The sequence below is a fragment of the Neomonachus schauinslandi genome, chromosome 12 (assembly GCF_002201575.2).
Source record: "Neomonachus schauinslandi chromosome 12, ASM220157v2, whole genome shotgun sequence".
Taxonomy (NCBI): domain Eukaryota; kingdom Metazoa; phylum Chordata; class Mammalia; order Carnivora; family Phocidae; genus Neomonachus; species Neomonachus schauinslandi.
In genome coordinates, this window is record NC_058414.1 from 100,483,427 (window position 1) to 100,555,515 (window position 72,089).

The following is a 72,089-nucleotide window of genomic DNA, read 5'->3' on the forward strand; positions in this document are numbered from 1 at the left end:
CTTGGGACTAGTATTTTCTTTGTTTGTTAGTTTTGATTTGCATACTTGACTTGTGTAGGTAAGGTGCTTTGTCAGCTCTGTCCACTCCTGGAGACTCCTGACACGCCAGCAGAGTAACACACTCAACAGCTGGGGTTTAGGGCGAGTCAGCTCTGCTCATACCCCCTTGGTCCTGGGACAGAGCCGGCTGTAGAAGGCCATGTGGATCGTGGATATACAGATGCTTGTTTATATTGGGTGTGTTTAAAGCCATTTTAGTCCCTTAGTTATTTGGATATTTCAGAACACTTGTTTCTAGTAACCATCCTTTTTCCTATTCACCTATTTGTTCTTCATCTGATGTACTTTGGGTTTAATTCTCCTTTTTATGGGCAGAAGGGGAACAAGAAATAACAGTTTTCATAATTGTGGGGGTTGTAAATTGTTACTCCATATTCGTTCTATGCACCCCTGCAGGAGTTGCAGTCTGGAGGCTGATCGAACTTTCGACCAAGCAGGTGTCCCAAGATTGATTTACGTGCTTTGTCCTATTAGCTGTCCTTTTAGTTTCCTTTTCTTCGGTGTTTAATTAAATTTGCTGCTTTCTCCCATCAACATTACCATGTGGTTTTCCTCTGCATTTAAGATATAGTATATAGACACTACATGTGTTTAGGTTCTTTCTGACTTTGTTACAGAGAGGAGATTCATAAATGTTTGAGGGATGTCAGAGGATTATTCCCGGGAAAGCATATGATGTCTGGAATTTGCTCTGAAGCTTTCCTAATTCAGTAATCTCCTTACTTGTAGTTATGAAATATGTTAGAGGCAGTGTTTTCTTCTAGTCTTTCAGGTAGATAAGGAAAGAGAAACAGAATTTTGTGTGTATGTGTGTTGTCATCACCTGGTAATTTCACAGGGGTCTGTGAGAAGCGCACTGTTGTAAATCAGCATTTGTACTCACATGACTGTAGCTCACTTAAAATATGAATGTGTCTCTTTTATGGAAAAAGCTAACAGATGCTTGCTGTTTGACAACTTGGAATGTAGAAGAGACCAACGAGAAAATAGCCAGAAACTACTGAAAGGTAAAGACTTATCATTCAAGGATAGACATTTTAGGGGCCCCCGGATGGCTCAGTCAGTTGAGTGTCTGGCTTTGGCTTAGGTTATGATCTTAGGGTCCTGAGTCAGGAGCTACACTTAGCAAGGAGGCTGCTTGTCCCTCTGCCCCTCCCCCTGCTCATGCTTGTGGGCACGCTCTCTCTCAAATAAATAAAATCTTTAAAAAAGAGAGACGTTTTGAACTTCATTAAACATTATGAAAATTTTGTGTTGAAAGAAAATGAAAGCTGTACTGTGTGTGAGTTAGGTAGTATGGTCTCATTACATCTGGAGTACCAGAAGTTGGATATTGGGCAGACGAATTCAGACTAGTTAGTGATTTGTGGAGGAAAAAGTTTTTCAGATCGTGCTTTTAGAATACTTGTTCAGTGTTCAGATTTTATTCTCAAGTTTTTGACAAATTAATGGAATAAAAGAAAATAGTCTTTCTTTTAATGTGCCAAAATCCCTTTTGCTTCTGAAGTTAAAAGGAAAGGCTATATTTATTTCAAAGCCTTAAAATACTTAATCCTTTCCAGAGTTGTTCTTATATTTTTAAATTAGGTTAAGAAATTTTTTACCTTGGGACGCCTGGGTGACTCAGTTAAGCCACTGCCTTCCGCTCAGGTCATGATCCCAGGGTCTTGGGATTGAGTGCCACTCAGCGGGGAGCCTCCTTCTCCCTCTGCCTGCCACTCCCCCTGCTTGTGCTTGCTTGTGCTCTCTCGCTCTCTCTGACAAATAAATAAATAAATAAATAAATAAAATATTTTTTTTTAAAAAGAAATTTTTTACCTTGACTATTTAAGAAATACATATTCTTTATAAAAAATGTTTTAAATAAAGGAAAGTCAACAGAAAATTATTTATGATACCACTAAGCTGATTCTATTAAGTTTATTTTTCCATAATTGCCAATAACAGTGTAACATTTTAGATAGTATGAAAGATGAAAAATAAGTACTAGAATATATAGCAAAACATTAGCAGTGGTGAAGTTTCAGGTGGGTTTTTTTTTTTTTATCTTTTTACTTATCTGTATTTTCTGATTTTTTTTTTTTTTTTTTTTTAAGCATAGTAGCAGAGCTTAAAATATTAATCCCCACTACCTTGCATGGTGTCTAACATATAGAGCTCTACGATGTTCCCATTGTTAGCCTTTTCTTGAGGATTGTTTAATGATTTTCAGAAGAAAGATGTTGTATTATTTAGTACATTTAATAGGCTATGACTGGAAGATGAATGGTTTAAAGTATCATGTATAGAGTGGCATTGTATAACAGGCATTGTCTTAGTGAACTTTACGTAATTTAACTATGGAACATAATTTAGTAACTGGTGTGTACTGTGTTCTTTGTTAGTAGAAGTTAAGGATGACTATGGAAAGCATCTCAAAATGGGTTTTCTTAGCTCAGACAGTTGTGCTGTTGAGAAATACCCCTCATTGTAATGGATAATGATGCTGGAGTTTTGTTTTTATTTTGTTTTGATTTATTTATTTGAGAGCATGTGTGTGCAAAGGGAAGAGGGGTAGGGAGAAGGAGAGAATCTTAAGCAGACTGCCCCAAACGCAGAGTCTGACGCAGGGCTCAGTCTTAATGACTCTGAGATCATGACCTGAGCCGAAACCAAGAGTCGGACGCTGAACCAGCTGAGCCACCCAGGCACCTCGATGGAGTTTAAATTGAGTGAGATCTCATGAGATTTTCGGCCTTTGTCCTATGTAGTTTGCCAGAAAGCATTTTTGATACAACAACAGTAGATGCTAACAGTAGCAATGATCAGTTTTTGAGTAGACTAAAAAGTATTTATGTGCTTAAATTGTTACTTGCATATTTTGTATGCATATCTTTCTAGTTTCCTGAATTGCATAATAGTGCAGGGCAGCTTTTCGCCTATGAGTATGAAGTCAGCCTTTTTTTAGTCCTGCCCCTCCATTCAGCCTTTTTTTAGTCCTGCCCCTCCATTCTGTTTCCTCCGTCTCCTAACGAGTTTCAACTTTTTTTTAATGGTTTATGGAAGAATGCTAGACATCAACTCAGTATTATGCTTTTGCCCTTCCTTTGCTTCATCTATCCTTTGTTTTATAATATAAGCAGTTATGTGTATGAATATAGGTATATTTGTATGTAGCATTCTATATATGCTCTTCTCCATCTTACTTTTTTCACCTGGCAACATATGTAGCAATAACACCATAGTAATATGTAGAGACATTTCTCTTTCCTTTTTACAGCTGCATATTTATTGTTCCTTAATTTGCTCAACCAGTCTTTTATCAGTGGACAGTTGGATTGATTCCAGCCTCTTGCTTATTACAAATAGTCCTGTAGTGAATAGCCTTGTGCATTCATTGTTTCCTACTTTTTCCCTCTGTGGTATAGATTCCTAGGAGTCATATTGCTAGGTCAAAGGGTAAATGCATATGTAATTTTAGTAGATGTTGCCAAATTGCCCTGGGTAGATACTGTACCACATATGAGAGCTTCTCCACAGCCTTACTATCAGACTATGTCGTCAGGCTTTTGGATTTTTATAAATCCAACAGGTGGGAAATTGTATCTCAGTGAAGGCTTATTTTGCTTATTTTCCCTTATTATGAGCAAGGTTCAGCATTTTTTTTCACAGGGTTAAGAACCAATTGCGGGCGCCTGGGTGGCTCAGTTGGTTAAGCAACTGCCTTCGGCTCAGGTCATGATCCTGGAGTCCCGGGATCGAGTCCCGCATCGGGCTCCCTGCTCGGCAGGGAGTCTGCTTCTCCCTCTGCCCCTCCCCCCTCTCATGTGCTCTCTGTCTCTCTCATTCTCTCTGTCTCAAATAAATAAATAAAATCTTTAAAAAAAAAAAAGAACCAATTGTATTTCTATTTCTGTGAATGGTCTGAAGGGGTGTTGGTCCTTTTTCATTGCGGCTGACAAGACTGAAGGGTGATCCCCCAGGGATTTCCTGCCACCTTCTGCCCTCACTTTGTGTAATTCTCTCCCCATGAGTGGGCGTGGGACCTGGGCCTTGCTTTTAACCAACAGCATATGGCAAAGATGATAGAATGTCAGTTTCTTGATTAGCTTAGGTTATATAGCAAAGATAATGGGATGTCATTCTTGTGATTATAAGACTCCATCTTGGGGTACCTGGGTGGCTTAGTTGGTTGAGCGTCTAACTCGATTTCAGCTCAGGTCATGATCTCAGGGTTGTGGGAGTGAGCCCCCTACTTTGGGCTCCACGCTCAGTACAGAGTCTGCTTGAGATTCTTTCTCTCCCTCTTCCTCTGCCTTCCCATGATTGTGTTTGCACATGCACGTGCGTTCTCACTAAATAAATAGATAAATACCTATCTTTAGAAAAAAAGAAGACAACGACTCAGTCTTCAGACTGGAGGAGACTCCTCATTGTTGACTTGATGAAGTTAGGGACTGTGGTGATGCCCACATGTCAAGGAACTGCCGATAACTGCTGGGGTCTGAGGGTGGCCTCCAACTGACAGGGCCCCTTTGTCATAGAGCCATGAAGAAAGGAATTCTACCAACAACTTGATGAGTTTGGCAGCAGGTCTTCCAAAATCAGGCCTCCGGGTGAGAAAGGAGTTTGGCTGACAGTTAGCTCGAAGACTTGCTGGACCCTGAGCAGAGGATCCAGTTAAGCTGTGCTCAGAGGCTTGCTGCTTAAAATTGTGAGATAATAAATGTGTGTTGTTTTTGTGGTAATTTGTTACATAGCAATAGATACCTAATACCAAGATGATACATATCTTTTTGTTATAAGTTGCGTGCATTTTTTTCCTCATTGCCTTTGTATTTTTCTTTTAGTGTCTTTTGCGACCCCCAGTTTTTTTGTTCTTGTATAGTCTAGTTTATCTGTCTTTTCCAGGATTGTTTTTGGATTTTCAGTTACAGCTAGAAAAGTTTTGCCTACTTCCAGAGAATAGAGGAACTTACTTTTGTTTTCTTCTGTTACTTGTATGGTTTCATCTTCTGTATTTTTTAAAGTTTTTTATTTTAATTCCAGTATAGTTAACATACAGTGTTATATTAGTTTTAGGTGTACGTTATTGTGATTCAGCAGTTCTATACATTATTCACTGCTCATCATATAATTGCACCAAAACCCATAAGATACCTAGGAATAAACCTAACCAAAGAGGTAAAAGATCTATACTCTGAAAACTGTAGAACACTTATGAAAGAAAGTGAGGAAGACCTAAGAAATGGAAAAACATTCCATGCTCATGGACTGGAAGAACAAATATTGTTAAAATGTCTATGCTACCCTAAGCTATCCAGTGCAATCCCTATCAAAGTACCATCAGCATTTTTCACAGAGCTGGAACAAATAATCCTAAAATTTGTATGGAACCAGAAAAGACCATGAATAGCCACAGGAATGTTGAAAAAGAAAACCAAAGCTGGAGGCATCACAATAACGGACCTCAAGCTATATTACAAAGCTGTAATCATCAAGACAGTATGATATTGGCACAAAAACAGACAGATAAATCAATGGAAAAGAATAGAGAACCCAGAAATGGACCCTCAACTCTATGGTCAACTAATCTTTGACAAAGCAGGAAAGAATATGCAATGGAAAAAAGTCTCTTCAACAAGTGGTGTTGGGAAAATTGGACAGACACATGCAAAAGAATGAAACTGGACCACTTTCTTATACCATATATAAAAATAAACTCAAAATGGATGAAAAACCTAAATCTGAGATGGGAATCCATCAGAATCATAGAGGGGAACACAGGCAGCAACCTCTTCCACCTTGGCCGCAACAGCTTCTTGCTAGACACGTCTCCAAATGCAAGGGAAACAAAAACAAGAATGAACTGTTGGGACTTCAAGATAAAAAGCTTTTGCACAGCAAAGGAAACAGTCAACAAAACTAAAAGCAACCTAGAAGTGGAAGACGATATTTGCAATGTTTTACCAGATAAAGGGCTAGTATCCAAAATCTGTAAAGAACTTACCAAACTTTACACCCCAAAAACAAAAAATCCAGTCAAGAAATGGGCAGAAGAAATGAACAGACATTTCTCCAAGGAAGACATACAAATGGCCAACAGACACTTGAAGAAGTGTTCAACATCACTTGGCATCAGGGAAAAACAAATCAAAATCACAATGAGAAACCATCTCATACCAGTTAGAATGGCTAAAATTAACACAGAAACCAGCAGATGGTGGCGAGGATGTGGAGAAAGGGGAACCTTCTTACGCTGTTGGTGGGAATGCAAACTGGTGCAGCCACTCTGGAAAAGTTCCTCAAAAAGTTAAAAATAGAACTACTCTGTGACCCAGCAAGTGCACTACTAGGTATTTATCCAGAGGATACAAACATAGTGATTCAAAGGGGCACGTGAACCCCAGCGTTTATAGCAGCAATGTCCACAATAGCCAAAATATTGAGAGACCTCTGATGTCCACGGACAGATGAATGGATAAAGAAGAGTGGTATATATAGACAATCGAATATTACTCAGCCATCAAAAAGAACGAAATCTTGCCATTTGCAATGATGTGGATGGAACTAGAGGATGTTATGCTAAGTGAAATAAGTCAGAGAAAGTCAAATACCATATGATTTCACTCATGTGGAATTTAAGAAAGAAAACAGATGAACATAGGGGAAGGGAGGGAAAAATAAAATAAGACGAAATCAGAGAGGGAGACAAACCGTAAGAGACTCTTCACTATAAGAAACAAACTGAGGGTTGCTGGGGGGGCGGTGGCGGGAATGGGGTAATTGGGTGATGGGCATTAAAGAGGGCACTTGAAGTAATGAGTACTGGGTGTTATATGCAACTGATGAATCACTTAATTCTACCTCTGAAACTAATAGTACAGTATATGTTAATTAAATCGAATTTAAATAAAAAATTTTTTTAAAAAGAGTCTTTCTTGGTTTCTCTCCCCTCCCCCCCTTTTTTCCTTTGCTCGTTTGTTTCTTCAATTCCACATAGGGGCGAAATCATATGGTATTTGTCTTTCTCTGACTGACTTCACTTAGCATTATACTCTCTAGCTCCATCTATGTTGTTTCAAATGGCAAGATGTCATTTTATGGCTGGATACTCCATCGTATATATACCACATTTTTTTTTAATCCATTCATCTCTTGATGGATACTTGGGCTGCTTCCATAATTTGGCTATTGTAAATAATGCTGCAGTAAACATAGGGGTGCATGTATCCCTTTGAATTTGTATTTTTGTATTTTTGGGGGGTAAATGCCCAGTAGTGGGATTACTGGATTGTAGGGTAGTCATGGTTTGAGGAACCTCCATACTGTTTTCCGCAGTGGCTGTACCAGTTTGCATTCCCACCAACAGTGCACGAGGGTTCCTTTTTCTCTACATCCTTGCCCGTCTTCTCCAAAACAGTTATTTCTTGTGTTTTTGATTTTAGCCCTTCTGACAGATGTGAGGTGGTATCTCACTGTTATTTTGATTTGGATTTCCCTGATGATGCATGATGTTGAGCATCTTTTCCATTGTCTCTTGGCCATCTGGATGTCTTTGGAGAAATGTCTGTTCATGTCTTCTGCCCATTTTTTAATTGGATTATTTGGGTTTTTTTGGATGTTGAGTTATATCAGTTCTTTATATATTTTAGATACTAACCCTTTATTGGATATGTCGTTTGCTAATAGCTTTTCCCATTCTGAAGGTCATCTTTTATTTGGTTGACTGTTTCCTTCACTGTGCAGACTCTTTTTATTTTGATGGTCCCAATAGTTTATTTTTTCATCTACATTTAAATATCAAGTTCATATCAGATGTGTCTAGGCGAATGGTGTGAGGAGTGGACCCCAGTGTATCCTTCAACATACAGCTAAACAGTTGTCCCAAAACCAGTTAGCAAAAAGTCATTCATTTTTTCACTGGCATGTGATGTTATCTATAATCATTTATGCTAAATTTCTAAATGTAATTGGGTCTGTTTCTCAGTTTTTCATCCTGCCCCATTGGTTTTTAGTCTGTGCATGTGTCATGCTGTGCCGGTTAGGTAGAAAAACCCTGAAGTTTATTATCCAGTAGGGCTCACCCCTGCTTGTACTTGTTTTTCAGGGTTTGCCTGCCTATTCCCTGCTTGTTCATTCTTTCCCAAATGAACTATAATAATCAATTTGTTTAGCTCCAGAAGAAAATCTGTTAGTATTTTGCCATATACGTGTATATATGTGTAGCATATATAAGTTATCTTAAGGAGAGCTGACTTTTATGATTTGGGGTTTCTCTATTCAAGAGTAAGGTACATCTTTCCATGTGATCAAGCCTTCTTTTGGGGCTTTCAGGAGTGTCTTAAGGTTTTCCTCATACATGTTTAAGACATTGCTTGTTAAGTTATGATTAGTATTTATCCTTAAGATTTTTTATATTCATAAGATTGATATTCATAAATGAGATGTGTGTTTTGGGAGGTTCAGTTTTTGTCAGATTTTGAGATAAGTGTCCTCATTTTATGAAACAGATTTGGAAGATTTCTTTATTATTATTATGCTCTTTAGTGGCTTAGGTAGCATTAGGATTATTAGATCTTTAAAGGACTGGTAGAATTCCCCTGTGAAACTCTGTCTGCGTGGTGGTTTGTTTCTGTTGTTGTTTTGAGAAACTCTTAATAGCACTTTTTTTTTTTTTTTTTTAAGAGAGAGCCCAGAGGCAGGCAGAGGGAGAAGCGGGCTTCTTGCTCAGATCAGTGTAGGACTCGATCTCAGGACCCTGGGATCGAGCCCCACATCAGGCTTCCTGCTCAGCGGGAAGCCTGCTTCTCCCTCTCCCACTCCCCCTGCTTGTGTTCCCTCTCTCGCTGTCTCTCTCTCTGTCAAAGAAATAAATAAAATCTTTAAAAAAAAAAAAAAATCTTAGACTGAGAATGGAAGAATTGGGACTTCTGCTGGCATACTGAATATTTTGCTTAATAAAGACAGTGTCTAATGAAACTGTTTAAACTGGTTAGCTGTCTTCTGCTCCTTCACCTCCTCCTCTTGACAGTGGACGTTTATTCCCCAGGCTGTGCTCATCTCACATCATACTCTTCTCTAAGATTTTTACATTGCACAGAATCAAGGTCCTGAACCTTTTCTGGAACAGAAATACACTTCGTGTAATTTTTAATTACACAGACAAGTACTTGTTAATTTTTAATACTGGACACTGTGCTTGGTAAACATAATGGGTTTGAAAAGACAGAAATGACCCCTGTTGCTTATGGTATGTATAGTAATGCTTACCCAGTAGGCACAGTGTTTATTGGGATATCTCCAGTTCATGCATCTGGAAAGGACTCCTCTATCAGTAACTGTACCTCTCCACAGTGTGAGTGTTGGCATCTCATTTTCCAACCACCACATTCAGTCTTTCCTTGTTACTCTTTCCAGCAGTTACTCAGCCACACAGGACCTCAGGTCCATTGGCCCTGCACAGGTTTTCATCCTGTGTCATTCTTCCACGTCCTCACATTTCTCCTTGCCTGGCTTACATCTGTGGTTTGTCATCCTAATCAGCACATTGCATGTACTTCTCCCCAGACCGCTGCTTCTGTACCTCCCTGGTGAAATCCTGACCCTCTGCTTACAAGACACCTGTCCCTCAGCAGCTACCAGACCATGACTGCCTGGTCTCACTGGAAATTCCTGTACACAGCTGGTTAGCCTTTTATTCATTTAACTTTTGAAAAATGTATTACGTTGACATCTAAGTGCTGAAGTTTTGGCTTTATTAACTGCTCAAGTTTATGATTGAAAGAATTTGTTCACTAGTTGTTTTGTATTAACTAACCTTAAATGTTCGCTTTGACCCTCCTTTTAAAGGCTTTCAGCCTTGGATATTGAAGCCATGAGTAATTGCCTATAGAAGGAATAGCAAACAGCACAAAGCAGAAAAACTTTATTGTCTTTGTTAGCATAGATTAGATTAAAATTTCATCTTTTGGTTTTTGTTTGCACGTTTTAACTTCTTAAGTAGTTAAGAACCTGTTATTTTATTAAATAACAGGTATCTAATTGCTTTGTATTTTATTCATATTTGTTAGTAACTTCTTGACCCGTCTAAAAACTGATAGTGTCTTTGTTTCTGAAGACTGTTGTGGTTAATTATATAAAACAAATGATCTGATTTTATAAATTCCTCTCATTTTTATAGGTTTCTTAGTTTAGTATAAGGATTGATTATGTGAAAAATGTTCTCTAAATACTTATCATAATATAGCTTGAGGAGAATTGTTGAGAGTTAATACATTTTACAGTTCAGGAAGCAAGGACTCTTGATGTTTGGGCTATTGTGGTTAGGATTGGGAGGGGTATTCTGGGAAAAATCTGGACAGAGTTGGCCAAATCCTATGGGTGACGTCTTGAGAACTTTCTCGTTTCGCCCATAGGTCTTGGCAGCCAAGAGCATGCAGTGGACAAAATGGAAAGTGGTCTCCTGTTTTTGTCACAAAGACCTTTATTTAACTTATGAAATTGAACAATGAGAGCCTGTTGTTTTTTGTACCTTTTCTAATATTAACTATGACTGTTGTTCTGCCTAGTTTCATATTGAAATAAGGTAGTCATGATCTTTTTTTCTGCTTGGCTTGAATGTGACAGCAATACATTCGCTTATAAATACCCAGCATTTTGCAAACATTGATAACTGTATTATAGTAATTCATTAATTTTCATGAATATTTATTAAGTGTTTGCTACATGCCAGGCATTGTTGTAAGCTCAAGGTATACTACAGGAAATGAACAGACAAAAGCTCTTGCTGATGAAGCTTACATTCTAGCAGGGGGGATGGACGAGAAATAGTAAGTAATTATGTCCTATGTAGGAAGGTGGAAGTTTCACAGAGTTGGGAAGATCAGAAGTGCTAGTGTTTGGTGGTGGAGTTGCAGTTTTAAATATGGTAGTGTAGAAACTTACTGAGAAGGTGATATTCGAGCAAAGATTCAACAGAGGTGAAGTTAGCTAGGATGAAAAGTATTCTAGGCAGAGGGAAGAACCGATGCATAATCCCTCAGTGGGAGTATGATTGACACATTTGGTGACCCATAAGGAGACCCGTGTCTAGAATGAAATGAATGAGGAGGAAGATAACAGAAAATATGGTCAGAGAGGTAATTCCAGATAAGGTAGGGACATGTGGGTCATTGTAAGGAACAGATGGTCACATATACCATTCATATAACATACTAAATTTAGACCTAATGAGAAGGAGGAAAACGTTAACGTTGAATTTGTGCTGTATTCTTTCATTCTGTAGATATCGTTCAACAGCTTTTATGTGCCATTCATTGTGATAAGTGAGGGAATACAGTGAACAAATGAAACAAAAGCTAGCCACAGTGTTTGTGGAGGTTCTCTTGATCCAGTGCAAATTGCTGTGTTTTGTGTGTTAATGATTGTACTTGATAGTCTACATAATTTATATAATTCTGAGTATTTCATTTAATTCTAAGTATCCAGCGAGATAGACAGTATTATTAACTTGGCATACAGTTGATGAAAGTGAGGCTAAGAAAATTTGGTAATTTGTCTAAAGTTGCATAGCCAGTATGTGACAGAATGGGATTAGAACTTAATCTTGTCTTTTCATTATATCATTGGTTCCCAAATCTGGCTGTGCATCAGAGTTCACTAGGAAGCTTATTATCAGAGCTATAGATTCCTTAACCTTACCTCTACCCTCATTTATAAATTTGAATTGTTGAATCTAGAGTAGGCATTTAGGGCAGGTTTAATCTTCGGAAAGTAGAATTGTTTTCTTCAGGTTGCTTATTTTTAATAACAAATTTTAAGATCCTTGGGTTGAAAGAGTCCTATAATTTTGTAGTGGAAATCCAGACTTTAGATAGACTGCCATGATACATAAGGTACTTGTATTTTCCTCATGAAAAGGCAGAATCTGAAAAAAAAAATTACCACACTGAAAGCAATCCAGACCAAAGGCAAAATATCCATTAACACAGGCAAATGAAGTCAATTATTTTGCTACCATTGATTTTCCAAGCACTAAGACATTGGCCTGTCGTTTTAATTGTTGAATCTTTTTTTTTTTTTTATTCAGCGCTATCCACATATCTTCTTTTATTTGAGTCTCTGTTAACGGTATGCCTAGGGGTCCTAAGTAAATAGTTGAGAAGTTCTACTTGATTGTTGGAAAACTGACTGTGAACTTGGTGGATGATTTACAAGTGTACCGAAGGGTCTAACATAGCTGTCCTTCTCTTTCAGGAGATTGAAGATGGCCCTTCAGCTATGCTAGGTCTATAATGGGAAGTGTCACAGTTCGATATTTCTGTTATGGATGCCTTTTTACATCTGCGACCTGGACAGTTTTGCTTTTTATTTATTTCAACTTCAGTGAAGTGACTCAGCCGCTTAAGAATGTGCCCATCAAGGGGTCCAGGCCCCATGGACCATTTCCCAAAAAATTCTATCCCCGTTTCACTCGAGGCCCAAGTCGAGTGTTAGAATCACAGTTCAAAGTAAACAGAATTGATGATATATTAGATAATCATGTTGAGGATCCAGAAAAAGGCAACATGAAATTCTCTTCTGAATTGGGTAAGTGTATTGGACTTCTAGTAGCATGTCAGAGTATTTAATCATTGGAAGTTTAAATTCAATTATTCTTTAAATGACGTGTTGCTCAGGGGATTAGAAATGGGTCATTTTCCCCCTCCAATTTATTTTGTTAATGAACTAGCTGAGGTTTTAGGATTTTGCAGATTCAGTGGGGAATTACATTCTAATTTATCCATTTCTGACTTTAATATTTTATGAGGACTTGGGAGAAAGTAATAAGGTCCAGTGTAGAAAAGAAAGAAAAAGAAAGAAAATGGAACTTATGGGGGAAGATTTTAATTGTTAGCATTATTTAATAAGGGAAAGAAATGGTCGAAAGGTAACTAGACTATATATAACATATTTTGAAAGCAGAGTTAATTAAAACAGAACATACACTATGAGGTTTAGAGATAAGCTGAAATTATATCTAATAAGAGTTCTACTTACAAGAATTGTTAAGATGCTGGAATATATTAAATACAGGAGTTTATAAAATCTTAGTATAAAGGGAAACTTTTTTCTTCAAAAATTATATTCTGGGGGCGCCTGGGTGGCTCAGTCATTAAGCATCTGCCTTCGGCTCGGGTCATGATCCCAGAGTCCTGGGATTGAGCCTCGCATCGGGCTCCCTGCTCCGCTGGAAGCCTGCTTCTCCCTCTCCCACTCCCCCTACTTGTGTTCCCTCTCACTGTGTCTGTCAAATAAATAAATAAAATCTTAAAAAAATTATATTCTGTTCAATTTGGCAGCAAGGATCTACTGTATATGCCTTCTGCATACTATAATTTTAGAATCCTGGTTTTAGCAAATTTTATTTTAAGGGATAAATGAGCCATTTGGTTATCTTTAAAACTTAAAGGTCTTTAATCTTGTCCTGGAAATCTCAAATAATAAGTAATTTAGAAGTAAGATTTTTAGAGATTGAAAGATTCATAAAATATAAAGGAAATGTTAAAACATTTCATTTGATCATAGTTTCAAAGAAATAAAATCAGTTTCTGGGACTTAATGATTTTCTAATACATAGAGTTGAAAATATTTAAAATTATATGAGGAAATGGAAACTAATACCTTGATTTTCATAAAATATACCTTCCAATCTTTTTTCATACTGCAATTTAGATACTTTAAAAGCATTAATAGGAAAATTTTTAGCTTCTTTATTCTTAGTTACTCCGGTAAAAACTTTTATAAAGAAGTAACATTGGTTTTACTGTTTTGAATGGACCTTGTATTTGCCTTCGAATATCTGTGACAAACTCAAATTGCTTAGCTGAAAAACTAAATGCTTTATAACAGGTATACAAAAAACCCGTTATAGCTAATAAATGAATTCAGCTAAGTTGCACGGCAGAAGATCAACACACAAAAACCAGTTGTATTTCTGTACATTAGCAACAAACGGTGTGAAAATAAAACTAAGAACGATTCCATTTACAGTAGTATCAAAAGGAATAAAATACTTAAGAATAAATTTAACCAAGGAGGTGTGATATTTGTACACTGGATACTACAAAACTGCTGAAAGAAATAAAAGTAGACCTAAATAGATGGAAAGACATGTTAGGTTCATGGACTGGAATACTAAATACTGTTAGGGTGCTAGTACTACCCAAAGCAATCCATAGATTCAGTGCAAACCTTATCAAAATAAGATGGAACGGCTGATCCTAAAATTAATGTGGAATTACAAGAGGCTCTGAATAACCAGCACAATCTAGGCAAAGTACAAAGGGGAGGGCTCACACTTCCCAATTTCAAAACTCTCTACAAAGCTATAGGAATCAAAACAGTGTGATATTGGCCTAAGGACAGATGTATAGATCAGTGGGTAGACCGAGAGTCCAGAAATAAACCCTATGACATTTCTGGCCACTTGATTTTTTAAAAATGTGCCAAGACTGTTTAATGGGGGAAAAATAGTCTCTTCGACAAATGCTGTTGGGACAAATAGATATCCAGATACAGAGGAGTAAAGTTGAACCCTTATATGTAAAAATTAACTCAGAATCAATTGAAGACCTAAATATAAGAGCCAAAACCTTTATAAAATCCTTAGAAGAAACCCTAGAGATAAGTCTTCTTGACCTCGGGTTTGGTAGTGATTTCTTACATGACACCAAAAGTACAAGTTAACAAAAGAAAAAAATAAATTGGACTTCATTGAAATTAAAAACTTTTGTACATCAAAGAAGACAACCAGGAAAGAAAAAAGACAACCCACAGAATGGGAGAAAATGTTTTCACATCCTGTCTCTAATGGGGGTCCATTATCCAGAATATATAAAGAACTCTTAAAGTACAACAATAAAAAGACAACCCAATTTAAAAATGGGCAAAGAATTTGATAGACACTTTTCCAAAGACAAACAAGCACAAAAGATGTTCAGCATAGTTACAGAAATGCAAATCAGAACCACAGTGAGATACCATTTTACATTTGGTAGGATGGTTATAATTTTTTAAAAAGGAAAATAACAAGTGTTGGCCAGGATACAGAGAAATTGGAACCTTCGTTCATTGCTGGTTCCTCAGTAAGTTAAACTTAGAGTTACCATATGATCAGCAATTCCACTCCTGGGTATATACCCAAAAGAATTGCAGGCAGATGTTCAAACAAAAATTTGTACACAGATGTTCATAGCAGCACTATTCTCAATGAACAAAGATGGGGAGAACCCAAATGTCCATCAGTTGATGAAAGGACAAGCAACATGTCTTTCCATACAGGGATTTGTTCAGGCACAGAAAGGAATGAAGTTCCGACACCTGTTGTAACAAGGAGGAACCCTAAAAATGTTATGATTAGTGAAAGAAGCAGGACACAAGAGGTCAAACAGTGCGTGATTTCATTTATATGAAATGTCTAGAATAGGTAAATGTGTGGAGACTAGAAGCAGATTAGTGGCTAAGGGGGCTGGGGAGGCAGGAGGGGGAGAGGCTTGCTTTAATGGGTATAGAGTTTCATTTGGGGTGGGGCTGTGAGTAGCTGCGGCTGGATGTGCCGGCTGCACCACATTGTAAATGTGCTCGGTGTCACTGAAGGTAAACTGTGTGTTATGTACCTTTTGCCACAATGACAAAAATGGAAAAACCCACTCAACTTCTATAAAGAAAACTTGATTTAGAAGGAATTAATATAAATCAATATAGTAATAGTTAAAAGTATGGTGATTGCTGAATAGGGCCTTATCTTTAAACAGTCAGGGGAAAGAACTTGTACATTTTAGAAAGATTATCAACACTAAATTTAAAATTAAAAATAGATTTTCTAATTTAATTTGCAGTTAATTATAAAGAACCTGAAACAGCTCCTCGGAGGCATGGCTGAATAATACCATGTTCTTTTTATCCGTAGTTTACACAGCCAGACACCTGTAAATGCCTGTGATGGTATGGGGAGTTTTTCATAGCTTATCATTTTCTAAAGTGGATACAAATCAATGAACTAATACTAAGCTTGCAGGAGCTTCCAAGTACTAGTTTAATTGAATCATTTTGCTATTTGATATGTTGCTTATATTGCTTTCAAATGTAGTATTAAAATTGCTGTGGTCATACTGAAAAAAATTTTTAAGTTAAAAAAGATAGCTCCTCCAGCATACTAGTTAATTGGCTGTGATTTTATATGAGCAGGGGAAGGACAAAAGTAAGCTGAAGTGATTCCCCCCCCAGTTTTATTGAGATAAAACTGATATATATAACATTGTATTACTTTAAGGTATGTAACATAATGACTTCATATAAGTATATATTGTGAAATGATTACTACAGTAAGTTTAGTTAATATCGATCATCTCACATAGTTAAAAATGTTTTTTTCTTGGGATGAGAACTTGTAAGCTCTACTCTTAGCCACTTCCAAATATATAATACAGTATTATTACCCACCATTACCATGCTGTACATTACATCCCCAGAACTTATTTATAATTAGAAGTTTGTACCTTTTAACCAACCTTCACCCAGTCTGCACCTTCCCCCACCCCACCTCAGCAACCACATCTGTTCTCTGTCTGTAGGAGTTCTCTTTTTTTAGATTCCACATAAAAGTGAGATCATACAGTATTACGTATTTGTCTTTCTCTGTTTCACTTAAGCATAATGCCCTCAAGGTCCATCCATGTTGTCACAAATGGCAGGCTTTCCCTTTTTTCATGGCTGAATAATATTCCTCTGTGTGTTTGGGGGGGGGGGCGTGCCACATTTTATTTATCCATTCACCTATCAATGGACGTAAAGTAATCTCTTAATATGGAATAATTTTTCTTTTTTTTTTTTTTAAAGATTTTATTTATTTGACAGAGAGAGACAGTGAGAGAGGGAACACAAGCAGAGAGGGACCCTGAGACCATGACCTGAGCTGAAGGCAGTCACTTTACCAACTGAGCCACCCAGGCGCCCCTGGAATAATTTTTCATCAAAAGATATATATTAGAAAATAATCCTTTCAGTATCCAGTATGAGCTAGTTCTTTGATTTATTGAATCAAGGAATATTTATTGAGAATTTAGTTTATGCAAGGCACTGTCCTAGGTGCTGGGTATCAAGCAATTTTTATTTTATGTTTTGAACATGATCAAAGTCTCTGCTCTCATGGAGTTTGCATCCTCTTATAAAATGTTAATGGAGCTTCGTTCTTTTGTATTTAAAAAAGGATGTACTCCACACCAAAAAACCCCAAATCCAAGTTAAAAATGGGCAGAAGGTATAAACAGACATTTCTCCAAAGAAGACATCCAGATGGCCAACAGACACATGAAAAGATGTTCAACACCACTCATCATCAGGGAAATGCAAATCAAAACCACAATGATCTACCACTCCACACCTGTCAGGAAGGCTAAAATCAAAACCACAAGAAACAGGTGTTGGTGAGGATGTGGAGAAAAAGGACCCCTCATGCACTGTTGGTGAGAATACAAACTGGTGCAGCCACCTTTGGAAAACAGTATGGAAGTTCCTCAAAAAACTAAAAGTAGAATTACCATATGATCCAGTAATTTCACTTCTTGGTGTATACCCAAAGAATACAAAAACACTAAATTGAAAGGTTATATGTTACCCATATGTTATTGCAGCATTATTTAGCCAAATTATAGAAGCAACCCAAGTATTCATTGATAGATGAGTAGATAAAGAAGATGTGGTGTATATATACACAATGGAGTATTACTCAGCCATAAAAAAGAATAAAATCTTGCCATTTGCAACAACATGGATCTAGAGGGTATAATGCTAAGTGAAATAAGTCAGAGAAAGACAAATACCATATGATTTCACTTGTGTGGAATTTAAGAAACAAAAAGACAAACCAAGAAACAGACTCTTAATGAGAACAGACTTGGTGGTTGTCAGAGAGGAGGTGGGTGGGGCTGCGTGAAATAGGTGCAGGGGATTAAGAGTACATTTATTATGATGAGAACTGAGTAAGGTATGTATATTATACACGTGAAACTAATACCACACTGTATGTTAACTGTACTAGAATTTCCTCTTAAAAGTCCATAGTACAGGGGTGCCTGGGTGGCCCAGTTGTTAAGTGTCTGCCTTTGGCTCAGGTCATGATCCTAGGGTCCTGGGATCGAGCCCCACATCGGGCTCCATGCTCAGCAGGGAGCCTGCTTCTCCCTCTCCCTCTGCCTGCCTGTCTGTCTACTTGTGCTCTCTCTCTCTGTCAAATAAATAAAATCTTAAAAAAAAATGTAAAAGTCTATATTACAGTCTAAAACCATGAAAAGTTAACTAGTAACAGTTAAAGTGTCAGCACAGTTCTGTCAGTTATTGACAAAGACTGAAAGTAATCAGGTGATTGAGAATCCCTGTTTAGGGGTATCTTAATACATGAAAAACACTGTAAAATGGAAGCAAAACATGGAATTTTGTTTCCATCATTATACAGCCAATAAGAACAGAGTATGCAAGGACACTAAATACTGCTTTAAAATGAAGTTTCTAGAGTCCTATCAGTAATGAAAATATTCTGTAAAAAAAAAAAAAATGTATTCCAGCTTTAAAAGCTCATAGAAAAAAGCATATTAAGAGGTAGTGTTTCCCAAAGTGGATCTGGGGACTCTAGTCATCTGTGGTCAAATGAATTGTGGAAGCAATGCATTCTGTATCCCATCCCCTCACACCTGGGTATCTGTAAAACAGTCAACATCATTAAAGGATCAGGACTATCCTTCCATTCCAAATAAAACAAAACAAAACCTATTGGACTTTCAAAATCCATTGTTTCTCTGGATTGTTTGACCATGAAATCCTTTTTTTCTTTTTAACATCTGTTAATGTCCAGTGGAATTAGATTTCTGTGACCAGACTTTGGGAAATGCTGGGACAAGGGAGTCATTCTGTGAGGAGAGGTTAAAGGTTTGATATGGGAAAGAGAGCGAAAAGAGACATTATCCTTCTTTGTAAAGGTAAAGTTTCTGAATGTTAGAGCAGGAATGTTGAATTGTAGTGATTTTGATGGGATCTCCCCAGGGTATTTCTTGCCTTTCTTGACTATGAAGCTGATTAAAGTCTGGAATCAGAGACTTTGTAGAAAGGCTTATCAATAATCTCTATTTTAGGGGCAGGGCTCCTATAAAAATTTGGCTGTCGGGGTGCCTGGGTGGCTCAGTCATTGGGCGTTTACCTTCCGCTCAGGTCATGATCCCGGAATCTGGGATCGAGCCCTGCATCAGGCTCCCTGCTCCTCGGGAAGCCTGCTTCTCCCTTTTCCACTCCCCTTGCTTGTGTTCCCCTCTCACTCTGTCAAATAAATAAATAAAAAGTCTTAAAACAAAACAAAACAAAACTTGCCTGTCATTGGGACCTGTTGCCCATATGGGTTCTATAATCTATTGCTTTTATGGAAAAATAATCATTCTTTTATTTCTGTCCATATGTAAGTTTTTTTCTTGAAAATATTCTTAAGATTATGGCTAGTGAGCAGGTATTTATGATTAAGGTATACCTGCTTTTTGAGCTAGACTGACAAAAATTTGACTCTAACTTCAATTTACTTTTTTGAAAATGGAGACAAGTTAGATTTGAGAAACATGGCTATTTGGTTACGAAGGGTTAAAGTCAGGATTTTCTTAGGATCATAATATAACAATAACTGCAGCAATCCTTTCCAGATTTAACATACTGACTGTAACTTCAATCTTTTGCAGGTATGATTTTTAATGAACGTGATCAGGAGTTGAGAGACTTAGGCTATCAGAAACATGCCTTCAACATGCTTATCAGTAACCGCTTGGGCTACCACAGGGACGTGCCAGACACCAGGAATGCTGCGTACGTTTCTCATTAGTTGATGCTGCTGCGTTTTAATGACTGCTTTTAGTGGCATTATAGTAAGTCGTGAGGATGGTGCTAATCCGTGCATTTAGGCTTCATTATTCAGGATACTGGAAAACTTAAGACAGATTTCCACTCTATGACACCTGAAGCCTGAGATTGTACTAACAGAGTTCTAGAGCTTACTGTCTCTCTTGAAATTTAAATCAGAGGGGAAAGGCAAGAGGTATTAACTGCATATAATTAGATAACCTTCTGAGCATAAATTTGTTTGAAATGTTTATTGTATTTTTGGGAAAGGAATTAAAAATCATTGAAGAATTTCATTCATCTCACTTTTTTGTCTTTGTCATTTTTGTTGTTTCAAAGGCTTTCATTCATATGGTTGGTCAGTCAGTCATTCCACAGACCTTTTTAAGCATCTTTGTTTTCTAGACACTGTATTAGGTCTTGGAAGTAAGTAGAGGAAGACATAGTCCCTGGGATCACGGGGCTTAGGGTCTAGCAGGGGAGATAGATAAGGGAATGGGTAATTGCAGTAGTACAAGAATGAGGGCTAGGTAGGAACTGGTGATGAAGTGGGGAACCGGAGACCAGACGTAAGGGAAGGCCTCCTAGAGGGTGCTGGCTGAGCAACGCACAGGGGACTGCTCCTATGCGAACAGATTGAGGCATTACAGTACTCGGAAAAGCCCTGGAACCGTTCACTACGGCCATAGTGGAAGAATGTCAGGAGACTGGAGGTAGCCAGGGCCCAGATGTTGGAATGCTTTGTATGCCATGCAAAAGAACATGGAATTCTGGATTTTGTTCTTTAAGTTAGTGATTTTTTATTATTGTTGCTTGAAGCCACCTAACCCTTTTTGTCATTTTTAAAGATATTTATTTATTTGAGATAGAGAGAGCACAAGCGGGCAGAGAGGCAGAGGCAGAGGGAGAAGCAGGCTCTCCGCTGAGCAGGGAGCCCGATGCGGGGCTCGATCCCAGGACCCTGCGATCATGACCTGAGCCGAAGGCAGACGCTTAACCGACTGAGCCACCCAGGCGCCCCCATGATCTTGATTTATATACTAGTTTACTCAAATCTTTTTCTATTACTGGGTAAGAAATAAAATTTTCAAATACAAAGTTTTATATTTCTGTTTCCTTTTGAATGTTCGTTGTGGAGAAGCGAACATTACATTAACTTATGAATACTGCATTAAAAACTTGTGGTGATTTCATACAAATAACACATTTTTATATAACCTCTGTACCAAAAAAAGAAAAAAAAATCATTTTTTAAATGTTAATCTAAAAATAAGCAGAGTAGCAGGTATTGGAGAGAGAAGTTATTAACAAACTGTAAAACTGTTGAGTGTGACACCACAATGTATTCTTAAGTGCTTTTTAAGAAACTTTTGTTATAATGTAGGAAAGAGGCTGAGCAGGAGGCAGTTAATATTGAGTGAATAATGACCTAAAACATTTGAGCCTTTTAAGATGTCGCATTTTCTCATATGTGTCTTTACAGATGTAAAGACAAGTCTTACCCTGTGGACCTGCCAGTCGCTAGTGTTGTTATCTGTTTCTACAACGAAGCCTTGTCTGCCTTGCTCCGTACTGTGCACAGCGTCCTAGACCGCACACCAGCCCAGCTCCTTCATGAAATCATCCTTGTGGACGATGACAGTGACTTCGGTAAGGGATGTTGTAGCTGATACTGTGAGATCTGGGCTGTTGATCACGGTAGGATTAGCATCAGCAGCATCAGCTGACAGTTCAGACGGGGGTAGGACCCTGGTCCACACAGTTGCAGTAGAGTTAGCAACAAGTAAGTATCTGTTTGTTGATTAGAGGATAATTTTGAGGAAACAGCATTAGCTTTGTGATCTTTTTACAGACTGTGCTATTTTAAGTTTGGCCCTTGAAATTTTTCCCTTGGCTTACATTCTTTTTTTTTTTAAAGATTTTATTTATTTGACAGAGAGAGAGACAGCGAGAGCAGGAACACAAGCAGGGGGAGTGGGAGAGGGAGAAGCAGGCTTCCCGCTGAGCAGGGAGCCCGATATGGGACTCGATCCCGGGACCCCGGGATCATGACCTGAGCTGAAGGCAGACGCTTAACGACTGAGCCACCCAGGCGCCCTTGGCTTACATTCTTAAAAAATGTTTATTTCAAAATAACTGTAGATTAGTAACAGTGGGTTACAAAGAGGTCCTGTTACCCCTTCACCTAGTTTCCCCCATTGGTATAGTTAATGTGGTTACAGTGCAACATCAAAACCAGGAATTTGAAGTCGGTACAGTGTGTGTGTAACAGTTCTGTGTCATTTTATCCTGTGTGTACGTTCCTGTAACCACCATTGTGATCACGATAAAGACTACTCCCTGACCGCGAAAATCCCCCTCGCGCTACCTTCTAATACTCACATCCACCTCCCTGACCCACTCCATCCCTAATCCCTGACAGCCTTAATCTCTGTGATTTTATTTCTTTCTCTGATTTTGTCATTTTAAGAATGGTTGCATAAATGGAATCATACAATATGTGACCTTTCAACATTGGCTTTTTTCTCTTGGTGTAATGCCTTGGGCTTATGTTTATCTAATGAGTCTGTTATACTGACTATCCCCAGATAAAAGTGGATTGCATTGTGATAGCTCTTAGATGATCTCTGAATGCCAGTGTTTTATGATTCAGTATTTATACACTTTTAAAAAATGTATTGAAATATAATCGACACACCGTTTTATATTTGTTTTAGTTGTACAATATATTGATTCAACAGTTCTGTACATTACTTAGTGCTCGCCACAATAAGTATAGTCATCATCTGTCACCATTACAGTGTTACTACAACATTGACTATATTCCCTCTGCTGTATTTTTTCATCTCTGCGACTTATTTTGTAACTGGAAATTTGTATTTTATATACCTTTCTTCAGTTCAACATAGACTCCTTAAGAATGGTTTCATGTACACACAGAAGACTCTTTAGGCTACTCATTTGGCTCTAAGCTACCTTAAGAGATAGGTTGTATCCTCATTTCATAGAGGAGGAAATATTAAGTAATTTGCTTGAGGTCCCATAGCTGTTAAGTGGTAGAGCTGAAATTAGACCCCTGGTCCACATAGTTCTAAGCCTTCTGCTCTTTTCATTACAGCAAGCTGCAGAAGTACATTAATAAATTGTATGCATGATAAATTGTATGCCAGTTACAGATTTTTCATTACTCAAGAGCTTATTAGCAACTCTTATCAACAACGGAATTGGTCTACCAGTTGAATATATAAAGCAAGGAAATGTACACTGAGCCCAATGGGAACAAAATGCTTACACCTTGCAAATATTGAAACAGCACAAGAGAAATTTAGAAAGGTTAATAGAAAACAAAACTTAATTTCAAGAATAAATAATTAAAAAGCCAAGATTGTGAGTCTGCATCAAATAGAAGACTGGCTAAGTACTAAATTATAGAATTTACGGTGGTGAATTTTTTTTAATCTGTATTTTGTTTTTCAGTTTATAGCTATTTTTCAAAGTGAAAACTCATGATAACTTAGAATGGTTTATCTACTAACAATGGAAAGAATTACTTATATGCTCTTCGAAGTTATGAAATTTAAAGGTAAATGAGCTAGAATTTTTAAAAAATACTTAGTGCCCTTGGAAGGTACTAAATTAATAAAAGGACATATTTACTGCTGTTATTATATAATTCTTGGTAGGGGCAATAGAAGTTGTTACAACTATTCTGAAATGGAGTAACAGTAAATTACTTTGAAACAAAAGACACACCTCATTTTTTTGGTTTTAAATCTGATTGAATGCAGTCAGCTGAACATTCAGTCACTCAAGGTAAGTATTCTTCTTGGCTAGTGTTTCAACTCTTAACCCTTCATTTCTTTACTTTTTCTTCCTTACAAGATAAGTTATAATATTTTTTTTAAATAAAGCAGCAGAAGATTCTATATTTGATAATTTAAGCACCAGATACAATCTTAGAGTAGCTATAAAAAAAAGTCTTTGTATATGTCTCTTGTGGTTTTATTATGGGACTCTTTATTTTCAGATGATCTGAAAGGAGAACTAGAGGAATATGTCCAAAAATATCTCCCTGGAAAAATTAAAGTAATAAGAAACCCAAAGCGTGAGGGATTGATTCGAGGAAGGATGATTGGAGCAGCCCACGCTACAGGTATAACTTCTGCTGCTCTTCTCAGTGGGTGTTGGCAACAAGGGCTTTGTCCTTGGTCTTTCCTGATTGTGCTGAGATCTGTGAAAAGTGATAGGAGGCTTGTTCACTTTGGAAAGGGTTTCTTTATAACTCCACCCCGGTTGTCCCAAAACAGACTCCAAGGAGGTGAGCTCTAGAGTCCAAGCTGGTCTGTTTTCATAGTGGCCCTTATTGCGAATTATTGTTCCTCATGTAGGTCTGTATCTTGCTTACTTATATAAGGAGAAGAGTAAAACAATATGTAACTGAACTTTGTAATTTTTTTTACTTTTAATTTTTTTTTAAAGATTTATTTATTTGAGAGAGTGAGCGAGCATGCAGGGGGAAGGGGCAGAGGGAGAAGGGAGAGAGAGAATCTGCAGCAGACTCCATACTGAGTGCAGAACCTGACACAGGTTTCAGTCCCATGACCCTGAGATCATGACCTGAGCTGAAATCAAGAGTCAGATGGCCCTTCAACAGACGGAGCCGCCCAGGTACCCCTGTAATTTTTTTTAAATACAAAATTTAAAATATGTGTACTTAGACTGTTTGATTTGAGTTATGCCAGTAATTCTCAAGTACAAATACATACCTCTGGTGATAATGCATCATGGTTTTTGTTGGATAAATGGACATAATGTTGAAAATTGAGTTACAGGGGTACCTGGCTGGCTCAGTCAGTAGAGTGTGCGACTCTTGATCTCTGGGGTTATAAGTTCAAGCCCCATGCTGGTGTGGAGATTACTTAAAAAATAAAATCTTTAAAAAATAAAATAAAAATAAAAATTGATTTATAAAACTATAAAGGTACTTTCTTTAAAATTCTCTCTCAATCCTTCTGATGCCATCGAAGATAAAGTCTCCATTACAAATATATCTTTAAAACATTTCCAGTGTATACTCATCTCCCCTTAGAAAAAGAAAGAACAGGGGGGCGCCTGGGTGGCTCAGTTGGTTAAACGTCTGCCTTTAGCTCCTGGGCATAAGCAGGGAGCCCGCTTCTCCCTCTCCCTCTGCCCCTCACCCCTCCTTGTGCTTTCTCTTTCTTGCTCTCTCTCAAATAAATAAATAAAATCTTTAAAAAAAAAAAAACAGGTATCAAATTTAGTCTTTTGCAGAAAATATATCTGGTCAGTCCTCCGTTACCTGACCTTGAATCCATTGTTATTTCTTTTTGCGGTTGCCTCTGTAAGGTTAGTGATCCTGATTTTCATTTATGATCTTGATAAAATTTTCCTTTTAAAATTTTATTTAAGTTAAACGAATCAGTTTTAAAATATTAGGTGTATAATAGTGCAGGTAGTGTATGGTTGTTGCAAAAAAAAACCCATGAAGGTAATTTGAGAATTCCAGGACTTGAATTGGGGCCTTGTAGTGACATCTCCCACCTTCCCTGTCTGCCCCTTGCATCAAGATAACCGGTCACGAGGGTTTACAGTGGCTGCACTGCTTTGTCTACCACCCTCCTGCACACCCGCTGGCCTACTTGCTGAGTGTAGGCGGGACTTCGTGTTTTAGTCTTTCTTCCCTCCTTTCTCTTAAAGCCACAACAAACTGAAGTAATTCACAGGCATCCAGTCTACAGTCATATGTAGAATGAATTCAAGGCCTATGATTTTTTCTTTAGAATTCTAGTCAAATAAGTACCTAATGACTTGGCTGAGTTGAGATAAAGAGAAAATTGTGGGGAATGGCAAGATTATGCCATTCAAAATGTACTGTTACATTATTACTGAAAGTTTGTATTTTTCAGATAACAATAGTTTTTTTCTTTATGGTCTTTTGGTCTTTGTTCAAATGTAGTTTAGGGTTTGTCAGAAGCAACTGAGGGTTGCAGAAGGGGAGGGGGTGGGGGGATGGGGTAACTGGGTGATGGGCATTAAGGAGGGCATGTGATGTGATGAGCACGGGTGTGTTACACGCACCTGATGAATCATTGAACACTCCATCTGAAACTAACGATGTACTATATGTTGGCTAGTCGAATTTAAATAAATTTTAAAAAATGAAAAAAGAAGCAAGCCAGTTTTGGGGAAGTCAGTCTCAGGTTCAGCGTAACCAGGTATAATCTTACTTCCTTTAGTTAAATCAAAAAAAGTAACATTTTTAGAATTAAGAAAAGCTATGAATACATTTTCTCCTCAAAGGAACCTTGATTGAATTGACTTCACTTCACCTTGAGTAGTGTACAGGCTGAGCATTTTGCCTTTCTGTATTAAAGGACATCTGGTGAGCTTTCTTGCCTGAGGTATTTCTGCTATCATTAGTTGAAGTAGGATGCATCTTATTAAAATAGGTGCTTTTAAGGAATTCATATAAAATCTATATTGATGCATTTCATGGATAAACCTTTAGAAGAAGAATAATGCCACCTGGTGATGAGATTCTAAGTTTCTCAGTTGCTAAGAATCACCACAAAGTTATCAAAGAAATTTGATAACCCGCACTTCTGCTCACGTTTATCAAAAGGAGTTAAAAATGTTGGATAAAATCATTATGATTTTTATTTTACTAGCTAGAAGAAAAGCTATCCCATTGGCTCACGAGAGCCGCTACAGCCAACCAGGTTGGGGAAAGGAAGGAAAGGCGGCAAATGGAAGAAGAAATGAGCATGTGGCCATTGAGTGGTGACTTCAGAGGACAGGGGAGCCCATGTCCCTGGCATGGCGGAAGGGGTACATGGTTCTCGCACTCCTGAGAGAACTGCTGTGTTGTGGCAATGGTCGATAATGTGGTCATGTTTCTGAGTCACCAGTGAAAACAGTTATGTTCTCTAGCCTCTGTTCACTAAGGCAGGGAAATGTATCCTAAATTTAGAATTTTTTTTTTTAGAGAAGGGGGCGGGGCAGAGGGAGAGGGAGAGAGAGAGAATCTCAAGCAGACTCCCTGCTGCTGAGCGCAGAGCCCAACTCGAGGCTCGATTCCCAACCCCAAGATCATGACCTGAGGCGAAACCAAGAGTTGGACGCTTAACTGACTGCGCTACCCAGGTGCCCCCAAATTTAGAAATATTTTGATTATGGTAAGTGTAATAATAACTACACACAAGTGGCCACTGTCCCTGCACTGCACCCCATACCTTTCTGTCCAACGAACAGAATTGTTTCTGTGAGACTTTGAATCTTTTCACTGAGGAGAATCGGAATTTATGTGTACATGTTTCTCAGTCATAGCAGTACAGTCGAGGCAGAATTCCTGGCTAAAAGTCCTCCTCTCTTCCTGATTGGCAGTAGAGTAGTGGAATAATTGCTGGGCTGGAGGGGTGGCGATTATATTTCATACCATGTGAATGCGTCGTCTGACCGAACTGGCGGCCGTACCTCAATGGAGGGCTCGTCCTCTGTTTGCCTCCTCAGGAGAAGTCCTGGTGTTCCTGGACAGCCACTGTGAAGTAAACGTGATGTGGCTGCAGCCCTTGCTGGCTGCCATCCAGCAGGACCAGCGGACCGTGGTGTGCCCTGTCATCGATATCATCAGCGCGGACACGCTCGCCTACAGCTCGTCCCCTGTCGTGCGGGGAGGTTTCAACTGGGGTCTACACTTCAAGTGGGATCTTGTTCCCCTTTCTGAGCTCGGAGGACCAGCAGGAGCTACTGCACCAATAAAGTGAGGTTTCTCCTCTAGATTTGAAAAGTTCCTGTCAGTACTTCTTCAAAAGAGAATCCCTTCTTCGCAGGGAGCAGAAGTGTTGGCTTAATTTGTCCGCTAGAAATTCTTGAGCGCTCACTGAATTTTATATGCTGCGCCAACTCCTAAGGAAAGATTTGTGAATTCGGAATTATTCGTGTCCTCAAGGATGTATCACTTAGAAGGGCAGACAAATAAGAGCAGTATCTTGGGATAATGGTTGCATAGGATAACGGTGTTTTTTATGTTGATTATCATGGTTTATTGCCTTTGTCATCTACTTACCTTCAGTTCTTTGCTAGTATGAGTGGTGTTGTGAAGAACATTTGCTATATAAGCCTTCTCTATAATTAGGATTTTTAGGATGGATTCCTGCTAGTACAGTTAAAAGTCACAGTGTAGAAATTATTTTCAGTTCTCATTCATATTCTCAGTGTTACAAATCTGCTTATATATTATTTATTATTTTTTGTTTTAAATTTCTCATGTGGATTTCAGAGAGGTTTGTCTGTTTCTACTTTTTAACATTCTTGGACCTACAGTTTTGGGTTTTTTTTCACTTGTGACAAAATAGCATATATAAAAAGTACACATAGGTATGTATGTATTATGCACACAATTTAATAAATGGTTATAATAACATCTGTGCAGTTACCACCCAGGTCAGGACACAGCACCCAGATGCCCTCTGTACCCCTGTTCCTGGTCACAGCCCCTGCCCCTAGAGCTGTCATTACCCTGACCTGGTGATCATTTCCTCGCCTTCCTGGAGTTTTACCATCTCTGCGTGCGTCTCTAAACAATATAGTTCAGTTTTGTCTGTTCTTGGACTTGGTATAAAATGAAGCCATTGGACTCATTTTGTCTTGCTGCTTTTACTCAACATTCCTTTAAAAAATTCATCTGTATTACAGTGTATGGCTCTACTTTATACAGCAGTGAAAGAGGATCATGTTCTATGATATGTTCTGTCCAAACTTACCCAGTTTACTGTTGGAGGGCAGGTTGGGCGGTTTTCACTTGTCTTTCTTTAATGTCACAGATGGTGCTGTGACCAGCACCGTTATTCCCACCTCCTAGTTTAAGAAGAAAACTGCCTGGTTGTGGGGCATGCCTCTTTTTACCATTAGGAGATGATGTTTTCCCAGCACTTCAGGTGGCTCTGCAGTTGGCCTGTGGGGACTTGCCAGCTTCCTTTCATCTGACCCAGACTTGGGGGGAGACCTCGGCCAGTTCCTGGGGCCTGATGTGGTCTGCTGGCCGAGCGGGGCAGTCTTCTGCTCTCTCGTGCTTTGTGCGAGAATCTGCTGCAGCTCCTGCTAAGTTGTGTCAGAACCTGACACTCGGGAAAGCAGAGCTGCATTTGGGGACTGTCCGTCTGTGTTTCTGGTCTCTACAGCCGCTCGTCCTGTGATTGGAGGCAGGCAGCGGTGACTCCATTTTGTCCTCCCAGCTGTCTGTGGTGCTCTCTTTGACAAGGTAAAGACGCACCGCGCAGGAAGACGGTGCCCCGGCTGCTGCTCGCTCTCGGCGTTCGTGCTCCTGCCGGTTCTTGCCTGTTTCACCATCTTCGTGGGCGTTGGTTGTCATCGTTTAATTTTTAATACTTTGAATCACAAACACGTATTCAGTAACAAAATAGTATAGAAGAACTTTGGATGAGGAGTGGCTGGCTCCCTCCTTGCTCCCTGTTCTCAGTCCTTCTCCCCAGAGGCTAATTCTTATCACTGTTTTTATTTTGGGTCCTCCATTTATTGCTTTTTTCACTCTAGATGAATAACCTATTCCTCTTTTCAATGTCAAACTGACTTTAGGTCCTTTCTGTGGGCAAAGTGAAGATTTTGTTCCTCTGTGTCACTGTCTTCTCCTCTCTGGCCTGGTGGTGTAGTGTGCACGTTTCTGTTGGTACCGGGAGAAAGCGGCACTCGAGGGCTAGGACAGCACCATCTCACCCTCCTCCTCGCATGGCGAGCACATTAGTGCCCCTTCCTCCTCCTGCCGCTTTCCCCCACTTTTCTCCCAGTTCTTCTGTGAGTTCTCTCACTTTTGGGATTTCAGGGTTGCTAACTTCTTAAGGTGGATGTTTAGATTTTTAAATTGTTCATCATTTTTCCTTTCCTAATACAGTTATTGAAGGTGATAAACTTTCTTCTAACCATGGCTTTAGCTGTATCCCACAAATTACTATTTTTTGTGATTTTTTTTTAATTTTAAAAGATTTTATTTATTTGAGAGAGAGAGAGAGAGAGAGGAGCATGAGAGGGGGGAGGGTCCGAGGGAGAAGCAGACTCCTTGCTGAGCAGAGAGCCTGATGCGGACTCGATCCCGGGACTCCAGGATCATGACCTGAGCCGAAGGCAGTCGCTTAACCAACTGAGCCACCCAGGCGCCCTTTTGTCATTTATTTTAAAATAGTTTCATTGTGACGGTTTTTCTGACCCATAGGTTATTTAGCAGTACATTTATTATTCCCCAGGTATATGAGGATTTTATAATTATGTATTCCTAGCTTTTCACTGTGATCAAAAAATATTCTGTATGGTTTTAGTTCTTTGAAAATTGGTGAGATTTGCTTTGTGGCCAAGCACATGAGTAATTTTTGTAAATGTTCCTTGTGTGCCTGGAAAATTTGTATTTTCTGTGGTTGTTAAAAAATGGGATTCTATATCAATTCAGTCAAGTTTATTATATTATTCAGATATTCTATACTTTTGTTGATTCTTTAAAAAACTATGGAAGCATAGTTGACATGTAGTGTTATATTAGTTTCAGGTGCACGACATAGCAGTTCAGTGGTTCTGTGCATTACACAGTGTGCACCGTGATAAGTGTAGTTACACTTGTATCAGTTATTAAATATGGCATATTAAAGTTTCTCACTGCAATTGTGTATTTGTTTCTCCTTGTAGTTCTTTATCTGTTTTCTTCATATGTTTTGAGGCTGTCTTCTGTCTCCATAGACGTCTGAAAATTTGGAGTTATTAAATTATTAGATCTTGTGAATGAAACCATTTATTCTAGACTTTCAGAATAGTAAAACTTTTGCATTATAGTGAGATTAATATGGCTATTCTGGCTTTGTTGTAATATTTGCATCGTGTAACTTTCCTTTTGTTGTCAGTCTCTGTGGTCTTCTGTTTCGATGTGTCCCTTGCAAGGAGCATGTAGTTGCTTTTGTATTATGATTTGTTGCTAAACCAGTGTGAAAAACTTCCTTTTACTCCAGTTGATTACATTGAATATTACTTGTATTTTGTGCTTATGATTACAGTGGCACTGTGTTCTTTTCTTCCCCTTCCTCTCTTGCTTTCTTTTGATCCTGAGTTTGGATTTTTTATTATTCTGTTCCCAACTGCCACCCCATTATTAGATGTTATATGTTCTTAATACTATTCTTGTAGTGATTACCATAGAGAATACGGCGTACATTCTTGCAACATAATTTGGTACTTCAAACAATGCAGGGTTCTGAGAATGTTCATTCTCCAGTTTATCTCCCCTCAGTTTATATTGTTGAAGTGTGTGTGTGTGTTTTAACCCTACAAGACATTTTTTATGTGGCCATTATTCATCTAGGTTACCCACATACTTCCCCTTTTATTTTACTCTTTATTCTCTCTGCATCTGCAGACTTCCATATGGGATTATTTTCATTCTGACTAAAGAAGACATTTTAAATGTATTTCCTTTGGCTGGACCTTCTGGTGATTACTTCTCTCTGGCTTTTTGTAAAAATGTCTTCCTTTCACGATTACTTTGAAGTATAATTTTACTTCATACCCATTTCTACGTTGGTGGGTAGATTCTTGGGACTTTGAAGGTAATCATTCAAGAACCACTGGCTTCCACTGTTTGTGGTGAGAAGCCAGCAACATTCTTATTTTTGAAGGCAGCCTCTCATTGGCTGCTTGAATTTCTTCTCTTTGTCAGAAGGGTTTTTCAGATATGCATAAATTTGGTTTCTTTTTTGATCATATCTATCTATCTGCCAAATTTTGCATCTTGTCTTTTATCCTTGCATATATTGAGCAGTTATTTTAAAGTCTCTGCCTGATAACTACATTATTTGAAACGCCTGCACATCTGTTTCTCTTGTAGATTGTTTCTCTTGTTTTTCGTTCATGTGCTTTATCTTCCCGATTGCCTGGTTATTTATTTGTTTAGTTGCTTATTTACTTTTGCTTGGTGGCGGACACTGTCATGAAAAATTATGGAAATACATTCATACCTGAGATGGTGTTTTCTGCCTGCAGAGAAGTTTTGCTTCACTTCTAGCAGGGAGCTTGGGACGCTGAAATCCACCATCACCTTAACTCAGTTTCAGGAAGTGAGACAGCTGGAAGCTGAGCTTGTGTCTCCTTGAGGGCCAGGCTCCTTCAGATTCTCTCATTAACAGTCTCAGTCTTAGCAGTATTGACGTTTTGGGCCAGATCCTTCTCTGTTGTGGGCGCTCTGTTGTGCATTTTAGAATATGCAGTAGCGTGCTCGGCTGCAGCCCATCAGTTGCCGTAGAACTCCCTCCGCCCCCATTGTGACAACTAAAAATGTTTCCGGACATTAATGAAATGTTTGCTTGGGGACAGAATCATCCTGTTTGAGAGCCACTGGTCTAAGTCAAAGTTTGTCTGGTCTCCCTTTGGTAGGCTCTGGAGTCCAGTTTTTATCCCACTGTTCTGTGAGACTGTCCAAAGGAATTAATTCATACCTCTTTCTAAGAACAGTGTTATAATTTAAAAAGTACTTTTGATGCTTAGAAAAGTAGCCTTCATTTGCCAGATATCTAGTATATCATTGGCAATCTAGAAAATTCAGTTACGTGGCCCAGCTCATTCCCTGATGTTAGATAAAATGTTTCATAATGGTTAATCTGGTTTTCATTAGTGATGTTACAACGGTGCGCTGAATTTTTTTTAAAACAAAGATGATAGATAATTGGCTGTGTAGAATTGGTACAGTAATTATTTCCTTTTCTAGGTCACCTACAATGGCTGGAGGATTGTTTGCCATGAACAGACACTATTTCAATGAACTTGGACAGTACGACAGTGGCATGGATATCTGGGGAGGAGAAAATTTAGAAATATCATTTCGGGTAATTTTTTCATCTTTAACTCAGTGTAGTAGAATATAATTTTCATCTACAATCTCATATTTTCTGTCAATTCTCTTTGATTATCTTTGTTAACAAATTGTCCTTAATGAATGCTACTTTATCATAATCCGTGATGTGGATAATATCCATTCAAAGTGTGGAAAGTACTTAAGCAGCTTTATTTTATAAGAATTTAAAAAGGAAGGTTGTAGTGAATGGTTGGGTATAATTTCAGCTGTCTAAACGTGCATTTATTTTTTTTTTAAAGATTTTATTTATTTGACCGAAAGAGACACAGCGAGAGAGGGAACACAAGCAGGGGAAGTGGGAGAGGGAGAAGCAGGCTTCCCGCTGAGCGGGGAGCCCGATGCGGGGCTCGATCCTAGGACCCTGGGATCATGACCCAAGCCGAAGGCAGACGCCTAACGACTGAGCCACCCAGGCGCCCCTAAACGTGCATTTAATCTAATTTTGTTCTTTGTCAGTTTATTAATCTTATTTGTTAACCCTAGACACATATATTTAGGGTGATTGGATTTCCCTGATTGCTCAAGACCATCCTGGTTCACACCTGTTCTCCCAGGAAAATTATTAATAGTTCCCCATCCCACTTTCAGAAGTAGCTAGCAGAATCCTTTACATATACAAGTCCATCCAGCCCGAGGAAGGAATTAATCTTTCGTAATTGGGTCTCTTCTCCAGCTGCAAACGTTGGGAAGATGGTGGTATAGGTGGGGTCTGGAACTCCGGGAACTGGGGGTTGGAGGACAGTCTTTGCCAAGGGCAGAGTGAGGGCCCGGGAAAGAAGGCGGACCTCTGCGTACTAGTAGATGTCCTCACCTCCACTTCCCAGCTCCTGGGCTGCGCAGCAGAACCCCCACAATATCACAGTATGTTGTGCATGTGTCATTTTGTATTTTTGCAGTGTATTGACCACAGTGTTTTTAAAAGGTAGTTTTTCCTACATAGTCTTTAGAATTTTAAAGTTGAAAGAAATAATAGATATCGTTAGTTTAGTCTTATTTTGGACATAAGGTAATGGTATCCCACAAAAACTAAAATAACCATATAAAGTAACCCAGATGGCCCCTTAGGGCAAAGCAAAATTTAGACGAGAACTAAGATCTTTTGAATCGTAATAGAATTATTCAGTATATTTCATTATTCCTGTATATATACATGTTATAAGAAAGTACCAGGAAACTGAGATTAGAGGACCAGCCAGTAAGCATTCTTTGTCCTTAAGTCCTGAGGATCAAGTTCCTTGATCTGTTAAAACAGCAAAGTACATGGTAAGTGCGATTTTAGACACAGAGTAGTAAAAGAATATTACACTTTTTTAGAATTTAGTTTCTTTTTAATCATAAAGACATATTTTTTTTTATTTTTATTTTTTTTTTTAAGATTTTATTTATTTATTTGAGACAGAGAGAATGAGAGAGACAGAGAGCACATGAGAGGGGGGAGGGTCAGAGGGAGAAGCAGGCTCCCTGCCGAGCAGGGAGCCCGATGCGGGACTCGATCCTGGGACTCCAGGATCATGACCTGAGCCGAAGGCAGTCGCTTAACCAACTGAGCCACCCAGGCGCCCCCTGAGACATATTTTTTTTAATGTACCCTTTGACTTTCTTGTATTTGATAGTTATATAAAACATCTTGCAAAGTCTCATAAGCACCTATTTAATAAAGATTAATTTCAAGAAAACACATACATTGATTTCATTGCAATGTGAGGCAACTATTAATACATATTTTGCTCCTGACCAGATTTGGATGTGTGGAGGTAAACTCTTCATCATCCCTTGCTCTAGAGTCGGACACATTTTCCGAAAAAGGCGACCGTATGGTTCTCCTGAAGGCCAGGACACCATGACCCACAACTCCCTGAGGCTGGCACATGTTTGGTTGGATGAGTATAAGGTGAGATTCAGTAACTGTGTTGGAAGGGGCCGCTAGGCTGTTGCTTTTTTGCAGACGGCTCTGCTTACCTGTCTTTTCACTCTGGCATGTTTCTGGGGGACGGCCATCCCTTTCTACATTTCTTTTTCCTCTCATTTTTTTGTTGTGACCCTTTTAATTTTCCAAGTGACCACTCTATAAAAGGAAATACAGCTAACATCAGAAGAAATTCTCTTTTCAGTGTCTTTGTTCCTCTGACTCCCACAGAACGTGGCTCCTTTTCTTTGCTCCTTGGGCTTCGCTGTGTCCCAGTCTCACCACTTTCCCTGTTCAATCTGCACATGTAGTGTTCCTTCCCACTTTCTCTTCTGCTGTGATACTTCCTTTGTAACATCTTTACTGAGGTATAATTCACAAGTCATTTTATCACCCCAAAAAGAAACTCCATATCCTTTCAACCATCACTCCCTAATCTCCTGCAGCCCTAGACAACTACCAATCTGCCTCCTGACTCTGTAGATTTGCCTATTCTGAACATTTCCTACGAACGGAATCCTACAACACATGGTCTTTTGTGACCATCTTAGTAAGCATGATGTTTTCAGGTTCATCCATATTGTACCAGGTAGCGTTACTTCATTCTTTTTTATTGCCAAATAATATTCCATTGTGTGAATACACATTGTATCCATTCATGAGTTATGAGAAATGCTGCTGTGAACGTTTGTGCACAATTAATTTTTTTAAACAAGCGTTTGAACATCTACTATATACCAGGCTCTGTGTTGGGTTTTGGGAGAGTCCGAGATGACTGAGGGAATGCAGTAACTTCACATTGTGCAATACTGGGCGTGGAGGTGTGTGCCGTGTATTGTGGGGAGAACATCACTGCTTGGGGGCTTTGGTCATGCTCCTGGCACACTGCAGGTCTCCTCCCTTCTCCCTCTTCTAGACTCCGAGTTCGTTCTCCGTGTTCCTCAGCTTTGAGTCACACTATCTCCCAGCAGCTCTCAGAAAGTGGTTCACAGGCCCATGTAAATCCTGGCCACCGTTTCGGGAGGTTTGCCAGGGCAAAGCTGTTTTCATAGCCGGATAATACAGTATTTGCCATTTTCACCATGTTGACTTTGCACTGATGCTGCAAAAGCACCTGAGTAGTAGTAGTAATTGTGTTAAATCTCGATGGGCTCCAAGTGCCGTGAGCACGCTAAGTGCGCAGAAACACCTTTTTTTTTTTTTTTTTTTTGAGATTTTCATTTATTTATTTGTCAGAGAGAGAGCACAAGCGGAGGGAGCAGCAGAGGCAGAGGGAGAAGCAGGCTCCCCGCTGAGCAGGGAGCCCGATGGGGGGCTCGATCCCGGGACCCTGAGATCATGACCTGAGCCGAAGGCAGACGCTTCACGACTGAGCCACCCGGGCGTCCCAGAAAGCACCTTTTGCTGTAGACTGAAATACAGTGTTCGTTTCAGGGGAAGATGTGTGCAGTTGTTTGAGTTGTGAGCTGAACTAGTCACTTTTCTCCATGGAACACTTTTTATGTAAAAGAATGGCTCACAAACCATGGTTATTTATATTTGGATATTTGGCAGACATTCTCAAAAATGAACTAATAACTTAGCCTCTCACTTCAACTGTGATAGCATTTGTTGTAAGTGGAAAACTTGTATCCATCCCTGTGAGCTTGATGGCTTCCAGTACTTAAATACTTATTTGATGAGATTAGGAATATTTATGAATAAAACATTTTATATTATATAATGACATTTGCCAGTATTTGGAACTTCACAACCCAGGGAGCAGTGTTTTCCAAATGACTAATGCATGATGGTATACAAATCTTGGATGGGTAAAAAAATCCATTCAAAGAGCAGGATAGAGCAGTAAATTTTAATGCAATGGTACAAAAACCTCAATGATATGATTTAAAGGTTAGTTACAATGTGGAATATGAAAAGTTAGAGTTTTGGTAAAATACCAAAAAAAGAGGGGCGCTTGGGTGGCTCAGTTGGTTAAACGAGATCAGGTCTTGATTCCAGGGTCCTGGGATCCAGCCCCGCATTGGGCTCCCTGCTCAGCGTGGAGTCTGCATCTCCCTCTGCCTGCCGCTCCCCCTGCTCGTGCTCTGTCAAATAAATAATAAAATATTAAAGAAATATGTCAAGAATAGCCATAATTCTCTGAAACTGCTATTAAAATATTCCTTCCAAAAAAATTCCATTTAAACTATGTATTTTCATACACTCATATTTTTAAAAATATATTTAACGAAACAACATGACAGTAACAGGTTGAATGCAGAAATGAGAATTCAGCTGACTTCTTTTTAGCCAGACTCTGCACGTGTAAAGCTGTAAAACTGTGAAGCAGTGTCACTGTTCTCATTACATTTTTTGTTGTTCAAAGTGCGTTTATGTTGATAGGTAATGAGTTATTTTTAACGAATTAACAAATGTTTTAACTTTTCATATGGTAAATACCAGTAGATGCAACTCACACAAACAGAAGCTCCGTGGAGTCTTCGTCTTTTAAGATTCCAGAGTCCTGACGGAGTCCGAGAACCGCCAGCCTCAGCGTCACCTGCCTCGAGTCTGAGATCATGTTTTACATGTTTGCCGTTTCTGAAATTGGGATGTATCTTAGAATTTAAGATGTCTTACTGTCAGTGATGGACCTGTGTGAAAACTTTATGTTGACATTTTTTGGCAAAATCAAGAAAACACGGTCATGAAAAATATTTTTGCTGATAATCCTTTTTTTTTTTCAGTTCTTTAAATGTCAGGTATAATTGGTAATACCCATTTTAAACAAAAAAGCTATTCTCTTATTTTTCATTTTTCTTTTTAAAATTCAGGAGCAGTATTTTTCCTTAAGACCTGATCTGAGGACCAAAAGCTATGGAAATATCAGTGAGCGTGTTGAATTGAGGAAGAAGTTGGATTGTAAATCATTTAAATGGTATCTGGATAATATTTACCCAGAGATGCAGATATCTGGGCCCAACGCCAAACCCCAGCAACCCATTTTTATCAATAGAGGGCCAAAACGCCCCAAAGTCCTTCAGCGTGGAAGGGTAAGGAAGTAATATCATCAGAGTGTTTGATTAAAAGTTGTATGGTATAGTAAATGACAGTTTAGACTTCAAGTATCCTTTTAGTGATAGACTTTGGCCTGCTTCCATTGTATTCTTTTGGTGGGATCTTCCTCCACTCAGGACCTTAGAAATGTTAATATCTTCACTTAATATTAACATCCTTCACCTGCAGCGGTAAATAGCGCATGACTTCTATAAGATTGTGCTAGCTTCCAAAAGGATGGATATAAATGTGAGCAAACCATTAAAGGCACTGTGAGTGAGTATAAAACTCGTTTGGCAGAGACCAGTCCCAAAAGGAAAACAAAAGGAGAAATGGGGCCGCTCTCTGCTGTTGGGCCGAAGCTCTGGAACCGGCTCCAGACAGCAGGTGAAAGATGGCGGCATGGCCTTCCGGCTCCAGCCGCTGGGCCGAGCGCTCATGTTTCTGTAGATGCTCCCTTTTGTTTCTGAAGGAGTTTCTTCACAGTTCTGTATCATGTTTAAATTTTAGGAGTCTAGTCATAAAATCATACCTTTTTCCTGAATCGCTTCTTAGAATTTGCTTTCTGAAAGTGTAGATACTCTGATTGTTGCCCAGTTTTCTTTTGTGTTAAGAAGTTGCTCCTTAGTATCGTTCATGACGCCATCTGTCCCTCCGTGATTGCTCACTAGAGCTTTCCCCTTCCTCTTACGAAATTAAAAACAAAGTCAACGTGTTCTCTTTTTAAGGAAAAATGCGTATCAGGGTTTGTCCATATAGTGGAAATTCTTTCCATTATTCTTGCCTCGTACATCTAAGCTCCTTTAACACTCACAGTAATCCTTTACCCAAACTAGATACGCTCTGTTGCTTTTCTGTGTCTCACCTCTGCAGTTCTTGATCTGTGTTTATCTCAGTTTAGCATGTACATTACATTCAGTTATGTACTGTGTGGTTTGTACCTTTTATTATTTCCTCGATTTCATTTTAAGGTTCTTTAGGGCAGAGATGCTTTAATTTCCTTTCTCCCCTATAGTAGAATTAGTAAACCTATATCTTTAGGTAGAATTTCTACTTGACACTGCTTGCATATATTGTTAAAGTTGCCTATAACCTTGAAGTCTGTTGTGATACCCTTATGTACTGAAGCTAGAATTTAGGAATTAAAAAATGCTTATATTTTTATGACCTTTGAAATTCATAGCTTTGGAGTAATATTTTCACATTATCTAGCATTCCAAGGTGTCTTCTGACAAGAGCAATCTCTCCTTTTACAGCTCTATCACCTCCAGACCAACAAGTGTCTGGTGGCCCAGGGCCGCCCAAGTCAGAAAGGAGGCCTGGTGGTACTTAAAGCATGTGACTACAGTGACCCAAGTCAGGTGAGTCAAGTCTCTGGACTCAGCCAGTCCTTGGAAAGTGTCCTTCAGTGAAGGGAACTTGCTGGCGGTCCCTGAGGAGGGGACTGGAGGGGACCCTGAAGATTTTAATCTGACTTTCCTTAGATGATCTGGTTTAAGTTGGGAATGACTTTAGAGATCATGCAGTACAACTATTTTTGTCTCCTTTGTATATTTTTCCTCCCTTTGCACACTATTTGTTAGAAGTACATGGAAAGCCTGAAAGCTCCGTGAAGGTTAGAAGAGGCAGAGGAACTTCCCCGTCCTTCTGGGCAAGCACATTAACTCTGCGAGAGATGAATTAATATCTTCTGTAGAGTTTTCTCTGAAATCACATTTCTGTGAGTTTTAGTAGTCCACCAGAAGAAACCACAACAAAATATCAGTTCATTTCATTCCCAGAATCTTTTCAGTGGTGTTAAAGTAGACCTAAAAATAAGCAAAAAACTTATGTGAGTTTGGAACTGTAACTTCAGACTGACTTGTATCTGATAGTGGCAGTCTAATCCCCTAGTTGAAGAACCTCACGCCTCTGCGGTGCTGAACACATGTCATGAGGAGGCGATTTTGTGCTCGCTTCGGCAGCACGTACCCAAGGAGGTGATTTTCATTTCTACTTGAGTGCTGGGGATGGTGTCACTCAAGATTAAAAAGGATAGATCGTGTGTGTCCTCTGAAATTTCATAGACGACCTTTTATTTCTAGGGGAGCTTGCAAAGGATGGAAGATGTTGTCCACACCGGAAAATAGGATCTAAAAGGGGTTTTGTGCTGTGCCTGGGTCTGAGAGGTATCAGGGTCGTGGACACTCTAGCGATGCTTTGGTGGTTTCGGTCACAGTGGGATGAGATAGCTGAGATTTGTTCCAGAAAATGGAAGAAATTTGAGGAGATGGAATTATACTCCTGTTTGTTGGGATCACATAGATTTGTACTAATACTGTAACCACCAGCCACCTGGAGCTCTTTACATTTAATTTCAATGAAATTAACTATTTTCCTCAGTCATACTAGCCACACGTGGGTCCCATGTTGGACAACCTAGGTTGTAAAACAGCATTGTTGCAGAAAGTTCTGTTTATAGAACTCTTCATGTTAATGAAGACAGCACACATACATTTTGGGCCTGGGGGTAGAAATACCAATGAGTAAAATAATTTGGAGACAAAAGTGTATTCCTTGTAGATTTAGTGAGGGTGCAGTTTGGAAAATAAGTTGTTCCTCGCACTTGTCCAGTTCAGCCAATTTTAGGCCTTTGTTCCTGAAAGTAATCTGAGAGACTATAAAGAAGACTATCCTCAAAGATCTGCACATCTAAAGAAAACCCTGCTTCTGGGCCCTCTGATGAAATCATCATCTCAGCCCAAATGCTGTCGTGATCTCGGATTAGAGTAGAACTTCCCCCAGGATGATGTGACATAGCGGCCCCCCATAGCACTGCCTAGCAGAAGAGGAACCTCTGAGAGTGAGCGCCTGTGTGCTTCTGTCCGCAGGCCCGCGGGGCACCTCTGGGGCTGTGCCATCCAGGGATGGGCCCCGGGGATGGAGAGCACTGTGCGATTGTGAAGTCCTAGAATTGGAAAATGTCTACAGTCATGTGCTCAGTTACTTCAGTCAGTTAGGTTAAATTCAGCGAACAAAAGTTCACCACTGATTCGCTGGGATCACACTTCATTTTCCTGTGTTCGGTTCCTTCCATTTTCAGATAACGGCGCTGATGCTGCCTGTGTGTGACTCAGGTTCGTTGGTCTTTCCCTGCTCTGAGGCCACCTAGAATAACCGCATTCTTCTTCCACAGATACATGACCTGGGGTGCAGTCTGAATTCCAAAATCTAAAGCGGACCTCGCAGTTTTGATCTTTGATTTTCTTCCTTAGATTTGGATTTATAATGAAGAACACGAGTTGGTTTTAAATAACCTCCTTTGCCTGGATATGTCAGAAACTCGCTCGTCAGACCCACCACGACTCATGAAGTGCCACGGGTCAGGAGGATCCCAGCAGTGGACCTTCGGGGTGAGGAGCTTGCTAGTGAGGATGGGAGTGTGTGAGGAGGCAGGCAGGGCTAAGGGTGGAGCATGGCAGATGCACTCCTAGTTTACCTTGTAGAAAGTAGTTCTGAGTTTGTAGTATCCCTTAGGTAAGTAAAGCATCTGAGATATTCCACACCTCTTCTGGATTTCTGTATCCTCTCTACCACATTCTGGCAGCAAGGTTTTTAAATTAAAGCAATTAACTGGTGGTGTATTTTTCTTGCTACCTTTTTTCCAGAAGAGTAATCGGCTGTACCAGGTGTCAGTTGGACAGTGCCTGAGAGTGGTCGACCCACTGAGTCACAAAGGCTATGTTGCAGTGGCAATCTGTGATGGTTCTTCCTCACAACAGTGGCATCTGGAAGGTTAAAGTGGATGCTGTGGCTGGCATGGTAATTCATCAGTGTTTGCCTCCTCTGTAAGGTGTGAGGCTTGAGAAGTTGCTGGTACAAGAAAATCCCTGATTTCCTGATTAAGTAGAACCATTTTTGAGAGGATGAGACAGCAGATATCCTAGAGACTGGAACCCAGAGTGATCACCAGAGTGAGGGAATCTGTTTTACCAAGGCATTAACATCACTTCTGAGCTGCTAAGGAATTTCTTGCTTATGGTGAGAAACTAGAATACAATTTTAACTCTCTAAAGGGTCAGGTTTGCACAGAAGGACAAACCCAGGAAATTGACATTTCTGTTCAAACTTATTTATGCTTTTTAATCCTTTTAATAATGGAATGGCATTTGTCTGATCAGGAACTTGTCATGATTTCCTTTTTTAGAAGGACTGCATAGGAAACAATTTTTTTTTACTTCTATTATCATGTCCTAAATAATTTTAAACAAACTGAATCCACATTACTTTTAACTTCAGAAGGCCTCATTTATAAGATTATATATTTAAGAGGCAGTTAACTATTATAAATTATTTTGATGAATTATGGTACTATCGACATTTAAAATAAAGGGTCCTTTTGATGACTTATGTGGGACTTTTGGTCTGCTCTTGTATTGGGGTCTCTGATCTGTGTTGTGCTGTGTATATCATATGGTGAGCAGGATACCTGGGTTCAGCTAATGAGCCAATAAGCTAGGTCACAGCACCATTTCTTAGCTTGAACTTTATGAATTTGATGCTGAAAGTCTGTGAATTTGGATAGTTTCTACTGCCTATGAATCATCCAGGTAGAGTTGTTAAATAGGCATTTGGTATAGAGGTCAGGATCCCAGAACATAGATCTCAGAAATACAAATTTAGATTACTTACGCAGTTTCACTGCTGGTAATTGGTCTGTTCAAATTTTTTATTCCTGCTTCAGTTTTGGTATGTTATGTTTCTAGGAATTTATCTTTCTTCTAAGATGTCAAATGTGTTGGCATATCATAGGTTTTCATAATCTGTTACAGTTGTATTTCTGTGGTATTGGTTGTTATTTCTCCTCTCTCATTAGTGCCTTTGTTAATTTGGGTCCTTTTTTTTTTTTTTTTTAAATGAGTGTGACTAGAGAATGATAATTTTATTCGTCTTTCCAAAGAACCAGTTCCTGGTTTCATTGAGCTGTTCTCTTGTTTTTTTAGTTTCCATATCCTTTATTTCTGCTCTGATCTTTATTATTTCCTTCCTTTTGCTGGGTTTGGGTTTTGTTTGTTCTTTTTCTATTTCCTTTAGGTGTAAGGTTAGGTGGTTTATTTGAGATTTTTCTTGCCTCTTGAGGTAGGCCTGCATTACTATATACTTCCCTCTTAGAAGCACTTTTGCTGCATCCCCAAAATTTTGGACTGTTGTGTTTTCATGTTCATTTGCTTCCATGTAATTTTTTATTTATTCTTTGATTTCTTGGTTGACCCATTCATTTCTTTAGTAGCATGTTATTTAGCCTTCATGTATTTGAATTAACCTCCATGAAATTGAACCTATAATCAAAAAAAACTCCCAAAAAACAAAAGTCCAAGATGAGACAGCTTCACAGGCAAATTCTACCAAACATTTAAAGAAGAGTTAATACCTATTCTCAAACTTTATTCCAGAAAATAGAAGAGGAAGGAAAACTACCAAATTCATTCTTTGAGGCCAGTATCACTGTGATACCAAAACCAGATAAAGACACCACAGAAAGAACTACAAGCCAATATCTCTGATAAATATAGGTGCAAAAATTCCTCAACAAAATATTAGCAAACCCAACCCAACAATACACTGAAAAATCATACACCAGGATCAAGTGGGATTTATTCCTGGCATGCAAGGGGTTCAGTATTCACAAAACAACAACATGATACATCACATCAGTAAAAGGATAAAAATATGATCATTTCAACAGATGCAGAAAACAGCATATGACAAAGTACAGCATCCATTCATGATATAAACCCTCAACAGAGTAAGTCTAGAGGGAACATACCTTAACATAGTAAAGACCTTATATGAAAAATCCAGAGCTAACATCATATTCAGAGGCGAAAAACAGAGCTTTTCCCCTAAGGTCAGGAATAAGACAAGGATGTCTGCTCTCACCACTTTTATTCAACATTATTCAACTGGAAGTCCTAGCCACAGCCGTTAGGCAACAAAGAAATAAAAGGCATCCAAATTGGTGAGGAAGAAGCAAAACTCTATTTGCAGATGACATGATACTATCTATATACAGGACACCCAAAAGACCACCAAAAAACCGCTAGAACTGATAAATGAATTCAGTAAAGTCACAGGATACAAAGTCCATGTACAGAAACCTGTTGCATTCCTATACACTAATAATGAAGCAGCAAAAAGTGAAATTAAGAAAAGCCCATTTATAATAATTGCACCCAAAACAATAAAATATTTAGTAACAAACTTAACCAAAGAGGTGAAAGACCTGTACTCTGAAAATTATAAAATATTGATGAAAGAAATTCAAGATGACCCAAAGAAGTGGAAAGACATCCCATGTTTATGGACTGGAAGAACAAATATTGTTAAAATGTCTGTACTATCTAAAGCCATCTATAGATTTAATGCAATCCCTATCAAAGTAACAAAAGCATTTTTCACAAAACTAGAACAGTCCTCTAAAATTTGTATGGAATTCTAAAAGACCCCAAATAGCCAAGGCAGTCTTGAAAAAGAAAAAACCGGAGGTATCACAATTCCAGATTTTGAGTTCTATTATAAAGTGGTAGTAATTAAAACAATATGATACTGACATAAAATAGATCAGTGGAATAGAACAGAAAATGCAGACATAAACCTACAATTATATGGTAATCTTCAACAAAGAAGGAATAAATACAACAATGGGAAAAAGTCTCTGCAACAAATGTGGTTGGGAAAACTGGTCAGCTACAGGCAAAAGAATGAAACTAGACCACTTTCTTTCACAATAAAACAAAAATAAAGTCATATTGGATTAAAGACCTAAATGTGAGACCTAAAACCATAAAAATCCTTGGAAGAAAGCACAGGCAGTAATTTCCCTGACATTGGTCATAGTAACCTTTTTGTAGATACAGTCTCCTGAGGCAAGGGAATTAAAAGTAAAAATAAATTATTGGGAGTACATCAAAAGGTTTCTACACAGTGAAAGAAATAAAACTTAAAGGCAACTTACCGATGGGAGAAGATATTTGCAAATGACATATCCAATAAAGGGTTAGTATCCAAAATATATAAAGAAAGAACACAACTCAACATCATCCAAAAAACAATCCAATTAAAAATGGGTAGGGGCGCCTGGGTGGCTCAGTTGGTTAGGCGACTGCCTTTGGCTCAGGTCATGATCCTGGAGTCCCGGGATCGAGTCCCGCATCGGGCTCCCTGCTCAGTGGGGAGTCTGCTTCTCCCTCTCCTGCTCTCCCCCTCTTGTGCTCTCTCTCTCTCATTCTCTCTCAAATAAAATCTTAAAAAAAAAAAAAAATGTAGAAGACATTCTTCCAAAGAAGACATCTAGATGGCCAACAGACACATGAAAAGACGTTCAACATCACTCATCATCAAGGAAATGCAAATCAAAACTGCAATGAGATATCACTTCACACCTGTCAGAATAGCTAATATCCAAAACACAAGAAACAACAAATGTTGGTGAAGATGTGCTCTTGAACTGTTGGTTGGAATGCAAACTGGTGCAGCAACTGTGGAAAACTGTATGGAGGTTCCTCAGAAAATTAAAAATAAAACTACCCTGTGATCCAGTAATTGCACTGACGAAAAATGTAAAAACACTAATTCAAAGGGCTACATGGACCCCTATGTTTATTGCATCATTATTTATAATTGCCAAACCATGGAAGCAGCCCAAGTGTCCACCAATAGATGAATAAAGATGTAGTGTGTATGTATATACCAAAATTCATATGTACACACACACACACACAATGAAATAATATTCATCCATAAAAAAGAAAATCTTGCCATTTGCAACAACATACAGAGCCAGAGAATATAATGCTAAGTGAAATGTCAGACAAATACCATATGATCTTAACTCATGTTGAATTTAAAAACAAAACAAATGAGCAAAGGCAAAAAAAAAAAAAAGGACAAACCAAGAAGCAGACTCTTAATACAGAGAACACACTGGTGGTTACCAGAGGGAAGGTGGGTGGGGGGATGGCTGAAATAGGTGATGGATGACGAGGATTAAAGAGTACATTTACCATAACGAAAAAAAAAATAGAAATTTAGGAATCATCTTTTCATACTGCAGATGTCCAAATATAGTGGGAGGTTTTTTCCACCAAAATTGCATCTCAGAGGAGACACAGTCTATATTATATAGAGTTCTTTTCAGTTATTTTATCTTAAACCACAAAGCACCATATTAGAAACATGTTGGAGAATAATATATTCTATATATTTTTTGTCATTCAACTTCAAAGACCAGATGGTACATACAGAAAGCAGCAAGATGGCATTTAAAGATTTTATCTATTTATTTGAGAGAGAGAGCACAAGCAGTGGGGCAGAGGGGACAGAGGTAGAGGGAGAAGCAGACCCCCTGCTGAGCCTGATGTGGGGCTCAGTCCCAGGACCCTGGGATCATGACCTGAGCTGAAGACAGATGCTTAACCAACTGAGCCACCCAGGTGCCCCAAGAAACTTACTTTAAATATGAACGCATAAGTACGGTAAAATATATGCACATGGGACACTAATTGAAAGACATCTGAGGTAGCTGTATTAATATTACACAAAGAAGATTTCAAAGCAAAGAACATTACTAGAGATGGAAAGGGTTGTTTCCTAGTGATAAAGGAGTCAATTAAGAGGAAATAATCCCAATGTTATGATAATACCTAATAACAGAACTTCAAAGTACTTGCCACAAAAATCGATTGAGCTGGGCGCCTGGGTGGCTCAGTTGGTTAAGCGACTGCCTTCAGCTCAGGTCATGATCCTGGAGTCCCTGGATCGAGTCCCGCATCAGGCTCCCTGCTTGGCAGGGAGTCTGCTTCTCCCTCTGACCCTCCCCCCTCTCATGTGCTCTCTCTCATTCTCTCTCAAATAAATAAATAAAATCTTTTAAAAAAAAAAATCGATTGAGCTGCCAGGAAAGACATAATCTACAACTATAGTAAGATTTCAACATACCTCTCAATAATTGAGGAAATAAGTAGGAAAAAAAAAAAAAAAACATTAGGATATAGAAGACTTTATAATACTATCTACCAATTTGACACAATTAACAATTATGGAACATTCTACCTAACACCAGACAGAATATGCCTTCTTTTCAATTAAACATGAAACATCTACCAAGATAGGTCATGTCCTGGGATATTAAGTCTCAATAAATTTATACAAATCCAACTCGTGCAAATTATATTAGAAACCAACAATAATATAAGTAAATAACATACGTGGAAAATCTTCAGATATGTAAAAATCTACCAATAACACACTTCCCAATATCCTGTGGGTCAAAGAAGTTATAAAGCTGTTTTGAACTAACTGAAAATGAAAATACAACCTACCAAAGACTGAAGGATGCAGCTAATGCAGTACTTGAAAATTTTATAGCACAAGCACCTATGTTAGAAAAGGATAAAAGCTTAAAATCAATGACTTAAGCTTCCACCTTAAGAAAACAGAAAAAGGGCGCCTGGGTGGCTCAGTTGGTTGAGCGACTGCCTTCGGCTCAGGTCATGATCCTGGAGTCCCTGGATCGAGTCCCGCGTCGGGCTCCCTGCTCGGCAGGGAGTCTGCTTCTCCCTCTGGCCCTCCCCCCTCTCATGTGCTCTCTGTCTCATTCTCTCTGTCAAATAAATAAATAGAATCTTTAAAAAAAAAAAAAAAAAAAAGAAAACAGAAAAAGAGCTAAAGTTAGAAGAGCAAAGAAACAGAAGAAATATTAAATGTCAGAACACAAATGAAATAGAAAACAAAAATAATGGAAAAAAAAATTAAAGCCAGATTAAGAACATCATTGAAATGAAACAAATGGAAAGATACTCCATGCTCGTGGATTAGAAGAATATTGTTAAACCGTCCATACTACTCAAAGCAATCTATAGATTCAATGCAATCCTTATCAAAATACCAGTAGCACTTTTTACAGAACTAGAGTATCAAAATTTCTATGGAACCAGAAAGACCCCAAAAAGCTAAAGTAATTTTGAGAAAGAACAACACTGAAGGTATCAGAATCCCAGATTTCAAGACGCATTACAAAGCTGTAATAATCAAAACAGTGTGGTTATGGCACAAAAATAAACATACAGATCAATGGAACAGAATAAAAGAGCCCGTAAATAAACCCATGTTTATGTGGCCAACTAATCTACAACAAAGACAAGAATATACAATGGAGAGAAGATGGTACATTCAAATAAATCCTACTGGGAAAACTGGACAGCTACATACCAAAGAATGAAGCACTTCCACCATACACAAAAATCAACTCAAAATGGATTAAAGACCTGTGAGCCCTAAAGCCATAAAACTCCTAGAAGAGAACACAGCAGTAATCTCTTAGACATCAACTGTGGCAACATAGTGTTGGTAGGGATGAAAAAGGAGAGAAAGGACCCCTCATGCACTGTTGGTGGGAATGTAAATTGGTGCAGCCACTGTGAAAAACAGTATGGAGGTTCCTCAAAAAATTAAAATTAGAATACCATGTGAGGGGCGCCTGGGTGGCTCAGTCGTTAAGCGTTTGCTTTCGGCTCAGGTCATGATCCCAGGGTCCTGGGATTGAGCCCCGCATCGGGCTCCCTGCTCAGCAGGGAGCCTGCTTCTCCCTCTCCCCTCCCCCTGCTTGTGTTCCCTCTCTCACTCTGTCTCTGTGAAATAAATAAAATCTTAAAAAAAAAAGAAAGAAAGAAAGAAATACCATGTGATATGGTAATTCCACTACTGGGTATTTACCCAAAGAAAAAAAAATAAGATATATTCTCCCCTATGTTTATTGCAGTATTATTTACAGTAGCCGATATGGAAGCAACCCAAGTGTCCATCGATAGATGAATGGATAAAGATGTGTATGTATACACAATAGAATATTACTCAGCCATAAAAAAGAATGAGATCTTTCCATTTGTGACAACATGAATGGTCCTAGAGGGTATTATGCTAAGTGAAATAAATCAGAGAAATGCCATATGATTTCACTTTTATGTGGAATCTAAAACAAAATGAACAAAGCAGAAACAGACCCATAAAAAAATAGAACTAGTGGTTGCCAGAGAGGAGGGCGTTGGAGCGGGGGTACAAAATGGATGAACGGGTGTGGGAGGTACACGCTTTCAGTTATGGAATGAGTGAGTCACAAGGTTGAAAGGCACAGCATAGGGAATATAGCCAGTGGTATTGTAATAGCGTTTTATGGTGACAGATGGGAGCTATGTGTGTGGTGAGCATAATGTATAGACTTGTCACTGTGTTATGTACCTGTAACTAACATAACATTGTGTGTTAACTATCAATTTAAAAAAGAAAAGTATCACTAAAACTTACAAGCCTCTAATCAAAAACCAACAAAAAGAGACATGAATTATCCACATCAGGAATGAGAGTGGTAACCTCACTAGAGATTCTACAAATGTTAAAGAAGGATTAGGAAGCAATAGGAACTGTCATTCATTGCTGGTAGGAATGCAAAATGGTGCAGCCACTTCTGAAGACAGTTTGGCAGTTTCTTAAAAACCAAACATATTCTTACCGTACGATCCAGCAATCAAATTTCTTGATATTTGCCCAACAGAGTTGAAACTTAGGTCCATACAAAAACCTGCACATGGATGTTTATAGCAGCTTTAGTCCTAATTGCCAAAACAGGGAAGCAATCAAGATGTCCTTCAGTTGGTGAGTGGATAAGTAAACCGTGGTATATTCTTGCAAAAAAGAAATGAACTCTTAACAAGCCACAAGAAAGCATGGAAGGAACTTAAATGCATATTATTCAATGAAAGAAGCTAATGTGAAAAAGCTACATACTGTGTGATTCCAACTCTATGACATTCTGGAAAAGGCAAAACTATGGAGACAGTAAAAGATCAGTGGTTACCACGGGTTGGGGGAGGGAGAGATGAATAGAGCACAGAGGATTTTTAGGGCAATAAAACTATTACGTATGACACTATAATGGTAGATACAAGTCATGATACGTTAGTCAAAACCCATGGAATACACAAAACCAGGACACAATACACACAACCTTAATGTAAACTCTGGACTTGGAGGATAATGATACGATATAGGTTCATCAGTCGTAACAAAGGTACCACTCTGATGTGGAAGGTTGATTGTGGGCTGTGTGTTCAGTACTTTCTGCTCAGTTTTGTAGATGGGATGATTATGACCAAGTTTATGCCAGTAAATTTGATGGGCTGAAATAAAATGGACAGATTACTAGAAACAAATTATCCAATTTCTCTGAAGAAATAGACAACCTGAATAGCCCTACAGCTATTAAATACATTGAATTTGTAGTTTAAAAACCTTCCCACAAAGACAACTCCAGGCACAGATGGTTTCATGAACAAATTTGATCGAACAGTGGAGAAAAAATTATACCAATAATACACAACCTCTTCTGGAAAACTTGTGTCAATTTTTTATATTATGAGCAAGGCTTAACTATTCATTTAAAAGCAGTACAGGGACGCCTGGGTGGCTCAGTCAGTTATGCGTCTGCGTTCGGCTCAGGTCATGATCCCAGGGTACTGGGATCGAGTCCCACATCGGGCTCCCTGCTCTGCAGGGAGCCTGCTTCTCCCTCTGCCTCTCTCTCTGTCTCTCATGAATAAATAAAATCTTTTTTAAAAAAATTTAAAAAAAAATAAAAGCAGTATACCAGAAGACTTCAGACCAATATCCTTCATAAATATAGAAGCAAAATTTCCTTATAAAATACTAGCAAATCAAATCCAGCAATATGTACAAAAGGATGATACATTGTGAACAAGTGGGTTTTATCCCAGGAATACAAGGTTCCTTTAACATTAGACAATCAGTGTAGTTTATGATGTTAATATAGGGGAAAAGGCATATGATCATGCAGAAAAAAAATATTTGACAGGATTCAACACCCATCTACAAAAAGAACTCAGCAAACTAGGAATGGCAGGAAAAGTCCTCAGCTTGATAAAGGGCATCTATGAAAAAACTGTAGGTAGTCTCATTAAAAAAAAAAAAAAAAGATTTGGAACAAGGCAAGGAAGCCTGTACTTAGACTTCCATTCAACATTTGTGGTGAAGGCCTCAGCCAGTGCAGTAGGCAATTAAATAAAAGTTATATTCATTGGAAAAGTAAAAGTGTATTTGCAGACCACAATCAAGGTTAGAAAATCCTAGGGAGTTTTCAAAAATACTAGACACAGTAAGGTAGTTTATCAGGACCACAAAATAAAAGGTAAATATTAAAATGGATTGTACTTCTATACAATAAGCAGTTTAGAATGGAAGATAATGGTATTGTGATCGCAATTTACAATAGCCTAAAAAACATGAAAGTAGGGCGCCTGGGTGGCTCAGTCAGTTAAGCATCTGCCTTCAGCTCAGGTCATGGTCTCAGGGTCCTGGGATCGAGCCCCACATTGAGCTCCTTGCTCAGCAGGGAGTCTGCTTCTCCCTCTCACTCTGCCCCTCCCCCCTGCTCATGCTTGCTCTCTCTCAAATAAATCTTAAAAAAAAAAAAATATGGGGGCGCCTGGGTGGCTCAGTTGTTGAGCGTCTGCCTTCGGCTCAGGTCATGATCTCGGGGTCCTGGGATCGAGCCCCGCGTCGGGCTCCCTGCTCTGCAGGAGGCCTGCTTCTCTCTCTCCCGCTCCCCCTGCTTGTGTTCCCTCTCTCAATGGGTCTCTGTCAAATAAATAAATAAAAATCTAAAAAAAAAAAAACATGAAAGTATAAGACTTGTACAATGGAAAGTACAAAACGGTGCTGAAAGAAAACCTAACTAGAGCACTATACTATATTCATGGAGTAGAAAGTATCATTAGGACGTTAACTCTCCCAGTTTGATCTACAAAATGCCTACAATCCTAGTAGGCTTTTTCTAGAAGTTCACAATCTAATTTTAAATTTACATGGAAATGTACCTAAGAGTGGCCAAAATAAATTTGAAAGAATAAATTTGAAAAGACTAAGATTGGAGGCCTTGCACAAATTCAAGACTTGCTGTGATGTTGGCTTATGGATAATGAGTTGACAGGTGGAACAAAAATAGATCCATGTGAGGGGCGGCTAGGTGGCTCAGTCGGTTGAATGTCTGACTCTTGGTTTCAGCTCAGGTCCTGATCTCAAGGTCGTGGGATGGGGCCCTTATTGGGCCCCGCGCTCAGTGTGGCGTCTGCTTGAGAGTCTCTCCCCCAACTCCTCTAAAATAAAATCTTAAAAAAAGATCGATAAGAATATGGGCAATTTTCTGTAAAGCAGCCATACAATTCATTGGGGAAAGAAAAATACAACAAATGGTGGGCCCCTGGGTGGCTCAGTCTGTTAAGCGGCTGCCTTCGGCTCAGGTCATGATCCCAGGGTCCTGGGATCGAGCCCTGCATCGGGCTCCCTGCTTGGCGGGGAGCCTGCTTCTCCCTCTCCCTCTGCCTGCCTCTCTGCCTACTTGTTCTCTCTGTCAAATAAATAAATAAAATCTTTAAAAAAAAGAAAAATACAACAAATGGTGCTGGAAGAATTATATATGCCTGTGGACAAAAATGAAATAATGACCCCTACTTTACACCATACACAAAAATTACTTGACAATGAGTCATAGATCTAAACAGAAAAAAAAGCATAATGCTTTTAGAGGAAAATGAAGATAATCTTCGTGACTTTAGGGTAGGCAAAGATTTCTTGACTCATTAAAAGAACTAGTCATAAAGGATTAATGCATTGGATTTCATCAAAATTAAAAGCTGCTGAAGACATTGAAAAAAGTAAAGGTAAGCAACACAGTTGTATCCAGAGTGTATGAATAGTGCTTGAAGTTCAATTAAAAAAACCCAATTTTTAAAATGGGCAAAATACTTGGAATAGACCATTGGCCAAAAATGTATAAATGGCTCAGCACATGCAAAGGTATTCAGTGCAGTCATGAGGGAAATGCAGAATAAACCACAGATACCTCTTCCCGCCCATTAAAATGGCTGTGATACTGACCGCTGCAGGGGAGCCTGGGGAAGTGACCGGGAAGATGGTCGCAGCCCATGTACGATGAGAGACCAAACCCAAGGACGGCATTTTCACAGTAATCAAGTGGCAAGGCAGCTTCACAATCTCTAATGTGGTAAGGCGGACGGCCGTGAGACCCGTTACCGGCGCCCGGGTGGACACGGCAGGAGGAAAGAGCAGGGCAGCCAGCGGATCCTAGAGTAAGAACGGGAATGGGCGCAGGCTTCCACCGGAGACACGGCGGCGGGATCTGCACAGCAAGGAGCCTGGCAGGATTTGCCCACCCCGTAGTGGCTTTGCAGCCCCTGTGGATGCCTGACGCTTCTGCCAGGACTTTGAGGTCAGGGCCCCCGACTCTGGAGGAACCGCTGGGAGGGAATAAAGACTGAGCAGGGTAGGGGTGATAGAGGGGAGGGATGAAGCTTGGGTACGTGGAGGAGGGAAGCCGGTCCGAGCAGTCTGCGCGGTGGGAGCACAGCTGCAGGAGCCGGCGCTCCATGGAGAAGCTTCTGAGCCACACCTACAAGGTCCGGGAAAACTGAAGTCCTCGTCAAAGGAGCACCAGAAGGGGATCACTGTCAAATCCCATACAGAGTTACTGAAAGGGGGGAAAACGCTGTAGAGGGAAAACCCTGTTCGTGGCCCACCTCCTGTGTAGGGAAAACCAGCTCTTCCCTGACGCTGTCCTGTGAGCCCCATTTCCTGCTACACTTTGCACACTTTGGTCACCAAACGTGGAGGTTGGCGGCAGCGAGCAATTCTCTGTGACACCTGCTGGGTGTCCTACAATTAAAGTCAATTCTGACACTACCCAGAGATAGTGTCAGACCCACCGGTAAGGGCTCGGTCCCACAAGACTGTCCCACCCCCTTTGCCTGCTTGGTCGCCAGTCCAGGTCACCTGTGCTTCTGACCCACCAGCTGTAGATTGGAGGTTCCCATGACACCCCCCACCCTCCACGTGAACTTGCTAGAGTGACTCCCAGAACTCAGGAATACACTATTTACGTTTTGGTTTATTCTGAAAGGATATGATAAAGGATGTAGACGAACATCCCAATGGAAGAGATGCGTTGGGCAAGGCGTGGGGAAAGTTCCCGAGCTTCTGTGTCCTGCCCGGGCGCCACACTGCCAGCACCTCCTCCACGCGCTCAGCCTCGGAGCTCCGCACCTCCCGTCCTTGTAGGTTTTATGGAGGCTTCCTTACATAGGCCTGACTGATTAAAGCACTGGCCGTTGGAGAATGAGTCAGTCCAACCTCCAGCTTCCTCCCCTCCCTGGCGGTCCTGGGGGTAGGATTGAAAGCTCCAACTCTAATCACGTGGCTGACTCCCCTGGTGCTTTCTCGAAGTCCCCTCATTAACGTAACAGTCGCCTCTTTCCCTCCCCTCACTGAAGTTCCAAGGGTTTTAGGAACTCTAGGCCAGAAATGGGGATAAAGACCAAATCTATATTGCTTATGACAAATTGCAATATCCTAGTTTATCCCTGTCTTCAAACATAGATCCCTAATAGTAAGACAAAGAGACGCTGGCATGTGACTAGAATCCCATCCGTCATGATAACCATCTAGTCCTTCACATTCTATGCAAATGTCTCACAGGATGCGGCCACTCCGGTTCGCAGGCTTCTGTACGATCTGCTCAGGTTTCAACAGCGGGAGTGGTCTCAGCAACACAGGACGTCACTCTTGCAGGCGCTGGAAGACTCGAGCTAAGAGACGGTACCGTCGCTGCCGATCCCCTCTCAAGGTGTTAATGTAACACTGGGTTTCCCTCATGACGGCCCATTTATTCATTCCTGTCCTCTCAGCTATTTCTCCTCCTCCATTTACACGCAGACTTCTGACGTTCAGGAGGGCCAGTGGGCTCGGTCGGTGAGGCTGCTGCAGTGCAGACCTGGGGGGCTGTCCCCCGCAGCCAGTGCAGAGCAGGCACTGTGGACCCCGATTCGGCCAGACGGGGTGAACGGCCTCCAGCCCCGGTGCTTGCAGCCCTGGTCCTGGGACCACTGGACCACGTAGGGCAAAGAAAAAGGAGCTGAGGTGACAAGTGGATGACAAAGTACGCCAGAGAGACGCTCACAAAGCTGAGCAAAACTGTCCCATGCCGCTCGAAACAAGCCAAAGGACACTAACAGGAAATGACAATTTAAAGCAGAATTTGACAACTCAGAAGTGTGGCAGGACTCAAGCAGGCATTAGAAATTTAAAAAATAAGTTGAGGAATGAGTAAACACGGGGTGAAGAAACATGATACCTAATGCCTTGAAAGGAAATAGAATTTGACAGGAAGGAAAATTTTAAATAAAAAATAAATGAGGAAAGTTCTTCTGTCCAAGAGGGAGGAACAGGATCTGGGCCTGTCCTCCTGGGCTAAGCATCTAGAAAAGCACAACAAAACACACACACGACTCTTTAGCTCCAGGCTGGTAGGGACTGCAGGTCGGCCTCCTGAGAAACACGGTGAGTCGACTCATCGCAGCTTTCCCCCCAGACCAGAATGCTGTGGAGGAGCAGGGGAGGAGGCCAGCCTCCAAGAGGCTGGTGGTCGTGGCGACCGGAGACGGAGTGCAGGGAGGCCAGAGCGGCCGAATGTGCAGCACAGAATGTAGGAGAGGAGAAAGCTACACAGGAAAAGCACCCAGAAATCTGCACAGGGTCTCTGCGGAGTCCGGCTGCACGCCTGTCTGTCCACAGGTGCAGCGTGACTCCACCAGACCCTGCCGAGAACAGGTTCAAGGGAAGAGCAAGTCCCCGGGAAGGAGATCACGCGGGGCTGGGAATGCTTTAGCAACAGCCCAGTGGGTACACCTCGGGGAACATCCAAGACATCCAGTATGTTCCTCAAAGGGCCATGCCCCAGTGCTGGGGCTGAATTAGACTCATCTGGGGCTCCTGGGTGGCTCAGTCGGGTAAGCATCCGACTTGGTTTCGGCTCAGGTCATGATCTCAGGGTCTTGAGATCGATCCCCACATCAGGCTCTGCGCTCAGCAGGGAGTGTGCTGGAGATTCTCTCACTCTCCCTCTGCCCCTCCCCTCACGTGTGCTCCCACGCCCTCTCTCTAAAATAAAATCTTTTAATAATTAGGCTTATCCTAAAAATGTGTAAAGAACAAGCTTTGAAAGGAGGAAACCGATTCTCAGCTGCCGGCAGAATAAAGTCTAACACCCTTTAAAGGAACGCAACACAATCCAGCACTCAACAACATAAAAGCACAAATTCTGGAATCCAAGAAAAAGTAACCAGACACGGAAAAGGCAGGAAAATGTGACCTGTCGCCTGGAGTAAAGATCCATCAGTAAGATGGTCCCAGAAATAAAAGAGATGATAGAATTAGCAGACAGTGATACTAAAAGCACCTATCACCCGTGGGCTCGGTGTGCTAAAACTTTGAAAGGACAATCTTAGGAGAGGAGGAGGAACGCAGCTGTGAAATCCCGACTGTCAAGGTCACACAAGGCGAACCTGAGTTACTGTCACACACCACAGACTAAGGAAACGTGATGACCAAAGGCCATGTGGCGACCCCGACTGGACCGTGGAACAGAAAGAGGAGCGACCCAGCTTCCTCAGGCACGCGGCACACGGCCCTCACGCTCGGCCAGGAGGCCACGGCGTGGCTCCTGGATACCTGGGTGCAGGCACTGGCAGCTGCGCGGGACGCCGGCAAAGGCGTCTCTCGGGAGCCCTGGTCTCCTGAAGTGGTAGCGTGTCGCTGGAAGGAAACGTGGTCTCTTTTCCTCCTATGCCAGGAGAGGGAGGGAGCAGCTCTTGGGTCGGAGCTGCCACCAGCGCGTGTGATGACACCGGGCCACGGGGAGTCTGGCTGCCTGCTCTGCCGAGCTGCCGGGACGCGGGGACTCTCAGTGCCACGGGACGCCCGTGCCCGTGCAGGTGGGTCCACTCCATGTCCATGACCTTGCGCTTCTCTTTTCCTGGTGTTCGCTGGCAGCCGCCGGCCTGGCTTTCGGATGTCTGAGAAGTTGAGCTCAGGCCGGTGTTGGGGCACTCTCAGCAGAGCCCGAGGGTCACCGTGGAGCTGGGGTTTCCGGGAAGAGAAGACCTTTCAGGAGCTATATTTCAGATGGAGAACATACCCCTTTTTAAAGTTTAACAAACGGGGCGGAGTGCTTTTGGGGGGAAGATTAGAGCAGAGAGATGGGAGGAAAACCAGGAGAGGGTGGAGGGCCACAAACACAAGGGTTAGGGTTTCAGAGAGACCATGGTCAACAGTGTCCCCCAGGACAAGAAACTCTACTGGCCCGAAACACACCTGCTGCCTTGGGTAGCACGTGACCAGACGAAGGGTGTCTGCCTGGTGACCGGAGGGAGGACGGTGCGACGCCAGGTGACGGTGTTAACGAGGGAGGACAGGAGGGGCCGGGATAGGGACGCAGAGGAAGAGCCGAGGTCTTTCTGCAACAGTCGGACTGCATGCGATTCTCCGGCCCGCCTGGGGCGCCGCCGGCTCTCCCTGCACTAGCGCAGGGCCTTGGCCTCCATGCGTCAGCCCCCCCCCCCCCCACGGCCCCCCCCGAGCCCACGCGTAGCACAGAACACGAGTTCGCCCTCGGTGCGGTCAGGGTCACGGCACTGCCTCCAGCAGCCCCCACTGCACCTGCCCATCTGGACCTCACTACTCAGCCCTGCTTCTGACCTCGTCTCCTGCCACCCTGTGTTCTCGGCTTCCCACACTCAGCCTCTCAAGCCCCCCGCCCCCACCCCGGCTCCTGCACAAGCTCCTGCCTTGTACCTCCCGGGAGGTCCCCTTCACTCCTTGGGGAGGCCCCTCCCCACGCCCGGCCCAACGCACCAGATTTCCATCTTAAAAATGGCCTCTCTCGGTCTCCCCAGTGCAAGCTCAGTGATGCCGTCTCCGCTGTGATGTCCCAGGACTTTTCAGGCTTTTCATAAATGTGGCGAGTGCAGGGTCCACGAATACGGCCACCGTAGCAGCTGACCAGTCCCGTCCACCGCGGGAGGGACGGGGCCTTGCTCTGGCTCCCTGGGACGCACTGCAAGGGCACTCTTCCGAGGGGGGAGGCACCAGGCGGCCCCCATGGGCCTTTGCGGTTTCCTCCTAGAGATCCGTCACCCTCGCACTGCCTCTCCTGCGCCCCCTGCCCTGGGGACCTGCGTTCACATCCGGAGATCCGACGGCCACAGTGCCCCTCCGTGCTTTTCCTGGCCCTGACCCGGAATGAGGGGTGGGACCCCACTCAAGCCGAGAGCGGAGCTCGGGTTCTGCGAGGACTCGAGTGGTTTCCTTCCTCATGGGTCTGATCGTGAGAGATCCACTAGGTCGGGGGAAAGGCTGCACCAGGTAAGGGCTTCGCAACCCGGCGCAGACCCGCACCACTCCAGCCCCGACCAAGCTGGCGGTTTTGCAAATGGGAGACGCTTGAGAATATTTTTTAAACCTTTTTGTCAGAGAAGTGCTTTGAGAATTTCTATAGAACCACGCAGTAGAAAAGCTTATTTTTGGGTGTTCATGAAGCACAAGCTGAAAACTGGTTTTAGAAATCGTGAGGGGGATTCTGAGCTATTTTAATTCTTAGCAATCCCCTTCAATGTCACATACAATTCAGTACGATGGAAATCGAGTCTCTATCACAGAATAAATCTGAAAAAGGCTGCCTCAAAAAACCCCAGAAGACTAAATTTAACAATGAAACAAAAAGAGACTTTAAACAAGGGAACAGGACACCTTGGTAAACACCCCCAGGGGAAACTGAAGTTCCCGTCTCTGCTCAGCTGCAGGGAACACAGTCTCTCCATTTGGAAGGACCTACGAACTTAATGTAAACTCGTTATCTGGAAAGAAAGAGAACCGCGACCGATCACGTCGCGCTCCGGGAGCTGAGGGCTGAGCCCGCGGGCAGGCCCACGGCCAGCACCCAGCCCCTCCACAGCTCCAGCCGAAGGCGGGCAGGCGAACACAGACTCAGGCGCTTGTATAGATGTAAAATATTTTATTTGTAAATGGTGATCTTCTAAATCTGTGTCCACAAATTCCAAAACCCATAACACTCTGTATACTTCAAAAAATTCAATTTTTGCCAACATTAGGTACTATTATACAGAACAGAGAACAAAAACCCGGTAGGACAAATACTGGTAGGATGTCAGAATATTGTACAAGAGAAGAAAAATATTCAAGAAACAAATTTCATACAGCTATTTATCAAGAGAAAAATATATACAATTGATTTATTCTGTAAGATAAAAATACATCATGCCATATACATTACAAGTTCAGAACTGCGTCACTGATATACCGACAGTTTACAGCCCACTTGAATTGTGCACACAAAAACTTCATTTATACTTAGCCTGTGAAGTGTCAGTACCAGAATTTTAAGTACAAAATAAAAAGCTAACCTGGTTCAAAATGCTGATTAAGTTTCTACAAGCAAACACAAAACAGTGCTTTTTTTTTTTTTATTAAAGAAATGTAAACAAACAGTTCATACAAACACATTTTAAAATTACATCTTCCGAAACCCTATTGTCGGGGTCCTGCAGCTGCAAGTGTGACCACAACTCTTTTTTTTTTTTTTTTCCTTTTCAAATTTTTGTGTTAAATAGAAGGCTAGAGTTAGGCTGGAGTCCTGCTACACGATCTAGTATGTATACATGATTCTCTGTGGCTTGAAACAAAGTTCTAATCAAAACTACATCCGCTGAAGAAAAGTTCAGCCTCCATTTGGGTGTATTTTTAAGCATTATTCACAGTTATCACAAATTGTAAGCACAAAAAAACCTGACTGAAGAAGTAGGGATGCAACAATATAATATGAAAAAGTTAGTTTAAATTACCAAAACAGCTATAAAAGTCGTAGTCTTAGCCTACACTCCGTTCTATCAGAAGGTGTATAAAACAATTAAGTACTAATAGACCGTAGTTTCCAAAAAACCCCAAATGCTCTAGGTTGAAATTTTGGTTATTACATAATTATAATGGCATATTTAATAACACAAAATTATATTGTGACATCCCTATGAACATTTTATAAGCACCCGAGCTGCTGCAGAGCCTGGTAGCATTTGGTCAATACTATTTTTATACTGTATTTTTTTCTCAAAATATTTACATATTTGTACAAAGTAACAGGGTCTGTTAGTTCTGCAGGTAACAGCAGCAGCTTGGCTTTCTTCTAACTTTTATTTAAAAATAGCTTCATTCACTTATTCAATAATAAATACAAAAAGTTTCTCTTATTTTACAGAAATCAAAAACTACAATAAACTGACTCATGGAATCAAGTATTTAAATGTATTTTAGTGCAAGTTATTACCCCTTAGCTCTATCCCTAAGGAAGTCATTTCAGTACATTCCTTGTTCAGTGGTGTCTACTTTATTTTAAAAAATCTTTAAGTTAGAGGGCCTGCCCCTGTTTCAGATAAGGCCGTGGCCAGCACTTTGGACATCCGTCCCCCTTTCGCTGGTGATCTCAGTCTGTACATTCATAGGAAGGCCCCCACCCCGGGGCAGGGCGGCGAGCGGCTCTTCGCCCCCAAGGGTCTCCTCAGCGAGAGGCAAAAACACAAAACAAAACAAAACCCACCCACAGAAAGAAGGAGGAAAGAAAGAAGAAGAAAACAAAAGTGCTGGACTGCTCTGTGGTCCTGGCGCCACTCCGGCCCAAAGGACTGAGGAGGGAATCAGAACTCCCAGAGGCGAGTTTTCAGAAAGTCATAAAACAGAAAACAAAAATCTCTTTCTGTCTGCAAAATTCAAATGGTGTGTTGAATCGCTTCTTCCTAGGGACAAGCCGCCCGCCGAGACCGCAAGGAATGCATTCAGTTCATCCACTTCCGGCAGTTCACGGCCCCGCAGTGACACGGAATCTTGTGCTGGTCATCTTCAAAGTCAAACTTATAGTCATAGCAAAGCTGCCCACGGCAAAGACACAGTGTGAGAGAGGCCGGGGGCAGGGGGGTCCTGCCTCTACCTGCCCGATCCGCAAACCCTGCAGCACAGCCAACCTAGCAAAGCACCTGAGCCGCGGCCGCCCCGTGGGCCTCGGACAGAAGCCCACCTGGGGTCCCCACGGGACAGAGACATCGGCAGGCAACGCTTGCAGGCCGCACCACATCTGAGGAAGGGGAGGTCGGCTGGGGAGAGCTGCGTTCCCACACCTCCTCGCGGCTCCCCCCCACCCCCACCCCCAGGCCTTCCTCCTCCCCACCTGGGGGAGGGACCAACCACCCCTGCTGGCTGACAGCTTCTCTTCTTTCCTCACTTAAAAGAATGTTTAAAAAAGGTCTACTTAGGGTCATCAAGTTACTGTGCACATCTCAGACCAGCCCTGCTGCCCTGGAGCCCAAGCCCCCGACCCCCCCGACTCTGCCAGAAGAAGGGGAGGCCCAATCCGAGGGCCTTCTGTCACAAACGTCCTAAGTGAGGGGCTGTTTGGAAAGACTTCCTTTCTACACTGAAACGGAAGACACCAACATTTACTGGGTAGCTTCTCTCAGTAACAAAACCACTTAGTACCTTTTGCTAGGTACTTGCAGAGTTCTTCAGGGAGACTTGCGCCATTTCATATAAATGAAGCAGAGACTCGGAGAAGTTAAGTGACCTACTCAAGAATACTCAGGAAGGGGAAGAAGGACCCGGAGCTCGGGGGGTCTCCATCTGTCCCAACGCCCCTGGTGGTCGCTGGCACCACGCTGGGTTCTCACATACTTTGATTTACTCCTCGAGATACTCTGAGATGCGCCATGGGCATTGGGTAAATTCTTGATTTAAAAAGGGAATCTTGGCCAAAAAGATGACCAAAAAATACAAGAAATCATCGCCTAGCTCTGATCCAAAGGGCTGGGGGGTTCCAACATAGACACTCAGGCCCCTCATCCCCTGGCCCAGGAGAGGCTCTTACAGAAACCCACATTGCTCAGCGGCACCACCTAGAGCACCTCGAAATGTGTGCTAATCGCCTTTGTGGAAGACAAATTAGGGAAACATAAGTGGTCTGGACTAGTAATAATTTTAACAGGTGAAAGAGACCAGAGAAACAAATGTCAAGTTCAGCATCCAGCATTTTGAAGAGAAAAGATTGTAACAAAAGAGCCAAATTGAAAATATGTTGAGAAAAATCTGTAAGCTTGTACTGATGCTAAGTGCGAATACAGGAGATCTGGACCCACATGCTGCCCCCAAATCGGCCGCCTGCAGCCTTCCAGTGGCCTCGCGTGAGCATCATGTTCCTGGAGACCACAGAGGCCACAATCCCATCAGTGGGATGACAGGTAGAATCTTTAAAGAGAGGAATCCTGTCAATCTGTGACCAAGGGGGTCAGGCAGGAGCCCGAAGACACAGGGAAGTGATGCCACATGGGTGCTGCGGGGATGTGTGGAGTTTGGGAAGCACAGAGTAAGGGAATCGGGGGGAGCTGGTAGTCCACACTTGCAATGCTGCCACGAGGAGGAAGGCGGCACGTGGATGTCCCGGGGAAGTGACGGGGTGGCACCCTCTGACCCACCACAAGGAAGAGTTCTTCTAGCACTAAAGCAATGGATAACCCCCAGGCCGGCCGACCGCATCAAGCAGCGAGCTGCACGCGGGGGTATGAGCAGAGCAGACGGGATCCCACACTCTTACCTCTTCTCCTTTCTGGATTCTCCGGTTGGAGCTGATGATGATTTTGTGTCCTCTCTCAAAAGTCACCACTTCAGCCACACAATTAGGCGCACACGAATGGTTGATATATCTGCAAGCCACCGTGTCAGAAACTACTGATTATGGAACAGCTGGAAGCTTTACAAACATTCAGTTCGTGGGGAAAACTTTTTCCTGATTACATTTCTACGTGCCCATTCGTAGAACAAGAACACACACAATTTTAAATGAAAATTCTTTTCAAAACTTATCTGCCCTGAATTTTTAATCATGGAGGCTGTCGTGGGCACATGGACCCACTGGGCAGAACTTCCTTGACCAGATTCCCGTTGCCTCACCTGGCAGGCCCTCCTGTGAGTGTCGCATCGATCACGTGGTCATTATCCATGCGGAACATGTACACACCACGGTTCTGAAAGAGAAAAGTCAGAAACTCCTCCACGTGCACGTTCAGAGCAGGAAGACTCAGCTGCGAGTGAATGGAAACACAGCCCGATCGCACTCACTGTGGGTGTTACACAACCACGTCAGGGGACATGTATGTCCGTGGTGGGAATGGGATGGAAATCAATGGATCGGGAGGTTGCTCGCAACGCCAGGCTCATTAATCTACAGCTGTATCTATGTGAACAATAACACCAACTAGATAAGGTGAGACTGACGGAAAAAACAAGGAAAACACAAGAATATCCAGATGTTAAATAAAAATCTTTTAAAAAAGGAGGGGGGTGCCTGGGTGGCTCAGTCGGTTAAGTGTCTGTGTTTGGCTCAGGTCATGATCCCAGGGTCCTGGGATTGAGTCCCGCGCCAGGCTCCCTGCTTAGTAGGAAGCCTGCTTCTCCCTCTGCCCCACACCCTGCTCATGCTCTCTCTCGCGCGTGCGTGCGTTCTCTCTCAAATAAATTTTTAAAAGTATCCAGATATGGCTTCTGTTCAAAACAACCTCACAGGACAGTGCGACTTGGCCCTGTTTCCAGCTTTTCGATGGCACAGGGACAGAGGAGGACTGGCCCTTACCTGAGACTCATACAGTTTCTCTTTTCTGTTTGCAACTTCATTTCGAATGATCGTGCCGATGTACTCGATGACCATGGTGTGCTTCTCGATGTCCCTAGCAGCATATAGGCCCAGCCCCTGCAAAAAAAAGAAATAAAAAATGGGGGGGGAAAATGTGTGTGTATGTACTTCAAAAATCACTTTCATTTCTTGGACAACAAACCCGATTCCCTTTCATACAAAGGCCACATCAAAAGCCACACTGAAGATTTCACCTGAACTCGAATGGTCTTTTTTATTGAATATACTATCACCTGAAACAATCTTACCACTTAAAGTCATGCCATTACTATCCTGCTTTGTGTCCTTCTTTTACTAAATTCTGAAGGCATATTTACAAAGCTGTACCACTGACTGGCCACCACATTCTGCCAGGCCATCTTCTCTTCCATTCATGCCAAGATCCCACCAACTAAACAGGCTAATAGCTTCTGGTGTTTATCCCATTACTGTTTCTAAAAGAATATGACAGGACAATAAACTTAATCGATAAGAAATAGGGCTAACCACAAGGGACTGTGAATACTATAGTCAGGTTTCGGATTTGGCTAGGAGTTCCTGGAAGCCAGAGCAAAAGGAGAAGCACAAGTTACTCTGCTCTAATTACCAGGAAAGCTGGAAAGAAATAAAGTTCTTCGGAAAGGTGACTTTCTCCCGTAATTTGAAGTTCGGAGGCCAGAGAGAAATGTACGGGAATGTGACCTGGCGAGAAACACTGCCGCGGGTCTCTCATTTGGCAGCTCGTACTATCTATGCTAGAGGCCTAATAAATCACATACTATGATTTGTTTATGTACTTTTTAAGTTTTTAGCATTACGAATTCTGGAAAAACAACATACTGAAAAAAATAGATAATTTCCAAGAATATGTGATATTTTCTTGTCCCAATGTGAGTTTCTGCCTTCTCAACTCCAGCTGGCTGCCGGAAGACCGCAGTAGCCAAGCAGGGAAGAGCGTGTGCTAAATGGGGAGTCTGCCAGGTACAGCTGCATCAAGCCCCGCGGGGCACACGGTACCAGAGGCCCATCTCAGAGACTTTGGTGTGTCAACTGAATTATCTTCTGGGAAAAGAAATTTTATGCAATTTATCTGTTCAATTCCAGACATAACTGAGGTGAACGAACCAGAATACACGAAAAAGTAGTATGTACAGAGATCAATATAGTTTGGTGTAAGAACAGACAAGATCAGTGAAAAAGAACAGAGAATCCAAGCAGATCCATGCATATGTGAAAATTTAATGTGTAATAGTTATTTAGTAGTACGGTGGAGTCACAATTCAGTGCAACATGGAAGGGTTATTTACTAAATGGTGCTTTTCAACTAGTTACTCAATGGAAGAAAACAGTCTTAAATTAACACTTAAAATTTCTGAAATCAAGAAATCCAAGAGACTACATATCCAATAAAATCTACTGTCTTAAACAAGACTAGAAACTACAGAAAATTATGTACATTTAACTATGCAAAAACTGAAACTTTTATAAGAAAAAAGATACCATACTTCCTAGTAGGCACAGGGTGTTTGGTTAGGGGAGAACATCTATTAGCACAAGTTCTTACAAATTAGAAAATGGGCAAAGGATGAATATGTAATTCACAGAAGAGCAAATTCAAACGGTAAGCATGAAACGCTGCTCACTGGTGAGCCGTTAGAAACTGCAGTGAAGGAAGCACTATCAGGCTGGGGGAAATATAAAAGGGCAGCAGCATGACAAATGGGGAAAGAAGAGAGAGTGTCTCCCAAACGCAGCAAGAAATGTGCAATGACAGCCCTTCCGGAAAACCAACAAGGTCTGCTAAGATGAAAAGTACATACGTACTTTTACACAGTAATCTCCTGGTGGGAATATTCTCCAAAGGAGTGAATATATCAATACGTGGGGATATTTGTACAACATATTGATGGCAATGCTATTTTGGGAAAAACTGTAAACAAAATAAATGTTCACCAGTTGTGGAACGGTTTACTTAATTACAGTTCATCAACATCAGGAAACGTCACAAAGCCATTAAGGAGAATGAAAGAATGAAACAGAGCCACCTCAGTTGCTCTAGAGGATAAGTGAGAAAAGAAGACTGCAGAACAGTGTATGGGAATGAGTCCACCGGAACATCCATCACAGACATGCCTGCATGGTCAGGACAGTGGCAAGGAACACACCGAACACGGGGGTTAAGAAATCATTGAAATGACAGTAAGGGAATAAAAGTGACAGAGAAATAGGAATGGTAACAAGTAAACGAGCTACTTGGGAACATTTAAAATGGAAAAATAACTGATGGAGCAGATGAGAAAGACACACCACCAGGAGCGGACCCAGGAGCTGGAGCGGCTCCATTTTTGACGCAACAGCAGAAAGAAAAGAAAGATATCATATGTGTAATTTAAACACACAGTATCAGATAAAAAGATCAAGAGCAGAAAGACCTCTCAGTTTTTTGTTTTTTTTTTAAACACAAAAGAAAGATCAGCAGATAAAGTAGAAGCCACAGAACAAGGACAAGGGAACCAAAACCAGAAGGAGGAGAGAAGGAGGGCTATGGAGACAGAAGTTCCCATCTGTGTTCGCACTGGTCGTCTGGGGGCCCCACCGCAGGGGCCAGACTGAAAGGCACACTTAGCAGGTCCCGGCTGACGCTGCTGCTAGTCTGGGGTCCACCCTATGAGAGCCCAGATCTCATGGGTCCGAATGTGTCTATAGGTTCAAAGAGAAAGAAATAGAGGTAGGAACTTGCAAGAATTAATACAGAAACACTTCTCAGACTGAAGGCCACAATGCTCCAGGTCGAAAAGGGTCATCAGATAAGGAAAGCAATAAAAAAGAAAACGACCCGAACCTAGGCACATTTTTTGTAAAATGTCCAAACATCAAGACTAACAAAAAGATCCTACAATTTTCTCAAGAGGAGAAAAAAGGTTCCAACAAAGGAACAAGAATCCAAATTGAGTACAGACAATGGAATATAGATCAGATTTATATTCTGAAGGAATCACAGTGGGTGTGAGTGGGACTGGGCGAGAGGAGGTGGGCAGACCCACCGGCCATGCACACAAGACACTATGGCAGGTAAACACTGTGGCGGAGCCAGAGCGTGGATTGAGAGAGCTCTTCTGAGGGGGAAAGGCAACCGAGCACTTGAGGATGCTCTGGATCTGGGCATATGGGGCCAAGGTACACAACTCGTGGACGGGGACAACACTTAGGATAATTAGGCTTAGGGACTGAGATGTTTGGCAAAGTGAACTTTGTACTTCCATCCTGGGACATCCAAGGGGAGATGCTGAATAGGCACTGGGTTCTTTAGGTCAGCAGTTAAGCAAGTATGGACTATGGATATAAATTTACATGCTTAGCCTGCAGATGATCTATAAGGTATTTCACAATCTATGCACCAGAAAATACAGTGCTCTCATGAAGAGATGGCTTCCAAAAGAGAACTCCCCATACTGGAGCACCTTTTGAAAAATATTTTCATTTGTATTTCTTTTTTTTTTTTTAAAAGATTTTATTTATTTATTTGAGAGAGAGAATGAGAGAGAGACAGCATGAGAGGGGGGAGGGTCAGAGAGAGAGGCAGACTACCTGCTGAGCAGGGAGCCCGACGTGGGACTCGATCCTGGGACTCCAGGATCATGACCCGAGCCGAAGGCAGTCGCTTAACCAACTGAGCCACCCAGGCACCCCTCATTTGTATTTCTCACAAGAATTTGAAACAGCTCTAGTGAACGCTCCACAAATCCAGTGAGTACAAAATACAGTGCTACCTGCTTCCCATGAGTGCTCATTGAGATGCAAAGATGTGGATTCCAGAGGTCTTCCCACTGAGGGAAGAAAAGCATCCAGGCTCAAAGAGACGTATTCAGTCACTACTCTTACAAACTAACAAGATGTGATAGGATTTTAAAAACATGATTCTAATCCTGCAGCCATGTGAAACCCTTCTTCACGTATGGATGCCAGTATCTTCTGACCGCCAGACCCCGTCCTGTCTCTCATCTTCCCAAGAACAGACTATTTCCTTACCTGGATACGAGACCGGGCCAGATAGACGTTGGATTTCCACTCGGTCTTCATCTTCCGGTACTGCGAGGACTTGGAGTGGACGAACTGCTTACTGTACGGCGCGTTCAGCTCCCCCGTGACCGTGCTCTGGAAGGACTTGGAAGTGCTGGTGCTGTTCAAGGTGTGAGGCCTGCACACGATGGCGCGTCAACAGGAAAGAGTAAAAGGAAAACTGAAGATATCTCCGAATAACGCCCCAGGCCACGCTGATTCGAACTCTTACTGACAGGAACATACACGGAAAGCCACCTAGCCACACGGCGAGTTCTCTGATGCGGTCGGCACAGACACAGCCAGAGACAGCAGGGTTTGTAAGCAGCAGACAAATCAAGCACAAAAACCACTAATACGCCTAGAAACCCTGGGCTGTACTATGTGAAGTTAAAACAAAATACCTTAACACAAACCTCTTGACATGGGCACTCATTTTAGGTTCGGAACGGGCACAGCCTGTGGGGTTAACGGCAAGAGGGAGTTCCATGAGAGGATTGCGGCCATACCGAAAGGTGTAGTTCTCACACGCCTCAACCCCAGGGAGCTGAAAAGGAGCGAAACAGACACAGGTTAATTTATTTGACCATGACTGCAGACAATCCTGAGCTGGCCCAAAGGATGGCCCAACTTGAACTTTTGTGGAAATAACTTGTCAACATATTCCCTGGGGACAAAATGGTCTTTTAACTTATGTTAACATAACCAGCCTGCACTCAGATCTATTTCAATATTAATACACCGATTTCAGTTTCAAAGTGGCACTTCCATAAACTCTGGCAAATGCTCCTTGAAGAAAAGTATTAACCCACAGAACCACCACAGGCCAACCAACATACATGCCTGTGTGACTTTAGATCTGATTATCCCAACCCAGTGTGTACTGACTTGCAACTTTGTTCTTTCAACTTTCATATATTTGGAATTTAAAAATTAAATATAGTTAAAAATCATTTATATGGTTTACTGTCTTGATTTCTCACTTCTTCCAATTTGACTACAATGAGGTTATCACACTCAATGCCCCGAGAGTGCAGGTGGTAAGTTAAGGTTTACCTGTAAAATAATTTTATGTTAAAGGCCTTTTCTAGAATACACTTCTTGTGAACATATTTCTCTATAGACATAAAAGATTCATATCATTTAGGCAGAGCTCTACCAAAGAAAGCAAGTAGACCTAGAACTCGGTGGCTTTTTGGGTGTCCTCTGCTTCTCCATAAAAAGAGAAAAAAAACAAACCCCACCAACCATCGATGATTTTTTTCTTGTTCAAAATAATGCCTTATAATCATGCAACTTCTCAAAAGCATTGTGTGCAGACTCACTGGCAAACACGCTCATAATCTTAAAAGACTGCAAAGAAAGGTCAGAGAAGACCCAGTGCTCCTGCGGTCATTGCCCTCTGGTGATGGCCGGGCGCGGGGGCAGGAGAGTGGCTACAAACACCCGGGGGGCAGGGTCAGTGCAGGAAAACGTGAGGAAGCAAAGGGGACAGTAGTCCCCTTACCAGCACTGCCTGAGGACAAAACAGCGTCCCTGCCCTTCCCTCTGCCTCATCCGCACCCTCGAAGAGAACCTGAAATTTGTGAGCCACCTCCCTGCGGGAACGTTAACATTTACTGAGGTGTCCAGATGAATCAGATGCCTTGAGACACACAAAGAGAGCAAAGTGCTCCCTCAGAGTATCCCTATTAGAGCCCGTGTCAAACGGTCACACTGGGGGGGGGACCACTACGTGCAACCACAAAGGCTCTCCCGATGGCACATCGGGCCCGAGGCACTCACTGACTCCGCGATCCGTGCCACTGCAGATACCGTGAGCCCAAACAGATCTTCTCCCTTTAGATACGCTGGAAAAAGCTGGAGCATTTCAGACTGTTTTCTCACACATGCCACGGGCTCCAATATTTTATCCCAAACACCTACATATGGCCAAAACAAAAACAAGACAATTTAGAACAAACTTGCTCTCTGGAAAACAGGATGCAGTATAAAACAGCAAACTAGAGACGGACCAACCACTCAAAGACTTAACCAGTTTCCAGGTAAAGCCTTGGAGGTGGTAATCTAACCACCCTGTTATTACCTGCTTATCAAATGGCAGTTTATTTTGAAGACTTTATGAAATGTTGGGGAAAAGAATGTGTTACATTAAGGAAATGAAACAATGAAAGTGGAAAAGAAAGTTTAATGTAACAAATTCATGCAAGAACTTAATTCATTTTCACACAAGGTGCCTAACTTTAGGCACTAATTAACTAATTAATCTAATTAGCAGTACTTAGAAGTATGTTTCTTTCCCCTCAGATTTAAATTAAAATATGAAATTGATATTTCCATTGGAATTATCTTCAGGGCATTTTCATACTTTTTTTTAAAAAAAACAGCTAGACTTTTATTTTTATTTATTTATTTATTTTTAAAGATTTTATTTATTTATTCATGAGAGACAGAGAGAGAGGCAGAGGGAGAAGCAGGCTCCCAAGGAGCAGGGAGCCCGATGCGGGACTCGATCCCAGGACGCTGGGATCATGACCTGAGCCGAAGGCAGACGCTTAACCATCTGAGCCACCCAGGCGCCCACAGCTAGACTTTTAAAAAAAAAAAAGCAATTCCCCGGTACTTTGTGCATCAATAAAATGACAGCCTACAGTTGGAATTAAGTGTCCTATTTCTAGCTCCAAATTTGTTTAATACCTGGTAATACTCATAAAAGACAACGTACACAATATGCTGTAAATATGGTTTCCTGCCTTCCGCCATTAGGAGAGTCCCCAACGCAAACAACAGGCAACCTTTATCTACAAATCACTGCTTTCTCAACTGTGTGCTCAAATACATATTCTGATTTCGAGTAAGTGTAGCAAGTGCTGAGAAGGTGGCACAGCAGAGACAGCAGGGACAGTCACACAAAGAAGCTAAACGTCGTGTTTGTAAATGAAAAATCCATGTCTGTTTTCATAAAATATGACCTAAAGAGAGAAAACAAGGAAATACGGACATAAAACATTCAGTAGCCGGCTCTGCAGGGCATACAAATGTGGCTCTCACCTTTGGGAGAGGAATCACTCAGGACAAGATCTTCGTGGCCCTGCTCCACAATTCGGACGACAAACACCGGGCGCCCGTCCTTCTCCTCGATGGAGCAGAGATAGCGGCAGCGCCTGTTGGCGTAGCGGGTGCTCCAATACAAGCGGCTGGCCTCGTAGCCCACAGGGAAGAGGGCTTGAGCCGAGTGGAATGCCTGCATCTGCTGCGGCAGCAGCTGACCGATCGTGTGGAAGATGAGGCTTCCGACACGGAAGGTGTGGTCACGTTCCCCGCGCTGCACGATGCTAGCGATCTGTCGCACCTCATCACGTTGAACGTAGACCCGTCTGAAGACTGCGAAGTAACTTAACTCCTGCTCATGAATTCCCTTTGGTTTGTGCATGGGACAAAGCATAGTTTTATCCTTAAAAAACATGCATTGTGCTTTAATGGCGCAAGTAAAGTGATAAATGTTGGTGCACCGAAATCGGTGACATCCGCTGGTGGCGCCCATCTTATGGCAGAAGACACATTTCATCTGCAGGCCCCGCCTCAGCGCCAGCTCCACGTTTATGAGGGCCCCAGCCTGGGTCTCATAGACCTCCGTGGACCACAGTGCACAATTCAAGTGGACCCACAGGTCTAAGTCAAGGTTGAGCAGTCTTGCTGGCCCGTCTGTCAACCCATCTCCCTCCTCGTGACAAAAGCAACACTTCCGGTAGTCTTTGGGCACAGGGTCAGGTTTAAGGGACGTGCCCAATTTCTTCAGAAACTCATCTATTTCGTCCTCACAAGGGGGTTTGAAGCTCCCCTTGGGGATTACAATGTGAATGCTCCACTTCTTCCACTTCATCCCTCTCCACTTTTTATTGATTGGCCTACAGTCTTCAAACCCGCCGTGGACAGTCCTGAGCCGAGGCTTTAACTTGACCGTTACCTTGAGCTCGTCTGGCTTTGCCTCTACTTTGGCTGCTTCAAACGCCGGAGGGAAAGTGATGGGGGGTGATGCCGGGGAAGAAGCTTCTTCCTGGAGCTGCGGGAGACAGTGCACGTCCAGAGTGGAGATGTTGTTACTGTACTGATGAAACGCTTTGGAAGGCGTCTCTTTCACAGGCGACTGTGGCAATGGCAGGGCAGATTCCTGCACAATGAAAGGGAACAGGAGTAAGGAGAGCAGTTCATCCCAGAGCAGGAAGCCAAGCAGCAGGTGTCACGGGGCCTGTGCCCCCAGGGTGGGGGTGGGGGACAGGGACAGGGTCTCCGGGCTGAGCAGAGGCGGACGCCAAACACTGAAGGTGCTGACAAACACCCACGGGCTGACGAGAGCAGAGCTGGGTCGGGGAGTCCCGCCCTAGGCCTTCTCGACAAGGCTGCATCTCTGGAGAATGCTCTGCTCCTAAACCTTCTTGGACACTCCTCTCTAACCATAATAAAGCCAGAAAAATCAATGCTGAAGAGAGGAGCTAGTTTAATTTGTACAATGGAACAGTGCTTTTTGT

At 41.4% G+C, this 72,089-nt stretch overlaps 2 protein-coding genes across 5 annotated transcripts in view; one reads left to right on the top strand and one right to left on the bottom strand.

Annotated features, from left to right (window-relative positions):
* Window positions 1-12,230: 12,230 nt before the first annotated feature.
* GALNT11 (polypeptide N-acetylgalactosaminyltransferase 11) lies at window positions 12,231-42,203 on the top strand. Of its 4 annotated transcripts, none has more exons than XM_021692764.2 (11): window positions 12,231-12,630; window positions 19,797-19,920; window positions 21,437-21,603; window positions 23,981-24,106; window positions 27,484-27,733; window positions 32,729-32,846; window positions 34,614-34,766; window positions 37,598-37,816; window positions 39,077-39,181; window positions 41,075-41,212; window positions 41,468-42,203. In XM_021692764.2, exons 1-11 carry the CDS (start codon window positions 12,336-12,338, stop codon window positions 41,597-41,599), a joined length of 1,827 nt encoding a protein of 608 aa, XP_021548439.1. In that variant the 5' UTR covers window positions 12,231-12,335; the 3' UTR covers window positions 41,600-42,203. The 4 variants fall into 4 exon arrangements, with proteins under 4 accessions (XP_021548439.1, XP_044775872.1, XP_044775873.1 ...); XM_044919937.1 differs by having other exon boundaries at window positions 27,487-27,733; XM_021692765.2 differs by lacking the exon at window positions 12,231-12,630 and adding an exon at window positions 17,533-17,546.
* A 16,573-nt stretch (window positions 42,204-58,776) lies between these two features.
* KMT2C (lysine methyltransferase 2C) overlaps window positions 58,777-72,089 on the bottom strand; it is a 192,182-nt gene continuing 178,869 nt past the window's right edge. The window contains exons 51-58 of the mRNA XM_044919936.1: window positions 70,612-71,731; window positions 69,346-69,482; window positions 67,965-68,107; window positions 67,531-67,699; window positions 63,463-63,579; window positions 62,784-62,857; window positions 62,428-62,536; window positions 58,777-60,715 (exon numbers count right to left, since the gene is read on the bottom strand). Of these exons, the coding sequence (XP_044775871.1) occupies window positions 60,623-60,715; window positions 62,428-62,536; window positions 62,784-62,857; window positions 63,463-63,579; window positions 67,531-67,699; window positions 67,965-68,107; window positions 69,346-69,482; window positions 70,612-71,731 (1,962 nt within the window). The 3' untranslated portion in view covers window positions 58,777-60,622. The remainder of the gene's footprint in view (window positions 60,716-62,427; window positions 62,537-62,783; window positions 62,858-63,462; window positions 63,580-67,530; window positions 67,700-67,964; window positions 68,108-69,345; window positions 69,483-70,611; window positions 71,732-72,089) is intronic.

Excerpts from the sequence above, each read along its gene's own strand:
- GALNT11 (XM_021692764.2), top strand. The coding sequence starts at position 12,336 with ATGGGAAGTGTCACAGTTCGATATTTCTGTTATGGATGCCTTTTTACA. Across the intron at positions 24,107-27,483 it reads TGGAGCAGCCCACGCTACAG|GAGAAGTCCTGGTGTTCCTG; the intron begins GTATAACTTCTG and ends TTGCCTCCTCAG. Across the intron at positions 37,817-39,076 it reads AAGTCCTTCAGCGTGGAAGG|CTCTATCACCTCCAGACCAA; the intron begins GTAAGGAAGTAA and ends CTCCTTTTACAG.